Source organism: Mustela nigripes, chromosome 12 (assembly GCF_022355385.1).
Source record: "Mustela nigripes isolate SB6536 chromosome 12, MUSNIG.SB6536, whole genome shotgun sequence".
Classification (NCBI taxonomy): domain Eukaryota; kingdom Metazoa; phylum Chordata; class Mammalia; order Carnivora; family Mustelidae; genus Mustela; species Mustela nigripes.
The window spans coordinates 151,679,403-151,750,935 of record NC_081568.1 but is presented as its reverse complement, the minus strand read 5'-3'; the positions used below and the strand labels follow the sequence as shown (position 1 = coordinate 151,750,935).

At 49.5% G+C, this 71,533-nt stretch overlaps 1 protein-coding gene across 2 annotated transcripts; it reads right to left on the bottom strand.

Moving 5' to 3' along the window:
• Positions 1-17,543: 17,543 nt before the first annotated feature.
• ZNF496 (zinc finger protein 496) lies at positions 17,544-47,497 on the bottom strand. 2 transcript variants are annotated; one of them, XM_059416278.1, is made up of 10 exons: positions 47,293-47,497; positions 46,919-47,130; positions 45,529-45,645; positions 44,740-45,166; positions 44,165-44,348; positions 41,685-41,761; positions 26,069-26,201; positions 25,523-25,630; positions 24,683-24,796; positions 17,544-20,190 (listed from the first exon to the last, which is right to left on the bottom strand). In XM_059416278.1, exons 4-10 carry the CDS (start codon positions 45,127-45,129, stop codon positions 19,436-19,438), a joined length of 1,761 nt encoding a protein of 586 aa, XP_059272261.1. In that variant the 5' UTR covers positions 45,130-45,166; positions 45,529-45,645; positions 46,919-47,130; positions 47,293-47,497; the 3' UTR covers positions 17,544-19,435. The 2 variants fall into 2 exon arrangements, with proteins under 2 accessions (XP_059272261.1, XP_059272262.1); XM_059416279.1 differs by having other exon boundaries at positions 44,740-45,119.
• Positions 47,498-71,533: the final 24,036 nt, after the last annotated feature.

The window sequence follows — 71,533 nt, the reverse complement described above, 5'->3', positions numbered from 1 at the left end:
GAGTTTTCCTCAGTTTACAAATGTCCTAGTGACTAAGAAAGAAGGTTTCTTATCAATGGCCTAACTTCCAGAGACCCATAACTCAGTTCCTGAAGCTCTAACAACACCCTCCCCTCCATAAAATTGAGGGAAGCTGAGGTGAAAGGAAATGCAAATAAAATTGAATTTCTTTTAAACCTATAGCCCATTGATAAGGGCCTGTGATAAAAGAAATGTCACATTCCTCTAGGAAGCTCCCAACTATCTTACTGTTAATGCCTTACTAGAAGGAAAAACAACCTTTACTTGACAAATAGCAAAACCTCTGGTATCCTGTGTGTCTTCCTTAATACATGAAAGTTTCTTTCAAAACCTCCTTTTTTTCCATACCTTCCCCAACCCCATAGTATATTATCAGTCACCCCACATAACCCCAAGGCAGCAGCTCTTTGTGCCCACAGGTACTGTCCCCATACTATCTATAAACCACCATTTTGCACCAGATGTCTCAATTATTCATTCTTGGTCACTGACTCCAGACTCCACTCCACTGAACCTCACCACCATTCCAAAACAACATCAAATAAACCCTTACTTCCCAGAGCCTGAAGCTCACCAAGGCTGTAACTCAGTTTTCAGCTACACCTTGTGACCTGGACCCTGACATACCTGGAGGAAACTTGCTGGCTAGATCAACCCCCCTGCAACACATACACACACTAGTCTTTCCAGAATGACCTTCCCCCAGGCTTAGGGGGATGAACTCAAACTGGGGGAGGAGCAGGTTGTCTGGTTTCCAACAAACAAACATTTGTCTTATACTTCTTCCTAGGTGTCCATTGATGTAGTAAAGAACATTAAGGTTCAAAGCCAATGGCCAAGAAAAAATTCTTGAGATGTCTTTGGTGCAAAAGGTGGTTTTATTAAAGCACAGGGACAGGACCTATGGGCAAAAAGAGCTGTACTAGGGCCATAGGAGTGGCCCATTATATACTTTCAAGTTGGAAGGGGCTTAGGGAGAGCAGAAGCCTCTAAGGAATTTTGGAAGCAAAACTTTCAGGATCTTGAGGGGCCTAGCTATTGTTGGGAAAATGTCATTTATAATTTTCTTATGAAACATTAGTCATGAGACCCTTTAGATGTATATTGGTAGGCCATATGCTTGGGGAATGATTGCCAACATGCATCTTGTGGAGGTTTAGAGATAAGGGAAGTTTCCAGAGGAATTTTTATATATTAAAGTAGATTCACAGGATCCTGCTGGGGGGAGGGGCTTGGTCGACCTGGGATTGCCTTTTGCCCTTAGCAAAGTATTAACATTGAGGTGATTGAGTCCCTAGAGGAATGTCACTCTGCCTGTTTCAAGGACTTGTCAGTGGGCTCTAGGTAGTAAAGAAATGTAATAATTTTTATTCTGCCTTTGTTTCCTACATCATTCAGGAAGATGCAGAAAAACAATTTTCTTTCCTCTGCCTCTTAAAACCTAGCTCAAAATCTCAAAAAATAGTGACAAAAATCATGTGTTCCATGTTCTCAGACTGTCCAGCCTAGAGGGAGAAAACTGTATCTATGACATTTATTCCCCCTCCAAGGAGACTTCCTGGGCTGGGGTGGAGGCAGTGGTAACACACAAGGCCTTCTCAGCCACCCAGCACCTTGATCAACATGGCTAAGTAAAGCACACCATGGGTGAGGCACTTCGCAGCCCACATCCTGGGACATCACAATTAACAGAACGATGGAAATCCCACACAGGTGCAATTTACAGTAAGCACTGAAGGACATTAGGATATGCCACCCCAAAATATGCCACGGTGGGGTAAGTACAATTTTGAGCTAAAGGCATTAGAGTTCCTGGAATTCCTTATTTGCCTAAAAGCAGTGCTTTGCAAATGACCTGATATCCTAAATCCCCTCCCCTCCTGGGAGCTTCACCAAAAGTCAATAAAGATTGATCACAAGAAAGCAGATTAGAAATCAACACATGGACACAGACTTTGCTACAAACTGTCGTACCTCCCATCTGTTTTCCTAAGGGCCCTGTAAGTCGTTTGTGTGTCCATAAGTAAATCTTATGGAAGTATTATAGAAGTAAGACTTCTAAGAAGTAATTTTTTCTCCCCTCTGGCCCTCCCCACTGATGAAGTTCTAGAACCTAGGTGAGGTTTGGTGGGCTGAGGTCCGGAGCCGATGACCAAGAAAGAATTCTTGAAACCTCTTTGGTGCAAAATGGTGGTTTATTAAAGCACGGGGACAGGACCCGTGGGCAGGAAGAGCTGCTGCCCCGGGTTGTGAGGGATGGCAGGTTATGTACCCTGCTGTTGGGGGAAGGTGAGGGGAAGGGAGGTTTCAATGGAGTTTTCATATGCTAAAGAGGGCCTACAAGGTGCCAGGATGTTCCAGGCCTGCCGGAGGCCTTGCCCTTGCTGCTGGATCAGTGTTGTCTTTAGACCGGCCATTAACATTAAGATAGTTGGGAGACTTTTTGGTGGGGTGTCACAATCCTGCTATCAATCGTCTTTGTTAGTGAGATTTAGGACATTTGTAAGCGAAGGGAGACTCCTGTCTAGCAGGATTGTGAGCTCTGCAAGTTAACTATTTGCTTATTGTTCATGGCAGTCAGGGCTGCCTGAGGGATGCTACACTTATGGAGGGGAAAGGGTGAAGAGCGGGTGCAAGGCGCCAGCTTTTGCTTTGTCCTCAGCCAGCCTCCTGCTCCCTCATCACCACCAACTATTAAGATGGCATATAAGTCCCAAAGTCTAACCACCAACTTTTGAATCACATTTCTCTATGAATTTCTGTCTACACATGCATAAAAATCTGTCTTTTCTCTTGCTTATCTATATTTTGGCAGTTTAATCTGGAGGTTCCTAATTAATGAATAGAGGAAGGTAAAGAGAGAGTTTTTTTTTCCCTAGCAGTGCTCAGTAAAGACCAGCTGAGACCAGGCACAGAAACCCGGCTTTGAAACATGGAGAGAAGACAGGAAATTGGGACAAAAAGAACAGGATGGTACAGATGACCATGGACCCAGAGCAGATGCCAGCCCTGGATGAGGGAAACTGAGCTTCAGGAAGAGATGCCCCCCTGCAAGCTGCAGAGGTGCTCTGAAGCTGAAGGAATCTGCTGCAAGTGATGTGAAGAACAAAGGCAAAAGAAATGAGGATGAAATTAAATTTCTTCACAATTTGCAGCCCATTGACCAGTACTTTAGACAGGCAGAGTATGGCATTCCTCCAGAAACTCACAACTAACTGCCTTCTTTTTAATGTTTCACAGGAAGCAAAGTGAAACCCTACCTTGACAATAGTGAGACCTCCAGGATCCTGGGAGTCTTCTTTAACATATGAAAGTCCTTTTGGAAACATGGTTTCCAGGATCCCGAGAGGTTTAGGAAAGGTCATTTATTACTGTCTAATAAAACCTCAGTCATGAGACCCTTCAGATATAGGAGTGGGTCTTATGTTTGGGAGAGGATTGTCAACATGTATCTTGGAAAGCTAGATATAAAGAAAGTTTCTAAAGGGATATATATATATATATATATATGTGTTTAAAGGAGACTTACAGGATCCTGGGGTGGGGGTTAGGGGGGTTAGGCTAAGATTGCCTTTTGCCTTTAGCAAAGTATCAACCTTGAGGCAGTTGAGTTCCTAGAGGAATGTCTGCCTGTTTCAGGGACTTGTCAATGGGCTGTAGATAATAAGGAAATTTAATAATTTTTATTCTTCCTTTGTTTCCCACATCAGCTCTATCCTGACCACCAAAGCCAAGGATACACCTTTATGCAAATATCAATAGCAGTGAGAATAATTAACCTCTTAGGAGACGGTGAATTCTTTAGGGAGAATTCCTTGTTATGCCACTGTTTTGACTCTTGTCCCTCTAATTCCATCTAAGATAAGGGAATAGTATAAAGGGATTTTAAAACCAGAGTCCGCAAATGAAGGGTCCCCCTGATGTAGGAAAGAAGTAGGGTTTGAAGCTAACAGCCAAGAAAGAATTCTTGAGGTGTCTTTGGTGCAAAAAGGTGGTTTTATTAAAGCACAGGGAAAAGACCTGTGAGCAGAAAGAGCTGCACTGGGGTCATGAGAAGTGGCCCATTATATACTTTCAAGTTGGGAGGGAGTTAGGAAGAGCAGAAAACTAAGGAATTTGGAAACAAGGTTTCCAGGACCTTAAGGAGGCGAGTTGTTGAGAAAATGTCATTTTTTACTGTCTAATAAGACCTTAGTCATGAGACCCTTGAGGAATATATCAATGGGTTGTATGCTTGCGGAATGATTGTCAACATGTATCTTGTGGGGCAGAGATAAAGGAAGTTTCCAAAGGAATTTTTATATGTTAGAGTAGACTTACAGGATCTTGGGGGGTTGGGCTAAGATTGCCTTTTGCCCTTAGCAAAGTAAGCAGTAAGTAAGCAAAGTAAAAGCATCTAAGCAGTTGAGTCCGTAGAGGAATGTCATTCTACCTGTTTCAAGGACTTGTCAGTGGGCTCTAGGTAGTAAGGAAATTAGAAAATTTTTATTCTGCCTTTGTTTCCCACATCATCCCTTCCCTGTGTTGAGTTTTGCTCAGCTTGTGAAAGGCACATTCATAGTCAAGACAATTTAATCTCGGGATGTTGGGTAGGAGAAGAGGGTGGGAAGTATGAAGTTTCAATCTTGCCACTCAAAGTAGAAACAATGGTAGTTTCTAGAGTTGGGAGTGATGTCCTGATTTTGAGCAGAGCAGCCTCTGAATGGAGAAAAACAGGCCACAATATTCTTCTCAGCCCACCTTCCTGCTTCTCTAGTAGGTGGGCTTGGATAAGCTCCTAAGCAGAGAGATGCAGAATAGGAGGTATCAGGATGGTGGGCAGCTGGTGGTAATAGGGGGGCAGGAAGGAAAGGAAGAAAACATTCATGGGGCCTCTGTTTTCTGTCAGCTCAAGGCAGTGGGTTATGGAAGTTACGGAAAAGAAAAGAGGGCAGAGGAGCACCTGGGTGGCTCAGTGGGTTAAAGCCTCTGCCTTCGGCTCAGGTCATGATCCCAGGGTCCTGGGATCCAGTCCCACATCGGGGTCTCTGCTCAGCAGGGAGCCTGCTTCCTCCTCTCTCTCTCTGCCTCTGAGTACTTGTGATCTCTGTCTGTCAAATAAATAATAAAATCTTAAAAAAAAAAAAAAAAAGAAAGAATAGAAAAGAGGGCAGGTGTTTGTTTAGGCTTCTAGGTGGACACCCAAGTATGGAGCATGGTAAGTGGTCAAGGGCACCAGCTTCTGGAGCCCAGAGGTAAGGTGCTCACCAGGGACATCCTGTTCACATGTCCACTATAAGCTGCCTTGAATACTATCCAAACCATGGCATGGGTGCCATCAGGGAGCCAGGGACACCCTGGGTCTGTACAGAACCATCCTGAGAGAAACCAAGGAGGCCTTTCTGTCAGCTAGGGCAGAGTCAGTTACATCCATGCAGCATATCAGAACCTCAGTGATGGCTCATCTCATCTCTAAAGGTTATTCTCTTGGCTCCCAATTATTTACCCTTTTGAGGTTCAGTCATTCTTTGAAAAGTCACATCCTAAGAAGTGCCTGTAGATTGTGCATAGATAATACATAATATATAACATACACTTCCTCCCACCCCCTTCTTCCTTCTCTAAATGGGGAGCAAAGTCAGCAAGGATGGGAATGGCAGGACTCTAGCAAGAGGTGGGACTGGTGAGTGGCCAGTAGCACCAGAATGGGGATGTCCAGAGCTCTATATAACCCTGACCCATGACTTCCTCTGGCTGTGCTATGGTTTATTCTGGCTGACTTCATCATGATATGCCCAGGACACTCAAGGGACTTGGAAAATTTCAGCATGAATTGAGAGGCTTGGAACAGAGCTCTGTCTTAAGCAGACCTAAATTTACTTTCATGAGGAAAAGCAACTATAGGCCTGACCAACTGTTAACCTTGCCATAAGGTTACATTTTTAACTCATTCTAGACTTCTTGCCACCAGTTACCTGAGAAAGTGGGGATTTTGCCTTTGCAGCACAGAATTGGTCAAAGAAGTGGGAATCTAGGGGCACCTGGGTGGCTCAGTGGGTTAAAGCCTCTGCATTCGGCTCAGGTCATGGTCTCAGGGTCCTGGGGTTGAGGCCCAAGTCAGGCTCTCTGTGCTCAGTGGGGAGCCTGTTTCATCCTCTCTCTCTCTGCCTGCCTCTCTGCCTCCTTGTGATCACTGTCTGTCAAAAAAATAAATAAATGAAAGGGTCCGTAGACAAAAGGACGAGACCGATACAAAGCGGAAGTTAAGCAGGGCTTTATTTCCCGCTAAGCATCGAGAATCAAACTGACCAGCGAGGGCCGTCTCTTGCAAAGATGCGACCCCTCCCAGTCTCACAGACTAACTTTTATAGAGTAAAGGCTGTGTGGTTGAGCCTGGCCACACATAGGTGGCCAATTGAATTACAATTCACCCCATGATAGTCATTTAATTCAGCCTATAACCTTGGCTGGAATCGGCCTGATAGGCGGGGCTCACACTCCTTGGCGGGTAATATGTGCGCTTTCCCTTGATTGGACGTTTCCACCTGGCCAGACACATCCTTGTATGTGGGCTCCGTTATCAGGGGCTGGCCAGTTATATTTCACCAGTTCTGTTTCTAAGCACTTTTCTCTTGTGGGGAAGGTGCAGGTTCAATCTAAGTTTACTGCATAAACAACAAAATGGCTCACTCTGTCTAAGGAGGCCCTTACATAAATAAAATCTTAAAAAGATAAAAAGAAGTGGGAATCTAAGTGTGATGATTGATTATGTGTCAACATGGCAGGGCTATGGGGGACAGATATCTGGTCAAAAATTTTTTGGAGGGGCACCAGGGTGGCTCAGTGTGTTAAAGCCTCTGCCTTCAGCTTGGGTCATGATCCCAGGGTTCTGGGATAGAGCCCCACATCGGGCTCTCTGCTCCACAGAGGGCCTGCTTCCTCCTCTCTCTCTGCCTGCCTCCCTGCCTACTTGTGATCTCTCTTTCTGTGTCAAATGAATAAATAAAATCTTTAAAAAAAAAAATTTGGGGGGGGTGTGCCTGTGTGGCTCAGTAATTAGGCATCTGCCTTTGGCTTGGGTTGTGATCACAGGTTCCTGGGATTGAGCCCTGTGTTGGGCTTCCTGCTCTGTGGGAAGCCTGCTCCTTCCTCTCCTACTCCCTCTGCTTGTGTTCCCTCTCTTTCTGTCTCTCTCTGTCAAATAAATAAATAAAAATCTTAAAAAAAAAAAGAGTGGAAAAAAATTTTTGGATGTTTCTGGGAAGGTGTTCTTGGGTGAGGTTAACATCTAAATCAGTAGGCACTGAGAAAAGCAGATTGCTCTCTGTAATGTGGGTGGGCCTCAGGCAATCAGACGAAGGCCGCTATGGACTGTATCTGCCCCTAATTTATATATTGAAAACTAACCTAACCTCAGCCTAATGCTATGAGGAAGTGAAGCCTTGGGAAGTGATTAGGTTATGAGCCTATGATGGGATTAGTGCACCCTATAGGGAGATCCAGAGAGCCCCATCACCCTTTCTACCCTAAAGACACAGCAAGATGTATGCTTATGAACTAGGAAGTGGGTTCTCACCAGACACCAGATCTGCTGGAGCCTCCATCTTGGACTTTCCAACCTCCATAACTGTGAGCAATGTTTAAGAAACATTGTTTCGCCACTCAGTCTCTGGCACTTTTGTTATTGTAGCCCAGATTAAGACAAAAGCCTTAATAAAAGCCTGACTTTTCCCAAGAAAGAAGGAATTCTGGGAGCAGATTGCCTTTGGACTATAACTGCAAGTTTTCCTGAGCATCCAGACAGCCAGTACATCCTGTAGATTTCAGATTTGCCAGCCCTCACAATCAGGTGTGCAATATCCTTAAAATAAGTTCCTTTCTATATATGTATATATACACATCCTATATTGGTGCCATTTCTGTGGAAAATCCTGATAGATACTATTAAGATTTATTTTTTATTTTTATTTTTATTATTTTTTAATTTTCTAAATATTTTATTATTTATTTGAGAGAGAGAGAGAGAAGAGGAGAGGGAGAAGCAGGCTCCCTGCTGGGAGCCTGACCTGGTCTTGATCCCAGGACCCTGGGATCATGACCTGAGCGAAAGGCAGATGCTTAGCTGACTGAGCCACCCAGGCACTCCAAGACTTCTTACTTTTTATTTAAATAATCTCTACACTCATTTAACATGGATCTCAAATTCACAACCCCAAGATCAGGATTTGCACACTCCACTGACTGAGCCAGCCAGGTGCCCCTCTTGACAGATACCATCAAATAAAAAAACAAAACAAAACAAACAAACAAACCAGCAAACAAAAACCCAAGAGACTCCTGGGTAACTCAGTGGGTTGGGCATCTGCCTTTAGCTCAGATCATGATACCAGGGCCCTGGGAAAGAGCCCCAGGTCAGGCTCTCTGCTCAACGGGGAGTGTGCTTCTCCCTCTCCCTCTGCCTGCTGCTCCCCACATAAATCTTTGAAAAACAAAAACAAAAACAAAAACAAAACCCTCAACTGAGTAAATTCAAAGATTTAATTGACTTTAGTCAATGATTTATGAATTAGTCAGCATTGTCTAATGGATAGAAGGGAAGGAACTCTGAGGTGCTATATAAAATGAAAGACCTTAATAGGCAGAATAGCAAGGAAGTCATAAAGAAAAGAATTTATTATTTCAGGCGAGGTCACTTTTGTGGTAAGGGTGAGGACCTATCATGCAATTTACCTTACTAGCGTTGATCAGGAAATTCTAGACTGAGTGGTTGAAAATTCTACTCTAGAATTGGGTTAGGTTAGTTATTAAGTCTTGATCCGGCTTAGCAAGAGGGAATCCACTTTGAGCTTGTTTCTTTTTATTAAGACACTGAGATAGCATCCTGTCTCTCCTCTCATCAACCCCAGTGTTGCAGACTGGGATCCTGGCCCACCAGCAGACATCCTGGGTTCTTTCTCCTAGTCTAGGATCTCACACAAAGCCAAATTGTCCCCTCCTGACAAGGAGGGTTCAGGTAACTATCCATAGATCTTTCAGGTTTAACACTCCGAGCTCTTGACAGAGGCGATCATTTCTTGGGGGAGTATTTTTTTAATGTTGAAAACCAGACTCTCAAGGTTGGTTTAATTTGTTAGCATGGTAGAACATTACCGATTAACTGGCTGGATTTGATTATAATCCTCCCTTGAAAGAATCAGATCCTCAGTAATCACCATAGTGAGTTCAACAGGCCCCCCTTCAAAGATCTGTTCCCTGGAACTTGTGAATGTAAGCTTATTTGGAGAAAGGGTCTCTGAAGATTAACTAAATTAGGGCTTTTGAGATGAGACAATCAAGGATTATGGTTGTTCTTAATTCCAGTGAAACAGAAGATGTGGTAAAGAGACAAAGGCAGGGTTTGGGATCCTGCAGTCACCAGCCAAGGGATGCCTAGAGCCATCCAAAGCTGGTGTAACTGGGGGATATCACAACAAATTGTCACAAACTCTGTGGCTTAAAACATTCAGAACGTGTTCTGACACAGCTCTATTGGCTCAAAGTCTGAAATCAAGGTGTTGAAGGCTTAGGGTCCAGTCATTTCTTGCTTCTTCTAGCTTGCATTGGCTCGAGGCTCTCTCATCTTGTAGACACTCACTCCAACCTCTGCCTCTGTCCTGACAGACCTTGCTCCCAGGTGTATCCTCTTCTATCTGTGTCTCTTCTTCTAAGAACACTTGTCATTGGATTTCAGGTAATCCTGGATAACCTATTCCAAAATGTTTAACTTGATTATATCAGCAAAGACCCTTTTTCCTAAATAAGGTCACATTCACAGGTTCCGGAGGTTCAGACATGGACATATGCCTTTTTTTTTTTTTTTTTAAGATTTTATTTATTTATTTGACAGAGAAAGAGAGAAAATAAACAGGCAGAGAAGCAGGCAGAGAGAGAGGAGGAAGCAGGCTCCCCACTGAGCAGAGTCTGATGCGGGGCTCTATCCCAGGACCCTGAGACCATGACCCAAGCCGAAGGCAGAGGCTTAACCCACTAAGCCACCCAGGTGCCCCATGGACATATGTCCTTTTTGAGGGACAGAATTCAAGCCCCTCATTCCCACCCAGTTCCTTAGGGCCTTCTCTTGCTTTCCCCTGGGGCCCTGTTTTATTGCATTTTATTTGCAGTTTATTGTTGTCTTGCTTATATCAGATTCTCAGGAATCCTTAATGAACATTCTTTCTCCCAAGAACATTTATTTAACTTAAGATTTCATTCTTAGTAGTGAGGTCTCCTGTGGAGTCTCAAGATTAGTAATAAGAAGCAACAGATAGTGGCAAGGATATGGAGAAAGGGGAACCCTCTCACACTGTTGGTGGTAATGCATGCTGGCACAGCCCCTCTGGAAAACAGTATTGGGGTTCCTCAAGAAGTTAAAAATAGAACTACCCTACAACCCAGCAATTGCACTAGTAGGTATTTACCCAACGGATACAAAAATACTAATTTGAAGGGACACATGCACACTGATGTTTATAGCAGCATTATCTACAATAACCAAAAAGTGGAAAGAGCCCAAGTGTCCATCAACAGGTGAATGGATAAAGAAGATGTGATATACACATACAATGGACTTTTACTCCATGCAGCTTTTTCTGCATATGGATCCTGTCCCTGTGCTTTAATAAAACCAGCTTTGCACCAAACAAACAAAAAGCCACAACCGAATACTACTCAGCCATCAAAAATAATGAAATCTTGCCATTTGCAATGAGGTGGATGGAGCTAGAGACTATTATGCTAAATGTAATAAGTTAGTTAAAGACAAACACCATATGGGGGTGGGTGCCTGGGTGGCTCAGTGAGTTAAAGCCTCTACCTTCGGCTCAGATCATGATCCCAGGATCCTGGGATCAAGCCCCATATGGGGCTCTCTGCTCAGCAGGGAGCCTGTTTCCTTCTGCCTCTCTGCCTACTTGTGATCTGTCAAGTAAATAAATAAAATCTTAAAAAAAAAAAAAAAGACAAGCACCATATGATTTCACTTATATTTGGAACTTAAGAAACAAAACAAACAAGCATGGGGGAAAAATAGACAAACCAAGCATCAGACTTTTTTTTTTTTTTTTTTTTTGACAGAGATCACAAGGAGGCAGGGACATGCAGAGAGAGAGAGATCACAAGGAGACAGGGACATGCGGAGCAGAGAGCCTGATTCGGGGCTCGATCACAGGACCCTGAGACCATGACCCAAACTGAAGGCAGAGGCTTAGTTCACTGAGCCACCTACGTGCCCCAAGACTCTTGAGTATAGAGAACAGACTGCTGGTTACTGGAGGGGTGATGGGCAGGGAGATAGGCATTAAGGAGGGCACTTGTGATGAGCATTGAGTTTCTATGTAAGTGATAAATCACTAAATTCTATACCTGAAACTAATATTTTATTCTATATAAACTAACTTGAATTTGAATAAAACTTAAAAAAAAAGAAAAAGAAAAAGAAACATATGGCGCCTCATTGGATAGTGAGGGGTGGATATTTGTGCCTACTCATATGGAGAGTCCCAAGAAGAGCATTTAAGAGATGTGGCCACTGGTCTAAATGATTCTACATTAAATCAGCCCCCTGAACAGCCCTGAGGTCTTATATCAGGACCCTGACCAAGGTGTTCATAGTTCATGAGTCTTCTTCTTTCTTCTTCTTCTCCTTCCTCTCCTCCTTCTTCTTCTTTTTGAAAGGGAAAGGGGTGGGGAGGGGCAGCAGGAGAGAGAATCTTAAGCAGGTTCCATGCACAGCACAGAGCTAAAATCACAACCCTGAGATTGGGACCTGAGATGAAATCATGAATCAGACACTTCAGGAGCCATCAGGCACCCAAGGCAAATTTCTTTTATGTCCTTCCCACTCTTTCTATCCCTTGACCTTTACTAATGTGCTTCTGTGCTCAGGGTTGTGCTGGTTTCCTGTTTCCCAGGGTTTTGTAGATAAATTGTGATTACAAATGCGGTGGAAGACAGGTTTCCTGGGAATAGGAAACAGAGTCATTTCATGTCTTAATAAACCTCTCTACCTGATCTGCTTCAAAATGAGAGGCTAGAAGAGGCCCCCTGACTGTCACTTCTTTGGGGTGCAGGGGCCTGCCTTTCTTGTGACTCTGCTATTTTGTTGACAGTTTTGTGCAATGTGGCATCTGGAAGAATCCACATGGAGCTGCTTCCCCCACCCCAAAAAGTCATACTAAATGCTTAGGGAATGTCGTAAAGTGAATAAATCTGCTCATCCAGAGCATTCTTCTCTAGACCAATGAAGAATTTGCAAACATTCACCTGGGCTGCAAACCATCTAAGAAAGGGGTCACATTGCCAAAACCCAACTAGGTGGGAGTTTCCACAGCTGTGAACCGAAAGAAGCATGACTAGGTCACTGCTATCAAAGACTAGGTGTCTGTTTCCAGCTCCCACTTCTAAGGAGTAGAATGCAAAGTTTAACACAAACCAAGGAAGGTAATTGTGGATGGGAACCACAAGGTGTCTGTCTAGAGCAACAGATAGCTAGCTCCATGTTTGTTTTCTTGTGTTTAACACACCCATACCACCACTCATGGCTCCTTTACATCTGGGAATTTCCTAAGACAGGTACAGACCGGCATTCTCTGTTGTAGACACAAAGGGGATGACTGCAGAGAAATACCTTCTCAAAAATCACATGGTATTAAACCCAAACACCTGCAACCCTTTACCACACCAGGCTAACTCCCTGAGTAAGAAGTATTTCTTGAAAAATTCTCTTCTAGGAGTTGTCTCTGGTTACAAATGTTTAGGAGTGAAGGTCTCATGTGTGAGAATATTCACCTGCATGCATTCCTTCTCAAAGTTTGAACTTGATTCTCCATCTGGAAACTAAACTCATGGTGATGTAGTTTTTTTTGGGGGGGGGGGTGTTTTGGTGGGGTCTGGAGAAAGAATTCCTGAGATGGCTTCCATGCAAAAAAGTGGGCTTTTTTGTTCTTTGTTTTTTGTTTTAAAGATTTTATTTATTTATTTATTTGACAGACAAAGATCACAAGTAGGCAGAGAGGCAGGCAAAGAGAGGAGGAAGCAGGCTCCCTGCTGAGCAAAGAGCCTGATGTGGGGCTCAGGCTCAGGCTCCATCCCAGGACCCTGGATCATGACCTGAGCCATCCAGGCACCCCCCAAAAGGTGGTTTTGTTAAAGCAAGGGGACAGGATGCATGGGCAGAAAGAGCTGTTGTCCTAGCATGGTGAGGAGCAACTGATTATATACCTTTCAGCTCGGGTGGGGTGAGGGAAGGGAGTAAAATAAAGGAAGTGCCAAAAGGCCTTTCATATGCTGAAGATGTACAGATTCTTGGAGGAATGTTCCACTCTGTCTATTCCGAGTATTTGTCAATGGGCTGCAGGACCTAAGGACTTCTACCTACATTTCCTTCTGCCTTTATTTCCCACATCAGTGGGGCTGATCTACTGACCCCTCCAGTGCCAGCCACCCTGACATACATAGGGTGCTGGGGATGGGGGCGGGGGGGGCAGTGGCATCTGTCGAGACAAAGGGGGTAAGAGCCCACCATCTTTGAGTAAAATCCTCAGAGCAATGGCCACTTTGTTGTTCCCCTAGTATATGATCGGTTGATTCTTTTAGCTCCTTGAAATCGCGAAGTATTCACAGTATTAGTACTAATAAAACCAGCTATTCCTAGGAGATTTCCTCCAGCATGCAGTTCTCTTCAGACTTGCAGCTCCAGCGGGTTCTGGGAACAACAGCATCTCTATGAAGCCAGCAAGCTGGCATCCTTAAATGAACCAGTGAGGTCAGGCTGCAGCCAGCACAGGGGTCTAGACAGTGGCAGTAGGGACAAGACAGGAGCAGAATGGGACCCACACTCTGAGGAGTCCTCTCTTAAGGAGGCTCTGTAAGAAACCTCCCAGAGACAGTGAGGCATAATAATGAATATATCTGGTCTCTGTCCCTGGTTCCTGGCACGGATCTTCAAAAACCCTGCAAATATTTGGAGAGGTAATGTCTTTGTTATGCTGGTGAGGTGTCTTCTCCTGGACAGGGGGGCCAGTAGCCTCAGGGTGGGGCTGGTCACCAGGAAAACCAAGCACTTAACCAAAGGCTAAGGACTTTGGACCAAATCCAGCTCTTGGGCAGGGAGGAGGGAGGGAAGTGCAGAGGTGATGTCAGCTACACAGGGCCTTGTAATGAAATCCTGCCAACAGTTCTGGATAGCTCCACTTGGGGGAGCTTTCTGATAGTGAACCCAGTGTGTTGTGCTGGAAGGGGGATGCACCCTGACTCCACAGGGTAAGAGCACAGAGACCTTCCCTGACCCTGCCCTGTGCATTCCTTCCATGTGGCCAGTCGTCACTGTATCCTTTATAATAAAAACTAACTATAAGGACAATGTTCTCAGTAAGTTCATTGGAAAATGAGGGGTCATTGGAGCCCTAATTTGCTGCCAGCCCAGAAGAAGTGTCAGTGGCCCCTGAGATATGTGACTGACACCCAAAGTGGGGAGTTTTGTGCAGGATTTTGCCCTTTAACCTGTGGGATCTGATGTTAATCCCAGGTAGTTAGACACCTTACGTGGTGGACACTTATGTGGTGTCAAAGAATTGGCATTAGGACAGTGAGTGGCAAGCTTTCCTGGGGGACCTGGGGCCTCTATTTCAGTTTCTAGACAGCAGAAATGATAGTCCAGCCTTCTAGAACCCACAATCAAAGTTCCATTTTGTTAACAGATGCTGAGCTGGATGACATAAACAGATGAACACATTGAGGTTCCTGCCTTTGGTGAGAAGCTGTGGAGAAAATTTTGAGAAGATGCACTATGTATCTATGTGCTCTCTTCTTCCCAGCTACAATGTGGGTCTGTGCTCGCCTTCTCCGTGCCCTAAGACTGCCTACCTCCCTAACAGCTTTTCACAGGACAGGGGGTGTCACCAATGGCAGCTATATGAAAATCTCCACACAGGGATTAGAGACTGCTTTCAAGATGCTGCCCCCCCACCCCTGAACACCTGTCCAGGTGGCTGTATTTGCTGGAACACCGGGCCTGCTTCTATAAATTTGGTGAGTGCACATCCAGACTTTTGGCTTCCTGAGCACAGATTAAAGGGAGTTGTTAGTGAAGGTTTCAGATCGTGACCACAGAATATCATGCTAACACCAGCCAAGCCATTTTAGAAAAACATGAGTGTCAAAAGGGAGATGATACAAATATAGTCCAGCTACCTACCCACCATCCCTGTCTCCCATTCCTACTCTCTCACCCCCACAACTGGAGGAGTCAGTGTTTGCTGAAGATGCAAAGTGCTGGTATGATTTCCACCTGAGTTTATATTCTTTCCCACGTCAGATCATTCTCTGGGGAAACACTCAGGGAAAACACTTAAAACTATCCAGAAATCTCACTCTGAATTTACCTTCACAGTGCGCTGGAGGCAGGCAGGTCCTGTCTCTTCTTAGAGCCATGCTTTCAAAAAAAGCTGCACGTTAATTTGGGTGGGATCAATTTGCCACTACTACAGCTGTGTCTTTTCTGACCTGCTATGTTTTTTGAGCAGGTATCTGAGTACCTCCATATTTTGACAAGATGGAGCAAGACCTAGTTATTTTTTAAGCAGAAGAGGAAGAAAAGGGCAATCTCTTGCCAATCGCTTGTGTGGTGAGACAGCCTTTGTCTTGTAGAGGTCACCAGCATGCCTGTGAGATCCTCGGCTGTAGCGAAAATATTGGAGGTAAGCCACTGGCCCTTCACACCTGTGTGTTCCCAAGGAATCTGCTTCCCCATTTCTTCTGCAGAGAATTCTGCATCTTATGTGGACTTTTTATGGCTTCAATGTACTGTGATTATATGTACATTAATCATGGTGCCCTGATTGTAGGCTATGGTTTCCAGAAAGAATCAAGTTCCCAGCAGGTACTTGATGGTCACAGCAGGTATGAACAGAACCCCAGGGGTCTGCCCTTGATGAACTCATGATCTCTAATAACCAACTTCTGGATACTGGGTGCCCTGCATGTGGGGTGGGGTGGCAGATCATCCAGGCTTCCTCCTATCGCTCCTTTCCTGTCCAGTCTGCCTTCTTGATCCCTGTTCTTAACTTGTAGCCTTGTTGCATGGAGCACTGGTGGGCAGTGACCATCTTTTTTTTTTTTTTTTTTTTCAAAGCTCTATTCATTTATTTTAGAAAGCATGTGTGAACAGGCGGCAGAGGGAGAGGGAGAATCCTCAAGCGAACCATCCTCTGAGCATGGAGCCCTCCAGGGCTTGATCCCAGGACCCTGACATCATGACCTGAGCCCAAATCAAGTCTGTGGTTTGACCGACTGAGTCCCCAGGCACCCTGACTGACAGTATCAACTTTTGTTGTTAGTAGAAAATGTGCCTAGCCTTGTTTGATAGGACTGGAGACCATTAATTCCCCTATATTATGGAAGCAGAAGAGCTTGTGCCTCATCCAAATTCTGTTTTTGGCGGAGGAGGGAAACCATCTCGGGGGAGAGCAACTTGGACCAATTCCCAAGTCTAAGGCCGGTGTGGATGTGCGTCCTCTCTTCCATCTGTGTCATGGTGGGACTTTGCAATGGTGAGTCTCTCCCACCACTGGTCTCATCTTTATTTTGCCCAGATGGGGTAAGTGTTCAGGAGACATAGGATACGCCAAACCCTAGCCAGTTTTGACTTAAATGGCTATGGTGTAACCAGGTGTGTAACCTACACCTGGTATTGGGAAACCTTTCCTTCCTCTCTCCTCTAGATCAGATGACTGAAACTATCTGAGACTTAAATTTCACAAGGCGATATAATGCAGAATGGCCATTTTCAATATCCTTGCACACCTACGCTCTCCGACTGACCAGACTGTGCTTCTACTTTTTTTTTTTTTAAATAATGTAAGTCTAACACAAATATTAATCCAGAGAATTTTTATTATGCACCTGTTACGTTTGTGGGAACAGTACCAAGGGATGAGAGGAACAGGGAGGGCAGATGCTTCTCAGATGTGTGGTCTCTGAACCTCATGGCAAGGTAGACATCTCACCTGCCTGCCCAGCTCCCACAGAGGAAGGAGGAACCAGATGGGCCAGCTCTCCTGTTTTCCCCAGTGTAGGAAGCCCTGGCTTCTGCATGGCATGAACCTGGCATCTGAGCTACACCAGCCTGGGCAGTTTCCAGGGGCAATGTCAACTCCCAGTTTCCTTAGGCACCTTGGTCAGTTTTGGGTAACTGAAGTAAGAAGGCCTCACAATACTTGATGGACACTCAAAGAAATGCACAGCCTGTTACGTTCTATTTGTTTTCTATTTAGGACCCAATTTTACCCATAAAATACACAAGTTGAGTTGAGCAATGCCTCTTCTAGACAAGTTTCTTAAATGGGTGGGTTAATACACTCACCACCAATGCGAGAGCTCAGGTGGATGGGATAAGGATAAATGTGTGGAGTCCGATTTCTATTTGGAATTTTCCTCTCTTCTAGCCTTAAAGATTTGGGGGGTTATTTTCCCCCTCTTCCTGGCAGATCAACACAAGAGGCAAACTATTTAGAAACAAAGAGCCCAACGGTTTATTTTTTGTTGAAGGTATGACCAAATGGTTTTATTGCATTTACTGTCCCTGGGTGGGTAGGTACATCTACGCAGGCACAGAGTTCAACTATAGGACCTGGTAACCCTTTCACTGGTTTGGGGGAGTAGCATCTCCATGTGGTCATGAAGGGGTCATCTGACATGGTGCAATGGCAGCAGAGGGGCCCGGACATACAAACTATACAAAACCCCTACCTGGTCACTGCTGACTTTTACAACTGGCCACAGCGACTCATCAGCCCCCACATTTCCCTGTCATTGGGACACTAAGGGACACTGCGTTTGTCCACAACAGTGAGCCCAGTGATCACTGCTCAAGTTTCCACTACCAGTGGTTGCTCCCAGTCCACAATCACGGGCTGCAGACTTCAAAGGTTCTTGTGCATTGGATACCCACCCTGGAAACAGAAGGTTGAGTCTGAATCCTGCTTCTGATGGATGGGAAAGCAAGCTCATTTGTACTGATTCTTCCATGAACTGGAACAGCAGCAGCACTGCAGGTCTATCTGGTGTTGTGGGCTGAACTGTGTCCAACTACACAACGTGCAGGTTTAAGTCCTAACCCTGGTACGTCGGTGTGACACTGGAAATAAAGACCTGGCAGATATAATCAGTTAAGAAGGGCAGGACTTAGGTTGGTGTCCTTACAAGGTAAGTGTGGAGACCGACATACACAGAACACCATGTGAAGATAAAGCATGGATGGGGTGATGCTTCCAACAAGTCACAGAGTGTCAACCACTGCTAGCCACTACCTGCTAGAGGAGACATGTGACACACACCCTCCTTCTCAAAAAACCAAGCCTGCTCACACCTCCATCTTGGACTCCTTCCTCCAGAACTCAGAAGATGTGTCTAAGCCATCCCACTGTTACAGATACGACTGGCAGGCTGAGTTAATGCTCATGGAACATCCTGTCCCTTGCCCACCTGGGGGACTGGCAGGTGAGCACCCCATTCCTAGATGCGGTGGGGTGGGATGGGGTGCCTTAGTGCTCTTCAAACGATAACCATGCTCCCACCCCACAACCCTTTATCAAGGGCCTCCCAGGGTACAGAGAAACATTTTGGAGAGAGTGTGCAACAATGTAAAAATGTGGGCTTTGCCTTCAATGAACTCACATTCCCTAATAACAGACACCATGACAAATAAAAGGGTGGGACTTTTTCGCCCTCCAAGCCTCGTGATGATGGTAGACTGCTCCTATGGGCCAGATGGTGATAGGGACTGACTTCTGAGGATTGGACATGGCTTGGAGTGCTTGGCCTGCTGCCCACAGGCACCAGAGGACACCTGCCTCCCAGCCTTCCTCCCAGCCCACCCCCACACTGGAAGCTTCTTGTTGGCACACAGAAGTACAGTTACTCCCAGACTGCAGGATGGGGGAAGGGAGGATGTGCAATAGGTACTTATGAAGAGTGTATTGAAGACTGGTTGGCAAGGGATAGACCCCTGTGGGGTCACCATAGTGGAGGAGACCCCAGGTCCTTCCCCGCTTGGAAAGCAGTGCTGGGTTCTCTAAGACCTGGAAAGATGGAAAAGTCAAAACTGGTGGAGACAAGCCCTCCCTGCTTTTTGGCACAGCAGAGACAGAACAAATGCTCATTCGGCCACTATCTCGTTTCTACCTGAGAGCAAAGGGCAGGAAGGTGTGACTCTGTCCTGGGGGAGGTGCGTGGTGGGCGGGGTGTGGGACCAGTCCGAATGGAGAGCCTCACCCTGCCCTGGGGTGGGAGGAGGGAGACAGGATCAGGAAAGGGAACTGGATGGGAGGCCGCCCTGCCTGGGGAAGGAGCCCTGTCCCAGGAAGGGGGAGGGGACATGCTGCCAGTCCGGCAGGCCTCCTCAGTAGGAGTTCAGAGCCTGCTTGGAGCGGCGCTTCATGTGCAGACGCTGGTGGCGGAGGAGGTCGCAGTTCTGCGAGAAGCTTTTGACACAGTAGCGGCACTGGAAGGGCCGTGCCTTGTCCTTCACATGCGCGCTGCTGCGGTGGCGCGCCAGGTGCTCGGGCCTCTGGAACGCCTTCCCGCACTCGCGGCACTGGCAGCTGAGCTTGGGCGGTCCCTCGGCCAGCAGCCCGCCGGGCCCCGCTCCCGCAGCAGCTGCCTCTCGCTTCTGCGTCGGCTCCAGTCCCCGGGTCTGCAGGTGGATGCGCCTGTGCGACAGCAGGTGTGAGTTGAGGCGGAAGCTCTTTCCGCAGGCGCCGCAGCGGTGAGGTTTCTGGGCCTCATGGCTCTCCAGGTGCCCGTCCAGGTCCTCGCTGTCACTGAACAGCTCCCCGCACACTGAGCACTCGTGTGGCTTCTCCTGCTCTCTGCGGCTCCGCAGGTGCCGGATGAAGTTGACCCTCCAGCGGAAGATCTTCCCACAGTTTGGGCAAATGTAGGACTTCTTGGAGGTCGAAGTCTGCACCTCGCCCCCGGCCTCAGCGCCACTCCGGTGGGAGGCGGGGAGACTGCGTGGCTTTTCTGTGGGGCTCCGTGGTTCATCTGCACAGTAGGGGCCGTGCTGGGAGTCCTCGTCCCCAGAGCTGGACAGGACGATTTCGATGGTCACCTCCTCATCTAGGCCGTTCTCAGGGGTCAGCGCGTCACCTCCAGCTATGGGAAAGCCACAGGGAGGGTCAGCGGTGCTGCATCAGTCACATCCCCACACCTAGAAACACCAACCCAGAAGGCTCCACTTGATTCTTTCCCACTAGGACCCCAATCCCAATCTTTATTTTTCCTCTCTAGGCACTAAGACTCTTCAAGCCCTAACGACTTGTTTCTATCAGTGTCAGTCAAGTCGTGGCCATGCACATCAGTTAGCACTGCCCTACTTAACCAGAAATCGGGCACCTTAAAGACCATGGTAGAGAGAAAGACCCTATATCCTATAAAGGCAGTGGCAGGAAGCTGCCAGCTACTAAGGGGCTGAGCACTGAAATCCTTCAGAGTCTCTGCAAGACTTCTGACACCAATAGCCCCACTGGCTCCTGGACACCACCCAATGACCTATTCTTTGCCAAATTATACACACAAGCCAACTGGGGTGACACACTCCGGGCTCAGGGTTGAGGACAGAGTTAGCCTCGCTGTGCTGATGATATCATGACTATCTGACCGTTCCTACCACCCAGGTCAACTATGTCACTTCTGATGCCCCACCAGCAGCCACCGTGGGGATAAGTAGTGGTTCTGGAGTTTATAACCTAGTCTGAAGCAGACTCACTGAATCCCAAATCTGTGATTTAGAAGAAGTGGGCGGGCAGTGGAGTGCCTGGCATGAGGTCCCAGCCCGCAGCCCACACACAGCAACCACTCGGGTGTTCTGGATGTAATCTCTGGAACAAGGAGAGTTCTGTGAGGTTAGGGCACCTGAGGGCAGGTGAAGCCAGAGAGACAGAAGCAGGGCAGGGAGACCGAGAAGCCAGAAAGCAGGAGACAGCAGGCAAGAGCAGAGCCATGGGCGCATCTGTTCCTCAGAAGACAAAGGTCACGGGGTTCAGCTTGATATGAGGCTAGGGGGTGGGAAAAGACGAGAATATCTGGAAAATTCCCAGTTTCTTCCATACTGAAGATGACAAAGCATGTTTTGGAGAGAACACGGAGGGGCTGGGGAACCACCAGGTAAAGGGATTATGGATGTGAGCCACAGATCCAGGCAGGCAACAGAGATGAAATAATCCAGGAAAGATCTGTAAAGGACCCTCCTGTTGCATGGCCTGAGCTCCTGGGGACTGCAAGGGCCCAACACTGGTTCTGAGACTTGTGTCTGAGTAGAAACACTGCCAGCCTAGACTAAAGAGCAAGAGATGGATGAACCTTGGGGTTCAGACATCTGGCATTCTACACAATAGGCCAGAGAGCTACTTATCCTTCATGCCCAAGGAAGACTGGCTGCCAAGGCTGTCCTTCGGGAGACAGGACTCCAACTGCTTCCCTGAGCCCGACAGCGACAGAGCCCTGAGCCCACTGCTACCTGTAAACTGTACCTTCTCATGGAATTCCAACCTTTGCCTGGGGGCCATCAGCCTTTCTTCTTCCTAATTTCTCCCTTTTCAAGATTTTATTTGACAGAGAGCATGAGCAGGGGGAGTGGGAGAGAGAGAAGCAGGCTCCCCGCTGAGCAAGGAGGCCGACACGAGGCTCGATCCCAGGACCCCAAGAGCTGAAGGCAGATGCTTAACCAACTGAGCCACCCAGACACTGACAATTTCTCCCTTTTGAAATGAAAAGGTCCATTCTATGCCTGTCCCACAAATGCATTTTGGGAGGTACATAACATGATGTCTGGTTGCACAGGTTCACAGCTAGACAGGAACATGCCTGGGTTTCACCTACCTACACCTGATCTACAGGATATTTAGGTGAGATGGATGTAGGACGGATGTAGAATAGACTAAGGGATGTTTGGAGAGGGTGATTATCTGCTACATATGAAGAGGACAGGAATTTTGGGGCACCTGAAGGCAGAATGCAATGAACCGAAATGCATCCCCTTAAAAATCTGTATATTAAAGTCCTAAGCCCAGTACCTCGAATACGACACTATTTGGAAATAAGGCATTTCAAGGGGTAAAGAAGTTAGAATGAGGTCATCAGGGCAGGTCCTACTCTAGCAGGTGTCCTTCAAAAGATCAGGGCATAGACATCCAGAGATGGGCCATGTGTAGATGCAGGGAGGAGACCTCTGTCCGCAGGCCAAGGGAAGCCTCAGGGGAAGGTAACTGTGCTGCCCCCTTCAGCCTATGCTTTGAGCCCCCAGATTTCTGAGAAAATCAGTGCTGCTTGAGCCTCCCCGTCTGTGGTTCTTTGGTATGCAGCCCTAGGAGACTAACATAATGCATATGGGGTCACATCCACTCCAATCAGAGTAAACAGAAACAAATGCAGAGCTTCTACAGAGGGAGGAATAAATCAACAATAATGCCGTCACGTTATCAACACAACAACGTGAAGAACTCCTAGTAGAAAAGCTGAGACTCAGAGGAGTGCCCAAATACCAGGGGAAGAGGGACAGGAGCTCAGGGCTCAGCACTGAGAAGTAACTCGGGGTGTATGAGTGGGGGCGCACAGGATTACAGGAGGAAAGACGGGAGAAATTACTGGTCTGAGAGCTCTTTCGTCCATTAGTTAATCCTCAACAGAAACCACCTGGCAGCCAAGACTGTTATCTCGGAGAGACAAAGTTGCCCAGGGTTTCAGAAGAACAGAAATGTAGCCTGTGCTTGGCTAGCTACAGGTGGGAAATACCAGACCATGGGGTGTGCTGGGAGCACAGCTCCTGCCTTGGGAAGGGCACTCACTCATGGTCTGCAAACGCACCGCTCGCTCCCTGAGATGGAGGGCTGAGTCACGGCAGGGTCAGAGAGACAGATGAGAAAATAAACAAATAGAAATCCAGGCGTTATAAGAAATACATTCTTGTCATGTTAGAATGGGGAGGCTTTTGGGGCGCTTGGGTGGCTCAGCCATTAAACGTCTGCCTTTGGCTCAGGTCATGATCCCAGGGTTCTGGGATCGAGCTCCTCATCAGGCTCCCTGCTCAGCAGGAAGCCTGCTTCTGCCTCTCACACTCCCCTTGCTTGTGTTCTGTCTCTGTCAAATAAATAAATAAAAGCTTAAAAAAATGGGAGGCTTTCTTATAAGACACAAAACCTGAAAGGTTTTCTACATTTTTTAAATGTAGAAAGGGATGCCTGGGTGGCTCAGTCGGTTAAGCATCTGCCTTCAGCTCAGATTATGATCCCAGAGTCCCGGCCTGATCGAGTCCTGCATCAGGCTCCCTGCTCATCGTAGAGCCTGCTTCTCCTCCTCCTTGTGCCCCCTCACATAAATAAATAAGATCTTAAAAAAAAAATAAATGTAGGGGAGAAGTTATGGGCTGACATATAAAGTTTTATAAAATGGGGAGAAATTGTGTGCAAATACCTAAGAGGCAACAGATCCAGGCCCATAACTGAGAGTTTCTAGGAACAGATCCAGGCCCATAACTGAGAGTTTCTAGGATATTCCCAGAGAGGACATGCAATGGCTCAGTGAGGTACAGACAAGAGCCAGGAGGCCCTAAGCCCCAGTGTGAGGGCATCAGGCACTGGAGCCTTTGAGAGGTAGCTGGGCCTAGAAGCAGTCTTGAGGGTGGGAGCCTTGTGCTGGGATGAGCACTTATAAGGAAAGGAAGAGATGGGAGAGCATCAACTTCTGTCTCCAACAGCAGGCGTAGTGAAAGGCCACGTGAGCACACAGGGGGAGGGCAGGCATTCCATGGCAGAGCGTGTCCTCACCATCCACAGAGCCTGCCAGCACCTCCGAGGCTGGCCCTGACCCCATTCCAGGACCGGGAGGAGGGAAATGTCTGCTGTCTCGGCAGACCTCTTGGGAAGTGTCATCAGCACACAAGGTGCACACACAGCACCTCACACAGACTACATGCTTCCATAAGGCTTGGGTCCAAGCAGAGCTCACCCCGTGGGAGAGGAGAGGAACACAAGCCAACACCAGGACTGCAGAGTATTATGTAGGCAATGCATGAAGAGAGAGTCCAGTGACGCATTACAGCGACCAGGCCTGGAGCACTCTGCATGCGAACGGCGGGGGGACCAAGCCCCTCCCCTGCTCAGAGGCCATGGGCAACCAACGCGCTTGGAAACCAAGCATCCCTCCTTGTTCTCAGACAGCCACACTCAGTGTCTTGCCCATTCAGAGCCAAATCCCCCACAGGGCCTGGGGAGGAGGAGGTGGAGCTGAGAACAACCCAGGTTGGTTATCATCTACCTTCTAAAGAGGTGCTGAAGGCACGCAGAAGCCAGCAAGGATGCCAAGGCCTGTCCTGGGTACTCCTCAAGCCATGACCACCCTCTCAGCACACAGAACCCTTGTCCACTGGCGGAGCCCTGGCTCTCACCTGCAGAGGGAAGGCAAGGAGGGGAGGGTCCCAGACTGGGAGAATAGCGCTATAGCATATAGTCCACAGGAGCCGTCAGCAGGGATCTTAGAGACCTAGGGACGCCCTCCCCCGAGCAGCACGCATACACACACACACACACACACACACACACACACACACACACACTGCACACACAGGTGTGCAGCCTCCCCAACCCAGTACCTGGGCAGGTGTTCTGAGTAAGTGTCATCTGCTGGCAGGTCTGGAACTCTGGCACCTGTAGCTCATCCCTTTTTCGTCTCTCTTCTATCTGGAATGGCTGGAGGCTTGGGAAGTCTGGAGAAATTGGTTGGAGAATAGCCCTGGGTTCAGTCAAGTGTTGTAGACAAGACAGGTCACCCCCCGAACCTGGGTGCTGAACTCAACAGAACTCCCAGCGCTCACTCCCACTTTCTGTGCTGGGTGTCTACAAGGTCCCCCGCCTCACACAGATGCTGCATATACGCAGTGTGCAGAGTTAGCCAGGGCATGTGCATGCTTGTTCCAGGCGGGCATGGGGCGCAAACCTGGTCTGCTCCATGCCAGCTTTAGGGTTCCAAGGGGATGGGGGTTGCTGTTGATACCGCACAGAGCCCATTCCCATGAAGGAGCAGACATTTCCAGGGCACGGAGGCTACAGACATGAGCTCGATGGACACGGCGTGGAGGAGGATGTGAAAAAACACCATGGCCGAGCCCCAGCTCCTCCCCGTGTGGCTGGGAGCCAGACAGTCTGAGTGAGCATCCACTCCTCCTCCCCAACCTGACTTCTGGAGAGGATCTAAGATCACCTGTGGATGGGCCACCTAGTTAGCATAAGCCAGGCCCCACTTGCAGCACAGGGGATTCCTGTCATACTCTCACCTCTGGCTGAGGGGAATGGCAACGTGCTTTCTGGCAAGAGTCAGGAAGGAGGCCAGACAAGGTGTAGGAGTAACACCGAGCTGCAGAGAGATGGTGGTGGGAGCAGGCCTGCCTCTGGCCGGTGGCAACCTTCTACCCAGTTCTGGAACCATTACTCACCCAAGTATGAGACCTGGGTCACATCCTTTCCTTGGAGGTCCTGCAACTCAGGGACCCGGGGTTCATTCTCCTCTCCCTGGGAGAGATCCAGCTGGGTGCCTGGGTCATCTGTTCACGAAGGGGAGGACACACACCCATCAGCTATGTGTTCTCACAGGAAGCCAGGGAGGGTGGAGGGCTGACCCCACACAGGTCCAGAAAGGAGAGCCGGAGACATGCACACCCCGTCACAGCCCCCAAGGGGGCCAGGAAGGGCTACTGAGAGGAAACAGGGAGGGGACAGGAGGAGAATTTGAAGGGAGGAGCTGTGGTTAGAGGGGGTCTCCTTCAGGACCATCAGGGAAACAGAAGCAAAACGAGCCATAGCCTACACACAACAGAAAACCAGGCGCATGGAAAGCATGTTATATTTGGCTTAGTATGCAAACCAGCCAGCTAGGCCTGATGTATGTGCAGTCAGCAGGCCTGAGGGTTCAGGGGTGAACACTGAAGCAGAGACTGGCCCCGCAGTTCTCTGATTTCAGGACAGAGGCAAGGAAGCCTTACTTGGAGGCAAGGAGACTCCACAGTCCTCCCCAATGATGAACTCTCCGTAGAAGCCAGTCTGTGCAGGGTCTAGAAGGGACCAGTCCTCTTGCGAGAAGCAGAAGATCATATCCTTGAAGGGGGACACCCGGTTCTGAAACCGCAGAACGGCGATACCTCAATCCTGGGTCAAGCTCGGGCAGGCTTGCGGGGCGAAGGGCAGAGCCTCCAGCAAGACAAGTGAGCCGGGAGGCTGCCCGGCGCCACCCCTCCCTTGCTCCAGCTGGCATCCTCCTCCCGCCCCTCTCGTCAGGCAGGTGCCTCACAGAGTGGCTGGGGGTGCACAGGGACAGACCTCCAACTCGGTGCATGATACCCGCAACTGTCAGGTGGGCAGACGCGGGACGCCCAACCCCAGTACCCATGTTGACATCCCACTTCCAGAGTTCATTCTGCATGCGGGACTTTTCATGGCAGCATTAGTGATATTGGGTAATAGCAGCATACTGAACATGGCCTCTGAATGGGGCAAGCTGCCGGGCACAGCACACACCCGTGAGGAAGTGCACACAGAAGGGACCCTCCACGGTCTGCTGGTGCATGAAAAGCTCCTGTGCAGAGGGCTGTCCAGCCTGTCCCCACAGGGAGGAGTCTCACCATCTGGGACGCCAGCAACTGCTACAGGGACCGCAGGTTACTACTGCAAGGAGACATTTCTGACACTTTTGAGTCATGGACCCCAGGAATGTGTCAAAATTGATTTTAATCTAAAATCTGATGGCATATCCATGTAACATGCCTCTTATTATTCCCTCACATACACACTTCCTTTTTTTTTTTTTTTTTTTTTTTAAGATTTTATTTATTTGACACACAGAGACAGACAGAATAGGAAAACAAGCAGGGGGAGTGGAAGAGGGAAAAGCAGAGCAGGGAGCCCAATGTGGGGCTTGATCCCAGGATCCTGGGATCATGACCTGAGCTGAAGGCAGACGCTTAACTGACCGAGACCCCAGGCATCCCACATACACACTTCTTAATTCTTAAAACTGAATCTGGAGACAAGAGATTGAGGCAGCAAACATGAGGGGTACAGAGCCACTCAGGCAGATGTACCAAGTTACCCCCATTCATATATGGTGCCAGATTCTCGTTCCCCTGACCACCGAGGAACTGCAGGCATGTGTCAACTCAACATCTACCAGCGTGATTCTTTGAGCGAGGTGACTCTGGCCCAGTGGGGCTGGTCTGCACCAGCCCAGAGGGACTGCCTCCCACCACCGTGGGGTGGGCTGCCCTGGCATCGACTGCCGAGCCTCGGACAGCCCCACGTTTGCCACTATGTCCACAGAGCCACAGCAGACAGACCACTCCACAACACCCCCAAACTGCCCAGGGTTCAGTAACCTCATCTTGTGTTGTGTGAATTATGGGTCTTCCTTTTTAAGGAAAAAAAAATTAAGAGTTGCAGAGGTGCCTGTAACAAGCAGTTAGGATGGGGAACCGCTGTGTTAACTTTCTAATGGGGACCCCAGAAACCTTGCTAAACTACCATCTATGCTAAACATGCTAAACACATCTACCATCAGGGGTTCAAGTGGAAACAGTCCCAGTTTTGCGCTTACTTGGTTTTGTTTCAGGTCCCCCCCCCACCCCAGGGAGCAGATGATTGAAAAGGATTATAAGTATCATGCTCCCCTGTGTCCTCGAGAATTTGGGAAACAGGACCTCATGCACACTGAGTGGAAACGCATGTTTGTGGACCTCTGGGAAGATGTCACAAGCACGCCCACGGTTTCCAGGAGATTCAGAGGCGCAGGAAGGAATGTGTCAAACACAAAAATGTGTGTGGAACACCCACTGTGTGGAACCACATGAAGTTTCCTTTGCATGCTTTTCCCTCGTGTCTGACGGGGCCCTGAGCATGCATCGTCTACGATCAAAGAGACAAAATATGCAGGTCCCCAGCACAGAGGTGTAAAAACTACAAATACTGATAGCCTTTGCTTCAGGTCGGTGAGCCCCACAGGGGCCTGTGGTCTCCTCTGTGCAGCTGTGGCTCCAAGCCCCACCCCTAGGGCTGGTGGAGGGAGGACACAGTGTGGGCCTAGAGCTACATGGTCCGTGCCTACCTCAGGACAGCCATCAGAGGTGAACCCAGCCTTAAATCAAACCACAGCACCGTTCTGCACACTTCAATGCTGAACTTGGCTTTCGCTTGCACTCCCATTCAGCTGTATTTCCATGCACGTGTGTCTAGTCCACGCACTTACCCAAAGGTGTGATTTCAGAACGCCGCTGATTCACCCCTTCTTCTGTCAGTAGCATTGGGTGCCCCCCAACAGTTTGCTGCTACAGCAATGGTTCAGGGAGTTCTCTCATGGGCCTCCCCTGTCCATGGGCAAGGGACTCTAGGGACACGCAGCAGAGGAGTGCTGGACCCTGTTGACACGTATCTTCCCCTATATTAAATACCCCCGCATGGTTCTTGCTCCAGACTGCGCACCTATGTCTTGTCTCCCCACCATCTTGCCAGCACTGGGCGGCAATACTATCATGGTTCCAATAACCAGGTGAGTAGCTGTCCTCGTGGGGGCCCACCCTGCTCTCCACCAACCTCTCCTCTCGGTTTAGTGGCCAACCTGTGTTTGTCTGCTTTATAATTGTGGATATACTTCACTCTTACAAAAGAAAGCATAGTATTATTTTAATTTTATTTAATTTTTTAAAAAAGATTTTATTTATTTATTTGACAAAGACAGATCACAAGTAGGCAGAGAGAAAGAAGGGGAAGCAGGCCCCCCGCTGAGCAGAGAACCCATTGTGGGGTTCAATCCCAGGACCCTGAGGTCATGACGAGCTGAAGGCGACACTTAATGATTGAGCCACCCAGGTGCCCCGGAAAAGATAATTTTTATCTAACGTATTTGATATAGTTGGTTGACTGGAAATAAAACTAGATCCTGTTCCTTGACCAAACTAATATAAAAATAAAAACCCTAGGGGTACCTGGTTGGCTCAGTTGATGGAGCCTGTGACTCTCATCTGGGGCAGTGAGACTGAGCCCATGTTGAGTGTATAGGTTGCTGAAAACAAATTTAAAAATTAAAAACAAAAACAAAAACACACAAAAAAAACCCCTAAAAACCTTAAAGTACCAGAAGGGCAAAAAATGGCTTCCAGGGAGTAAAAATAAAGACCATGTAAAGAAATAATGGGCAGACACATAAAACTTAGAAGTATGCTCAGTAATGACACAGCATGAATGAGACAAATGACAAACGGGTACACAGGTCCACCATGAATGAACGAGAAGAGGGGCTGAGAATATACAGAGCACCTGTCTAGAGAGCCTTCCATATCCGTTACAGAGGGAGTCAAGAAAGTAAATACTTTGAAGTGTATGAGAAAAAGTTCACCTTGACTCGTGCATGAAAACACGCCTATGAAACCATCTGATGAAGACTGGAAGACAGGTGAGGAGATCTGTCTGCAATCCTGACCATTCAGCATATGCTGGAAACTCCTGGCAGAAGCCACAGCCCCTGTAGTTATACCCAGAGAACTTCTGTCCCCTCACCACCTCCTGCTGGCCTCCGCCCTCTGGGGTCCCCCTCTACCTGCCAGGATTGCCCTACACCAGCTGGGGTCACCTCTACCTGCCAGGGACAACTGTACCAGCTGGGACCCCCCCTATGCCAGCCGGGGTCCCCTCTACCCAATCCAGTCATCCCACATCCAATTGGGATGCCCCACTTTTGGAGGACCTTGGCCCTAGGACTCTCCCCTGATTTCCCAGGGATCTCTAGGGACTCTCCCTGGTACACTGATGACCTCCTGTCTGGGTGATTCTTGGGTGAGGACCCAAAGCCCGGGGTGAACCCGCCACATGGCCCCTGCCCACAAGGATGATGGGTGTCCCCTCCCACCCTTCAGAGGGAACCCTCCCTCCCTCCCTTTCCCCACCAGCTCTGCAGCAGCAGAGCCACTGTTCTTCAACCAGGGCGGCTCTATGGGGTGGTCTGAAGATGCCAGGGCAAACAGGTGGGCTGCGAGCCCCTGGCGGGGGGGTGGGTCAGGACCGCTTTCCCTGGCTCTCCTGCTCGGTCCCCCAAGTCTCCGTTTCCCAGTGTGCACAGAAACTGGACCAGGGTGAATCTGCCTGTGTTAGGAGCCGGCTGGGACGCTGTCCTCAGGTTGCTGTTCCCAGCTGCCTTGCTCCTTCTTCCATGGCCCTTGTCCCTTTGTTTCACCTTCAATCACCTGCCTGCTTTTCCTGGAAACCAGTTACGGCTCTCCCCACTTCTTCTCTTCTTAGCACTTCTGCCCTCAATACTCATACTCCTCATTTTGGTCCCCTCTTTAATCTTTGTTAACTGGTCTCATCTTGAATCCAACAATTCTGTATGGGAAGGACTGCTGAACAGGGATTCCAGCCCATGCCACTGGAAGGGTCCCTTCCCCTAAATCCCATGGCCCTGACCACCAAGTAATATCACTCCAATGGCCCGCCAGCTTCCTAACCTCAAACCACACTCTGGTCTATAAATGAACTCCTGCTAGACAGACGCCCCCCACTCCCTGCCCCCATTCAGGAGGAAGCAGCTACTGAGGCCTCCAACCAATGCCAAGGATCTGTCCTTATCTATCTGTCGGGGGACATGCAGAGGCTACTTCAGGAAGGCTAAGTAAGACAGAAGGGCCCATGGTAGCCCCTGGGTTGGCTGCAAGCAGGGCCATCGGGCAGCCCACCTCAGAACAGCCACAGGCCAGAGTAGGCCAACGGGCTACTTACCACTGAGCACAAACAAGGGAATATTCCTTATGTTCCCAAACCTCCTCACCATTCCACCTTCCTCCTGAACCACCCCTCACCCTCCTGGCACATGGTCTCGGCTCTGCCGTCCAGCCCGCCACTCCCTGGCCCTGGATTCAATAAACCTGTATCTCCTCTCAAACCCTTGAACCACTGCCTCACTGGAGAGGCCAAAACTCCCACCACCCAATCACAGGACATGGTCTGGAATATTCTGGAAAGGTTTTATCCTGATAGGTAAAATTAACAAGGTTTCTGGACAGCAGGCCAATATACAATAATCATCTGTATTTCTATATCACTGTGTATGAGCAATAACTAGAAGATGAAATTAAAAAAAAAAAAGGCTAGACCACTTACAAAATCAAAACCATGGACTTCTTAAGGAAAACGCATACAAACTCTACTCTGCATGTTGCCTGAACACGGAAGGGTTGAACATATTTCTAGACCGTCAGCTCACCCCACCATGACCTACAGATTCTAGGCGATCCCACACAAAAACCCTAGGGGGCAGTTTTATAGAAACTGATGTACTAATTCTGAAATGAATGTGGACAAGCAAGCATTCAGACCAGTGGAAAGAATTCTGAAAATAAGGAATCAAACAGGAGGACTCACACTACCCAGCTGCAAACCTTCCATGAAGTTACGGTGGTTTGGTGTAAAGAATCAGAGCACGGATAAACCACGGTGCGGCCAGGATATCCAGATGTACGTGCGCAACTGATTTTTTTTTTTTAATATCAGAAGAAAATTTTTTAAAGGTTTTATTTATTTGACACAGAGACAGAAGTACAAGTAGGCAAAGTAGCAGGCAGAGGTAGAGGGAGAAGCAGGCTCTCCACAGAGCAGGGAGCCCGATGTGGGGCTCGATCCCAGGACTCCGGGATCATGACCTGAGCCGAAGGCAGCCACTTAACTGACTGAGCCACCCAGGCGCTCCCAGACCACTGATTTTTGATGAAGGTATCAAGGCCACTAAAGGAAAAATATATATATTTTTTAAACATTCAGATGCACTTTTTTTTCAAGATTTTATATACTTGCTTGACAGACAGAGATCACAAGTAGGCAGAGGGGCAGGCAGAGAGAGGAAGGGAAGTAGGCTCCCCACTGAGCAGAGAGCCCAATGTGGGGCTCAATCCCAGGACTCCGAGATCATGACCTGAGCCGAAGGCAGAGGCTTTAACCCACTGAGCCACCCAGGCACCCCAGGAAAATCTTTTCAGTGAGTGGTGATTAATAACTAAATATCAACATTAAAAAAATAACTCTACACCTCATACCAAACACAAAAAAATAACCTGAAATGAACCAAAGACCTAAAAATGTAACTAAGCCACAACTCTAAAACTTCCAGGAGAAATTCTTTATGATTTTGGGGCAAAGATTTCTTAGGACATAAAAAGCTAAGTGACAAAAGAAAACAAAGTGATAAACTTGACCTCGCGAAAATTAAAGATGTCTGACCCTCTAAAGACACCATTAAAACAAGGAAACCACGAACTTCCAGTACATGTATAGGACAAACTACTGTCCTCCAGAATATATGATTTATACAAAGTTCTTAAAACATGGTAAGATGGGTACACAGTCACAGAGGGTGAGTCCTGATCTCAGGTCATGAATGTTGGCCTCATGCTGAGTGTGCAGCTTATTTAAAACTACACAGTAAGACAAGGAACCCCGTCATAGACAGGCTATGGGACACATCACAAAAGATAGATACACTTCGTTGAGTCAAATGCAAACGAAAACCATAATGAATATTTTAATGACCAAAAACATACTTTTTCTAAGAAAATGAAAAGTGGGGAAGAGGTGCATTCACTAGGTGGGAGCCTAAGTGGTCCAGGGAAAACAGCCATCTTTTGTAGAACCGATCACACACTTACCCTCCAACAACTTCACTCCCAGAGAAATAAAAACGTGTCTCTGCATGAAGACATGCAAATGTTCTAGAAGATCCTTTGTAATGCTGAAAATGAAGTGACTGAAATCCCCATGGACAGGGGACGACAGACTGGCTGTCACCACATGCGATGCTACTCAGCAATGAACAGGGCCTCACCACTGACTCGCGCACGTGAGTCATGCCTGGATCACTGGGCTGGTAACAGGAGCCGCCCCTAGGCCACATCCCATAGGATTCTGTTCATGTACAGTTTCAGGAGAGAAGCTCATGTTCAGTAGCAATGGAGAGAGGCGAGGCGCAGGCGTGAGGGCCTGGCTCCACCACAAAGGGGCACCAGGGAGCCTCAAAGGTGGTGCAGAGATGCTCCCTATCCTGACTGGGGCAACCAGGACAGCAATGCACACACTTGTCCAACATTCTGCAAGCCAGATGCTGAAACAGCTGCACTATATGCAGATTATAGCCCCAAATCAGCTTGTTTTTTAAAATCAGGGCTTGAACTCAGGACCCTGAGGTTATCACCCTGGTGCTCCTCAAAATTAGATTTAAGGAAGTACAAATATAGACAGCATTTTCCACCATCATTCTGGTGAAGATGATAAACAATTCTAATATAAAAGAACAGCTCTCTGTGGAACAATCATATACACACACTCTCCCTGTACAAGGTGTTAACCCCTGGAGACCTGTACTCCAGCGAGAGAACCACATGACCCTGTGGGGCATGTGTGCCGGGGTGGACACAGCGCAGCCCATGGGTTTGCCACAGTGTGCAGCCTGCATCTGCGCAGAGTTGCCGCTGAGTGAGGAGGGCCAGTCTCCACCTGTTGGAATATGGGCATTACAGACTAGGAAAGCTCACCGGGGGTGCAGGGGGGATGCTGGACATCAGACGCAAACCCAGAAGCATAACCCTGGTTGCTCATTATCTTAACTGAAACTTCCAGAACGTGATACATATATCACACTCATGTATGCAGCTGGGCATGCTGTGGCCGGAGAGGTAAAGATGCGCCTGACACTCTGCAGGGTTGGGGAAAAGATGAGCCTAGGCGGGAAGGTGGGGGCAGGGAGACAACACAGAAACTAAAGTGAAGGGCATTTGCAAGTCTCTTGTCCTACTCTCGCAATCTTCCTCAAGTTTGGAGTCCATTCCACAATAAAAGTTAAAATAAACAGAATAGTTCAGAAATGTCTAGGGTTGAACAGGAGTTGGGAACCGGCTTCCAAATCTCACAGACATGGATGAACCACTCAGTGTCTCCATACAAACACGCCTTGTCTAAGGAGGTCCACAGAGCCTGAGCAGCTGCGTCTCAACGGCCACGAAGAGGAGGCCAGTGTGGGGGCAGCACACAGTCCACAGAACGGATGACAGACTGCGGGGAAGCCATGGGCTTGCAGCATAGAACCAGGTGTTGGTCTCAGAGTGGGTCACAAAGGGCCATCCCCACTTGGGGACGCCACTTTGGAATCAAGACTTTCCAGCTGAGGGAAACTGAAGAATGAGAACAGACAATGTGCTCTGCTTGCCCCATCTCTGCCTAAAGCCAGCACTGTTCTTCCTCATCAAGAGCCCCCTTGACTCTCCCCTGCCCGGAAGGGCCAACAGCCCTTAACCCCCAGAAAGGACAGCATTCTGGTTGGCTCAGACAACATCAAACGTCACCTTAGTGTCCATCACCAACCGTGTGGTCCCCGGCTAAACAGTCCTTCAGCCACGGACTTACCTGCCTGCCTGGGGTTCTCACACAGACATATGAAGTGCCCCCTTCTCGCCTGCATTCCGCCCGTCAGCCCCTGTGCAGGCCAGCACTGAGCCCAGGAGAGCACAGGAAGGGGCTTGCTCCCGACGGCCTGCGGAGGAGCAAGACATGGGAAGCGCCACAGCTGGTGAGACCGAAGGAAATCAGAGCTGTCTTACAGCAGTGCCTGCTGGCTCTGCAGGTTCTGGAGAAAACAACAGACTACACAGCAAGGCAAGAGTTATGGGTTTCCTTCCCTTGACCCTTGGATCAGTGCCCGAGAATGGACCAAAGCCTGGAAGAAGGAACGAAACACAGTGGGCAGAGACACTCATGGCCTCACTGATGCAAAACTGAGCCCCGATGCCACGTGGGTGGGGTCACAGACTCGGCCACAAAGACCTGGGGAATTCTGCACTGCAGGGACATGTGCTCACATGTTGGCAGCAGCCGTGGTATACACTGACCCCACATATCATCCTAGCTAGGCAGAAACAAAGGACACAGAAGAGTCTGGAAGAACGTTATAGAACACGTGGAGATCTCAGGTAACCGGGAATGTATCACAGGCTTTCCATTTCTCAACCTTGCCAAGTTTCATCAGGAGAATGGATTTTCAGAGACTTCTGCGTCCTTCTGACACATGGAACAGATATGTTTTCCCTAACTCTTGCCTCCAGAACAGAAATCCCAGGCCATTGATACCTAAAACCCACACTCAAGACTCTGAAAGGTGGAGAGAAGATGGGCTTTTGGCCTTGGACCAAAGAACTACAGCAATGAGCCCCTAGCCCTGCTCGTGCCAGCAGGGAGCACATGGGAGTCATGCCTTGTGCCTTCAGTGGGGCACCGTGAGCTTCCCAAAGCCCCTCTCCCCCTGCACGCCTGACCCACGCAGGAGCCTTCGCCGTGGCTGTGCCCCCCCCCCCCCACCCCGTGCCCTAGCCCCACTCAGGAGCCCCTCCTATGGCAGTGCTCTCCCCCCACTCCCGCGCCCCATGCAGGAAACCCCCCATGGCTATGCCCCCCTCAATGCCCTAGTCCCATGCAGGAGCCCCACCATGGCTGTGCCAGTGGGGACCCCGAGGCAGCTTGATCCTATCTTCTGCTGGAACAGTGTCTGAAGGGAAAACCCAGCTGGACAGATGGTTTCAAGGAAACCTAGGAAGAGTGCGTGTGTCTGTAGAAAATCAGCCTACACCAAGTACCAAGAACCGGACTGAACACAGAAGACGTGAATAGCGAGTTAAGTGGAAATAGCAGAGCTGCAGAACGAGGGCTCAGCAACTGCTGACGGCAACAAGAAGGGGACAGAGGACAGAACCTGCCCGTGGGGAGGAGACGGAGAAACCTGACGTGCAATCTGAACGATGGGCAGAGAACAGACTGCGAACAAGTGAGCAGAGCGTCAGGAGCCTGGGCAAGGGCCTCGGGAGAGCCGAAGTCCTATTGGCCAAGTCCTGCAGGCAGAGGGGGTGCTTGGAATTGACAGGACGAGAAACCAACTCCAGAATTCCTGTATATGTTAAAACACACAGCCCCGCAGACCCAGGCGGAGGGAACCGGAGACAGGCCGTCCAGAGAAATCGTGGCAAACACACCATACATGGACTGGGGACTCTGGAGACAGGATGGGCACGAGCAACCCAGAAGTGGCCAGGGAAGGAAGATCCTTTTCCTGCAGGAGCAAAGACCCTTCAGAGCTTTGATAAGGAAGCATGGAGCCCTCCATCCCAAGATCACGACCAGAGCCGAAACCAAGAATTGTTTCTTAACCGACTGTGTCACTGGGGCATCCCAGAAGTGAGTTTCTTTGAGACAGCAGAGTTAGGTCAGGTTTCTTAGTCTACTCTGCCAATCACTCACTGTGATTTAATGGATGTGTTTAAGGGTACCTAACTGGCTTAGTTCTAAGAGCATGGGACTCTTATCTCAGGGTCGTGTGTTCAAACCCCATGTGTGGTGCAGAGTTTCACTTAAAGATGTATTTAGACCATATATATTTTAATGTAGTTACTTCTTCCTAAGGATTGATTTGAGAGAGACTGCACATGTGGGCAGAGTGTGGTTGGGATTCTTTTTCTATCCCCGCCCCCCACCATTCGTGTGCTCTCCCTCTCTCTTTCAAATAAATAAATAAATCTTTAAAAAGAAAAGAAACTCACTTCAAACATAATGGTACAGGCAGGTTGGAAGTAAAAAGATGGAAGGTATGTATGACACAACCATTGATCAAAGGGAGGAGGAGTAGTCAAACGCCAGATAAGGCCGACTTTAGAGCAAAGAAAACGAGACAGAACATTTTATACTAATAAAAGGGTCGTCCCCCAAGAAGGGACAGCAACCCTCGCTGTGTGTGTCCCAAACCAGAGAGCTGAGAAACGGACACAAAGAGTGACAGAACTGGAAGGAAGAGAGGAATCGACCATTACTGACGGGGGCCTCAATTTGACTTCTGTCAAGCGAAAGAAAATACGCAAGAGCAGAAGCACACAACCTGTGTGTTCTAGTCCACACCACCCACAGCACCTACACTGTTCCCAACCCACACACACGGCTTGGCCAGACATGCTGCGCTCACCAGATCCTGGAATCGCATTCCTGGATCACAATGCAATCAAACCAGACATCAGGGATAGAAAATAAAGGGAGAATCTCCAAGCCCTTGGAAATTAAACAGTGCATTTTAAAACAAAGCTTGGGTCAAAGAAGAAGGGTCAGGGAAATTTTAAAAAGTCACTGAAATGAATGAAAGTAAAGTTACATCATTACAATCTGTGGGATACAGCTGAAGTAGTTCTCAGGGGGATGGTCACTGCATGGAAACACTTATATTAAAATTCCTCCATGTGAGGGGAGGTCTCAGATCCATAACCGAAGATCCCACCTCAAGAGCCAAGATCACAAACAGTAAGCAGGCAGGCAGAAGAAACAGTCAAGATGACAGCAGAAATCAATGAAACCAGAAAAAGAAATCACAGAGAAAAATCAATGAAACAATGAGCTAGTTCTCTGAAAAGATCACCAACATTGAAAACCTCTAATAAGACTGACATGGAAAAGACAGAAGATACCAATTTCCAGTATCAGAAGTGAAATGGGTTTTGCAGCCAAACCAGATGGATGATACAGAACAGCATGAGCTTGTCTGTGCACATGGATCTGACAAGCTCGAAGGAAGGAGCTGACTGAGAAAGACCAGCACCTCCACCATCACAGAGGCAGCGTGGATGGCTCTAGGACTGCCAAGGAACTCAGGTCTATGATTAAAACACCACTTCCCCTCCACCCTATGAAACCTTTGGCTTCCCATGGTGTCATCTGAGAACTCTACCAAATGTCAAAGAATGAAAACCAATTCTAAACAATCTCCTTTAGAAATCAAGAGTGGACACAATCAGACTCGTCTTACAAACCTATTATTACCCTGATACCAAACTCAGACTGTTCTCTCCCCAAACGGCAGCTATAGAAATCCTTAACGAAATGTAGGCGACCCTTGGACTATGCAGGGGTCAGGGGCACAACCCTCCCCCTGCAACACACACCCCATGTATACCTTCTGACTTCCCCAAAACTTGACATAAAGAGTTGATGAACACACATTTTATATGTTATATGTATTCCATGCTGTATTCTTACAATAAATTAAGCAACAAAAAGGACTATTATTTAAAAAACCGTAAGAGAAAGCACACTGAGGTTACTATACTGTATGTCAAAAAAAAAATATGTAAATGGACAAGCACAGTTCAAATTCATGTTCAAGGGTCACCTGTAAATGCAAATAAAATATGGCAATATACCCATAGAATGTTACTCCGTGACCAGGAGAGGTTTTGTTCCAGGGATGCAAGACTGGTTCGATATCCACAAATCGATAAATATAATCCACAACATTAACAATCTACAGAAAATACACCTGACCAACAGCAACAGAAAAAGTTTCAACAAATTTCAACAGCTACCCATTATAATAAAAACTACAGGAAAACAGGGATCGAGGAACTTTCGCAACTGCATCAAGTGTATTTCCAGGGGCATCTGGGTGGCTCAGTGGGTTAAAGCTTCTACCTTTGGCTCAGGTCATGATCCCAGAGTCCTGGGATCGAGCCCCATGTAGGGCTCTCTGCTCTGCAGGGAGCCTGCTTCCTCCCCTCTCTCTCTCTCTGCCTGCCTCTCTGCCTACTTGTGATTTCTCTCTCTCTGTCAAATAAAAGGAATCTTTAAAAAAAAATTTTCTAAGAGTATTTCCAAACCCCTAAGGCTGCCAGGTCAGGGACAGTGAAAGACTGAATGAACTCTTTCCCATGAATCCTGGGGACAGGCAGGGACAAGGAGCTCAGCACTGCTTCCCAACTTTGTGCCGGGAGTTCTCAGTGAAAGGAAGCCAGGACAGGGAACAAAGACTTAGACTGGAAAAAAGTAAAATTGTCTTCATGGGCAGAGAGTGTGACTGCGTACACGGAAAATCTAGAGCATGCCGTTTAAAAACAAACTGATCCAGCAAGGTGACAGAATCAAGAGAAACAACAAAAACCAACTGCACTTTTTCTATTAGAAATGAGCACTCCTTCTGGAAAAGGACGCAGCAGTTTCCCACAAAATAAAACAGGCACATACCATACAACGCAGCAAGTGCAAACCTGGGCCTTCCTCCCAGAGCAAGAAGCTGACGCTCCCACAACAGCCCGCAAGCCGATATGTACACCAGCTTTATGCAACGCAGCCCCAGACTAGAAACAAGCCAGAGGTTTCAACAGGGGAGAGGTCAGGCACACTGCGGCGAATCCATGCTGTGGAATCTCATCGCACACAGCAGGACTCGAGCCAGACACCTGCAAAGCCCGTCACGGCTCCACTGTTTGCAGACTGAACACAGGCCGCTGTCAAGGGCAAAGGAAAGGATGGTTCCGAGGAAGCGCATGGTCCGCATCTTGTGTGCCTCCACACAAATAGGCTGGCCACGACTTTCTACAGTATTTTCACCATACACGACCGCATAGTGTGAACAGTACAAGGGAGCTCTGTCGTTTCTGGCCGCTGTAGATGAATGCAATTAACCTCAGACAGAAAAAGATCAACAGCACATTTACGCGCGTCTGCCTATGTTCACAACAGCACCGCTCCTAGGGGCCGAGATCCAGATGCAAACCAGGGACAAGTGAGTGAAGAGAACTCATCACATACACACTGTGCACTGTTACCCGGCTGACCAGAACAAGTCACACAAACGCCGTGCACTCTTACCTGGCTGACCAAAACGCATCACATACACTCTTACCCGGCTGACCAGAATGCGCCACATACACGCCGTGCACTCTTACCCAGCTGACCAGAACAAGTCACACACACACCGTGAGTGTTATCTGGCTGTCCAGAACACATCACACACACATGGTGCAATATTATCTGGCTGACCAGACCATGCCACATACATGTTGTATACTCTTGGCTGGGTGACCAGAACATGCCAAACACACGTGGTGCAGTATTATCTGGCTGACCAGAATGCCTCACACACATGCTGTGCAGTATTATCTGGCTGACCAGAATGTGTCACACACGCGCCATGCTCTCTTACCCAGCTGTCCAGAATGCGTTACACACACGCAATGCAGTATTATCTGGCTGACCAGAATGCATCACATACACACCAAGCACTCTGACCTGGCTGACCAGAACGCATCACACACACACTGTGCACTCTTACCCGGCTGACCAGAATTTCTCACACACGTGCCGTGCAGTATTACCCAGCTGACCAGAATGTATCACATACACGCTGTTCAATCTTATCCAGCCTCAGAAAGGAAGGAAAGCCCACCACAGAAAAGTGTGACGGAACCTTGAGGACACCACACTGTGTGTAACAAGCCAGTCATGAAGACACAAATGCTGTAAAGGTGTAACTGCACTTACATGAACTATAGGGAGTAGCCAAATTCACAAAGGAGGCAGAGCAGCCATTTTGCTGGGGGTGTGGGGGAGAGGGGAGTTATATCCTAACATCCTAACCAGCAAGGGGTTTCCATTTCAGAAGATAAGAAAGTTCTGAAGGCTGTCTGCACAGTGGTGTGAACATACCTACACTCCCTGAGCCCTTAAAGACACTGCTCTACATTAAAAGTAGTTAAGATGGTAAATTTTATGTAGTATGTATTTTATCACAATTAAAAATTTAAAAATTTCAAAATGATTCTGAAAAAATAAGACCTCTGTGATGGTGACTTCCAGTGCACTGAGCAGAAACTGTCTTCAGGGGAGTGACAAGATGGTACCAACTCACCGAAATCCATCTTCCTTTTGTAGAGGAGGACGTAGAGACTCAGAAGGATACCAGGCTCATCAGATCTGAGCTCACAGTGCTTCTCTGCATGTCGTACCAGTCAAACATCTCTATCTTTAGTAAAAACTGGGCATTTTACCTCTGGGTCAGTCTGTTCCACAACTGTCACAGGACATCGGTGATATGGGAGTGCACGTTGCACACAAGAGCCCTTGGATACCGCTTGAAAGGGAAGACACACATCCCAAGCCACATACCTGCCAGCTCCTCCCCACCGTGAGCCGACCCCACTCCCAGGTCCCAAGTCCTGCAGGATGCATAGTGCTGAGGCATACCTGGGACCACCAGACAGTCCTCTATCTGCCAGGTCCACACCTCACATCACCCACTTCTCCATGGGGCAAGACCATATTGGCTGCCAGGCAGGGAACGTGTCAGGAAAATGGAGGAGGCATGATGAGCAGCTGCAGCCAAAGGCAGCAAAACGGCAGGAAAGAAGGGAGGGAGACCCCTATCGGACGGGCTCTCTATTGCATGGGGGCACATGAGCAAGGACTCCTTGCTTGGCTGTGTGCAGTATCACATGGTAACATACCACGAAAAGTCCTGATGAGTGTGCCTGGCTGTGTACAGTACTGAAATGACATGTGCCTTCTCCCCTCATCTCCTAACACTTCTGGAATATAATCACTGTGATGATTAGGACAGAAACGGATATGCTGTGAGGTTCCCCCATCTTTCCCAGAGGGACCCTAAGGTGTCCAGAGGATGGCATACATTGACCTGAGGCTGTCTCTGCTCACATAGTGCGGTGGGGGAAGGGAGGGGCAGCACTGTGGAGTTCAAGGGCTCTGGAAGAAGTCACTCACCAGGGGTAGCTGGAGTTCCGTCATGGGCTGTGTATCCCTCAAATTTGCTTCCTGAAGAAGGGGGGTGTCTTGCAGAACTGAAAGACAGGGAAAACGCGTCTCCTTCCTCATCCACAGGAAGGGGGAGTACAAGACAATGCACATGAAGAGTACTGCAAACCACAGGAATCTTTGTCACTGTGCTTTCCGATGTAACCAGGAGAGGCCTGAGCAGGGAGGGCATACCTGGGTTCAAGGCAGCTTTCCGTGCATGAGTGACGCCTACTTTCTCTTCTTGTTTGCTGTCCCTCCCAGTACAGTGAACACACACTGTTCTATCTGCATCAGGAGGACCATCTACCTATTCCAGATTCAACAATCTATTACTCAACACACTCCGCTGCCTCCCACAGGTCGAGAGACCCAATACCGGGAAAATAAAGGTTTAAGCTCTACGGCATCGAGATGTCCCTAAGAGCTGCCAGCAACAAACATCACTGCGCGACCCGTGGTCACTTATTTACAAGTTGAGAAATCACACAGCTCCGGAAGAAAGATGGCTACCAACCACGAGCAGCTCCCAGCAGAGCCGTGGGCCAAGTGCTTTAAGGGCTAGCAGGCACGGCAGCGTGGCCCACCAGCAGCCCGGCCAACCCCTCCGCTCAGCTGCAGGAGGACCCCTCTCCTGCCTACACCAAACCGCACTGCAGATGGTGAGCCACACGCCTGGCCTGTGGGGCCACCCTGAAAAACGAGTTGTTTTGAAATCTGCTTCTTCCGCAAAGGAAGACTTGGAAAGCCGGCATCTGCAGGGTCAGAACAAATCCAGGAGAAGCCTACCTCACATGCTGAATCCCTCCCATCCAAGCTGATACCAGCATCCGGTGTGCCTCCCCTTGCAGGTCTGGGATACCAGCCTCCAACACAATGAGGGTGAGACAGGGAGAGCTCAAGAGCAGTGACAGGTGACCGCCCCAGTGGCCCAAGTGCAGGCTGCGTGGGCTCGGATGTGGGAGGACCGTTGTATTTCCAGTTTCACACGTGCTTCCTTCCAGGTTAACTACAGCCCTCCCTCACTCGTCCGCAAGAGAAATGAGTACAGGGACGCCATGAGAATCACTGGAGAGCTCTCAGTCTCCAACAAAATCTACCTTTCTAGAAAGACCAGCAAGACTAGAACCTATATGGCTTCTACTGGAGGTTCATCCCCCAGTGACCAATCATGAACGTGTAACTTCAGAGTATGACTGCACTTAGAGATGAGGTCTTCCAAGGGGTAACTGAGCTACAGTGAAGTCCCACGGGTGGGTCCCGATCCAGTGACTCGTGTCCTGATCAAAAGGGATTAGGACACAGATGGACATTCAGAGACAACTCTGTGAAGACGCAGGGAGGAGCCTACAAGCCACAGAGAGGAGCCTCTTGAGAAAGCCACACACCCATGCCCTGATGGAGGGCACTGGCCCCCCAGAACTGTGAGAATATACATTCCTGTTGTGTGAACTGCCCAGTAGATGATGCTTGGTCACAGAAACCCCAGCAAGCCCCAATGGCCAGCAGCCCTGATGTTAAAAAAGAAAAATGAAACCTTACACAGAAGGCAGATTAATTACACACTGAGAGAAATTTAAGATTTTTTTTGGAAACTAAAAACCTTACTACATTTCAAAGGACCACTTGTGTGAATCACAAGCATGCACTCCTGGCTTTCTCCAGCTGTAATTACAGGACAATGTGGCAAGTCCTCCCAAACTGACCCTCCCATCGTGGATATCACCTCCCTCACCCTGAAGGCACTCAACTCCCGTGATGATCATGGGCAGCTCGGGTCCCTGCTCTCAGCATTCTGTGAGTCTCATCCTTCAATCCTCAACAAACCCAGGAAGGGTGCTTGATTTGTTACTGGGGATGCGCCTCCAGTAAAAGCCATACAGTTCCTAATTGTGCAGATGTCTCTTAAAAAATGTCTCTAGATTTCACTGGAAATCGGGACTTGGATTATGCCCTAGGTCAGAGCTCAAGGATTCAAAGCTGTCAAAACCACCTGCCTCCAGCCATGGGCGCTCTTCCCACAGAGAGCCAAATGCACCTAGGTGACACCCAGGCCCTGCACCCTGAAAACACCAGCCCGTTCCCTGTGAGACAAATTTTATATTTCCTATGACACATCCCGAGGGCAGCTGTTCTGTAGCTGAGGAAAGAGCGGTTCAGGGAGACAAGGCATGGCCGTGCACAGCTGCCCACACAGGCCCTGCTGGGTGATGGTGACTGGCTGGCCCCCAAGCCTACAAGATCCAGAAATGCACCCTCCAAGAGATGGGCAGTGGTCCCCTAGGAAGGCCTAACACAGTGAAGAGGACAGACATGCTCATCAGATTCTAACTGAATCACTTTAGGAAAGGACCCAGATCCCCAACATAGTTCATGGCTCTTCAGCAGAGGAGGAGGAAATACAGACACGGTGGGGTATGCATGCCCCTCCCCCACCCCCTTGGCAGTACCTGGTTCCCCACTGAGCTGGCCTGGTGGTCTGCTCGGGAGCCCGGGGCCTGGCGCCAGGGCCACAGACTGCGTGTCCTGGCTCTTGGCAAGGTCGCTCTGGGCTTCTGCTGGCAGCCGCTCCTGCTCCTGGTCTGGAGGGCTGTCCCCATCCTCGATCACCACGGGGTCTTCACAGTGCTTGAGCTTCAGTTCCAGAGAGGGTTTTTCAGAGCCAGGTGGAGAGGTCCCCGGCCAGGAGAGAGCTGGCGGCCAGAGACTGGACCGATACCACCCATCCCTGGACCTGCTGAACACCCTCCTGGTGAAGCGCTAGAGGCTCAGACAGGGCCTTCTACAGGGCTGTGAGGTCACAAGTCACAGAACCCATTTTCTGAGGAAACCGAACTCCAACCTGAGCCTCACTGAAGCCTGGAGCTCCACAGTTTCTCACCCCTGGCCAGAGAACATGTGATACTGCCGAACATCCAAGGACACGGCTGCCCCTCTCCACAAATGTCGTCCAGACCCGCTCCTTGCCTCTCCCACCCAGCAACCCCCCAACACCCACTAGCCTGGCGTAGCAACCCCTGCTCACCCACTGCCAGGGTCTCCCTGGCTCCCGCTCCAGCGCCTCCACGGCTGCCACAGCCTGGTCACCACTCTCGGGCTCCTGGGCCCGCACCCAGCCCTGGATCTCCCGGGGTAGGATGGCCAGAAACTGCTCCAGCACCAGCAGCTCCAGGATCTGCTCCTTGGTGTGCCTCTCCGGCCGCAGCCAGCCCCGGCACAGGTCCCAGAGGCGGTGCAGGGCCTCCCGGGGGCCCGCAGCCTCCTGGTAGCGGAAGCGGCGGAAGAGGCGGCGGGAGGACTCAGGGCTGGGAAGCTCCCCCTGGGGGCTAGGGTTCTCTCCCGGTGGGCTCCTCATTTTCCTGGGTTCCTCACTTTCCTTTGGAGCCAAGACTCGGGGGCACAGGGCTGTGGGCATGATGGGATTTGATGGGGGTCAGCAGCAGAAGACGACCCTATTTCCAAACAGAAATCACTGGCTTCAATGTTCTGGTCTCCTGTGGTAGGTTTTTGGGGGTGGTGATGGGGAGTGTGGCAAAGCCCCCAGAGACCAGCCCTCAGGAGGAGTTCTGGGACATGGGAGAGGGGTCAGCATGGCTGTTCCTTACACAAGGCGGGAGAGGGAAGTACCACCCTCTGCCCCTCAACAGCACCATCATGTGATTCCTCTAGCCGGTGACCAGACACGCGAGGCGGGGGCGGGGGGTGGGGAGTCTGGAAGAAAAGCGCTAGCAGGACAGGACACCAGTGTTTCAAGCAACCAGAATCATGGATGGACCACAGGCAGGAGACAGATGGAGTGAAGGTGCTGTGGTACCTTCAGGAGCCAGGTTCTCCTGGACAGGACCTGAGACGCACACGCCAAGCAAGACGCTATCTTGAGGCTTTGGAGCCAAAGTCGCCGTCCTTGCCCTTGAGACTTTTGCAAAAAGAGCTGGAAAGACAAAGAGAGACATTCCTGGGAAGAGCCTTCATAGCAGACCCAGGACCAGAAGTCAACCCCATGTCTGGCCAGGGCCAAGGACCGGTGCTGGACCTGCCAGAGTGAGTCCCAGCCAGCAGCGTGGAAAGGATGAAGCAGACAGCCCCCAAGACAGCAGACGAGAGATGCAGCCACATCCTGCATGTAACCAGAGAAAATAACTGTGTATTTAGAAACAGCAGTGCTGGGGCGCCTGAGTGGCTCAGTGGGTTAAAGCCTCTGCCTTCAGCTCAGGTCATGATCTCAGGGTCCTGGGATCGAGCCCCGCTTCGGGCTCTTTGCTCAGCAGGGAGCCTGCTTCCCTTCCTCTCTCTGCCTGCCTCTCTGCCTACTTGTGATCTCTCTCTGTCAAGTAAATAAAAATAAAATATTTAAAAAAAAAAAAAAGAAAAGAAAAGAAACAGCAGTGCTGCCTATCAGCCTGTGCTCCTCACCCCCATGTCATCCCCAAACCCCAAATGGTGAAGGCGACAGCACACAGCTCCCAGCTTCCTCAGGCAAGACAGTGTTCAGGCACAGGGATTCCGGGGAGCCCCCACACCTCTCCAGGGACATCCGAGAGCAGCCAAGGCTACTCTAGACTGGGGGACTCCAAGAAAGTGAAGGGTGCATGAAGCCCATAGCCCCTTCCCTCATCCTCAGGCTTCTGCCACTCTTGGACAGCAGACTGCATAAGGCTACCCCTCACCCACGCTTCGCACAACAGCATGCGAGGCCACAGTAACAGCAAAGGCCCCTGACCTGCCACCAGACTCCAGGCTCTGGACCTCTTGGCTTCACGTAAGAACAGAGTAGGACACCGAAGGGCTCTGACGGTGTGTACACCAGCCGCTGGAGCACCAGCCTAGCCCGAATTGCCCCCACCTCCCAGGAGCTCAGCCATCCCACAGCTGCAGGGTCTCTAGAGCGCTCGGGGCTGCCCCAGACTCGTGCCCCACCTTCACCGCTCAGGATGCTACGGGGCACCCTCAAGCGCACAGCCGGGGCCATTTTTGTCAACAGGGCACCCGGCAAGCAGGCGGCTCGGAGAAGATGCCTGATGAATGAACTCACTTTCGTCCCCGGGGCACTGCCCGAGGGGCGGGGCGTGCGGAAAGCAGCTCCGGGAGGACTCCGCGGGAGCAGCGGCGAGGAAGGAGGACCTCAGGCCAGGCCAGGCGCAGGGGCCAGCTTTCTTCGCCGCCTCCCCGCTAGACCGCAATCCCGCCAGCTCCCGGCTGCTCACCTCACCGCTCGGAACTCCTGCCAGGCGCCCAACTCGAGTCCCTCCTGCTGCGGCGGAAGCCTACGGCAGCAGCTCCGCATCCTTCCAGCCCGCTCCCCCGGGCGTCCCTCCTGAGGCCGACCGGTTCCTCGCAGGGGCCGACGCCGTCCCCGGCTCATTCAGAAAACCGCGGCTGCGCTCGGTAGTGGAGAGGTGGGAGCAAATGGAGGCGCCTGCAAAACAGCATTTGTGTCGCCTTACGGCCCCGCCCGCACCGTCCCCGCCGCACGGCTTGGGGCAGGGCGGCCGGGGAGCGCGGACAGCCGGGGCGCGCGGGGAGCCGTGCGCGCGGGGCTGGGGTGCGCGAGTAGCCGGGCCGCCCAGGCCGCACTCACCCCCGCGGCGCGTCCCCGGTGGCGGGCCGCGCGAGCCTGGCCGCCGCGGAGCCCGCCGGACGCGCAAGAAAGGAAAGGCCGGAGCCCTCCGGCTCCCTCCCCTGGGACACTTCCTGCTCCGCTCTAGGACCGGGGAGGTCTCCGCATCTCAGTGGTTCGCTCCCCCGCCCCCCGGCCGAGGTGTGCGCGGGGGGGTGACATCCGACACCCCCGGCCCGGCCCGGCCGGCGCGCCCCGCCCCGCCCCGCCCCGGCTCCGCGCGTCCGGGCCTGGGCGTCCGGCCGGGGGCTTTGTGGGCCCAGCGCGCCGCGGCGGCCTGGACGACCCGGGGCCCGTTGGGGGACGCGCGCCGGGGGCGGGCGAGCGGGGACGCGGGCGGCGGCGGCCGGGCGCGCTTGTGCCGAAAGGGCCGTGTTGGGGTTCTTTCCGCTGCTGGTCTCCGCAGCCCGGCCTTTCCCGGGACTGCGGGCGCCGTGAACGGCGGAGCGCGACCCCCGAGCCGCGCCCAGATGCTGGAAGTGGGAGGGGGGAGCGGAAGGAGGTGCGCCCCGCTCCCGCGCGCCTTGGGCCACTCCATCTCCCGGCCCGCCTGTGACCTTTCCGACCCCACGCCTTGGCGGATGCAACCCCCTCGCCGCCAGAACCCCTCCCTTCCGCCCGGCTCGCGGCCGCTCCACAGACCCCTCCTCCCCGCCTCGTTCATTCTGGGACGCCAGGCTTTCTCTGGATGAAGCCCGCGGTTTCTTGGGTTTTCAGAGTTAACAGTTTAAGAAAGGACGCCTGTTGTATGGCCCTTCTGAGCATCAGGACAACGCTGTGGAATGCGCAAAGGGGCCGGGGTCAGTCTCGACCCCAGTGGGTGGGCTGCTGGTTTCAGTGGAGGAAGCAGCTAGACGTTCCTATTGTGGCAGAGAAAGAGGTTATGGGCCTTTTAAGTCCGGTGGCAGTGAGGGGCAAGCGGGAATCGGGGCCACTGTACCCCAGACAGGGCTACTTGGCCTCTACCCTATGCTGAACATAGCCCAGTGACTCAGCAGGGTCTTCCTGGGTCCATCCCGCATCTTCCAGGTTCCCTAGCTTGGGTGAAAGCATGTTGGGTCCCTGTGCAGGCCTGACTGGCACCAACCCTTCCACATACCCTGCTCCCCTCTGATGCTGGCCTCTCCCACGGAAGAGAAGGCAAAGGAAAGGTTCCACGTCCCAGAGGGGCGCCTGACTGCAGATCACTGTTTGAAGCCAAGCAGAAATAAAACCAGTTCGCCCAAAGACCATGTGGTCTGGAAGAACAGAGCAGGGGAAGGCAAAGGGATGAGAATCTGGACCCTTTTCTGTGTATTCTCAGTTGGTGCGCCTGGCCGCCTCCCATTTCCCATAAACTGCAAATAATTGCTCCTGACTAGTGGGGTTACTGGCAACCACCATTTGCCAAACGTCTGGATTCTGACATTAGTAGGAGATGCACCAAAGTGAAGGAGTGGAGCTTTTTGTGAACAGTGAGTGCTCCCCCAAATGACAGACACAGGCAGGGCCGCTGCCTTCAGACTTGACCAGACTCCCCGTGAGCAGGCTTCATGCACACCAGGAATCTCAGGAGCACCAGCTAGGCACCGTGGTTTGGAGGGGAGATGCCCCCAGGGAAGGACCAAGGATCACCCCAAAGGTATGCTGGGCTTGGGTCTCTGGCACTGCTCTGGATATCCACATCCTCAGGGGGAGTCCACATTCTCCTCAGGAGTTCGAGCTCTGTGACTGGCTGTGGAACGAGCTGCTGAGGGCTGGGAATCTTGTGCACATGGCTCTGCCCAGTGCAGCTCACACCAGATGAAACGTGGAGCCCAGAAATGGCTAGCATACAGCATCAGATCAATGCTGCTTAGCCCCATTCCCTCCCCATCCTCGTAAACTGTGCGCCCCCACAGCTAGGAATAGGCCCTCCCTTTGCATGTTTTCTGCATTTCACGCAGCACAGGGGTTAAAGCCAACCCCTAGGTGAAATCCTGCCCCCTTGCGTCCTAACCGGGTCATTTTGGGCATCCTCCACCTTTCTGTGACAAGTTTGTCTTCATCCAGGAGATGGAGATGAAGCTGTCCACCTCACTTAGTGCATTTGGGGTCCTTAAGGCACTCGATAAACACCTGAGTCCCTGCCTGGCACTCGGGGCACATCCATGAACACAACCGGTTCGTAGGGGCACGGTGCAGGCTAGCAGTTAGCAGACTCTGTAACAGGATCTGCTGTGTTTGATGCCTGGTGCAGAAGTGAGCAGTGTCAAGGAACGTGGGGCTGGAGAGGGGCTGGTGGTGCTTGCGGTATTGGAGAGGTCAGGGCAGGATCCCGTGTGACTGGGATATCTGAGTTGGTCAAGCTCAAGCAGGGGTGAGAACAGTGTCCCAAGTGGAGGCCTAATGGGGAGCTACAGGGAGGTGGCCAGGGAGCCAGAAGAGTGGGCTCTTCGTGGGCAGGCGGGGCTTGGAGCCAGGGCCACGTCTCTTTCTGCCCCAGATGGGTTTGTCAGGTACAGTAGTGTGCAGCAGCATGGGATGAGCCTGGGTGGAGGCCCTGCTCAAGGAACGTTGACCATCTTTTGAAGGGGCGCGGGGGGGGGGGGGAGAGCTGGGTGGTGGGTATTAAGGAGGGCACGTATTACATGGAGCACTGGGTGTGGTGCAAAAACAATGAGTACTGTTACGCTGAAAAGAAATTTAATAAATAAAAGAATAATTAAAAAAAAAGGAACATCCATCATCTTGCACCCAATGTGAACATTTATTTGATTTACAGGACTGTTGCTGAGCATGTATATTTCTATGTGATACTTTCCATCTGCCACCAATTCTTCCGTCCTTGGAGAGACCACAGTGTACAGAAGATCCTGGCTTCTGGAGGCTTGAAGGGAAATCAGATAGAAAATGAAACATTGGTGATAGATGCCATGAAAATGAAAGGCGTAAAATACAGCAGGGTGAGGAGGAGCCCGCCAGGGAAGTCTGGAAGGAGCTGCATGAGGACACGTTTTAACAGAGAGCAGGGGGAGGGCTCAGCCGGTGCTCTGACAGCAGAGCAGGGGCTGTGGGGAAGAGCATTCCAGCTGAGGGAACAGTGAGAGAGCAGGGAGGTGGGGGAACAGAGCGACTGCTCTTTATACTCAGCAGGTCCAGTAGGGTCGAGGCTGAAGGGACTTTCATCTTCTGTGGTCACTGTGCAGAGCCGATTGGAGTGAGACAGAGAAGGCAGGCGCTATGTTCGAAGCTGTCAGGGAAGCACAGGCAGGAAGTGGCCGTTCCCTTATTGGCTGCTGGAGGTGCCTCTGGCTGGCGGGGCCGGTGGTGGCCCAGATTTCCCACTGATGGAAGGGCTGTGGTTGGAGTCTGAATTGGGTGAGGAAAACACTGGCCTGGGGTTGGGTAGAGATGCCCCTGAGCCGACTGGAGGCCGTGAAGGGCCGAGAGCTCACAGGCTGCGGGTGTGTGGCCATCTGGGAGTCCCGGTGACACACTGCACTAACAGAAGCAGGTGTAATGTCTTATTTTATGTGTCAGCTTGACTGTGCCCAGGTGCCCAGATTGTGATCAAACACTGGTTTAGATTTGCTAGGAAGGTATTTTTAAAGATTTATTTCAGAGAAAGAGAATGTGCCCATGAGTGGTGGGAGGGGCAGAAGAAGAGGGAGACTCAAGCAGACGCTCTGCTGAGCGGGGAGCCCTCGGAACTCCATCTCAAGCCCCTCAGATTATGACCTGAGCCACCCAGGTACCCCTGTGAAGGTGGTTGTAGATGAGATTCACTCTGAAATCAGTAAGCCCTGGGTAAAGCAGCTTACCCTCCATAATGTGGGTGGGCCTCATCCAGCCTCCACAGTCTTGAAAGCCAGTCCCTGTCTCTCTAAATCTCTCCATCTACACACTTACCCTAAATATCTCTACACACACAGCCTAAATATCTCTAAACAAACACCCTAAATATCTCTACACACACACACCCTAAATATCTCTATATGCATACCCTACATATCTCTCTGCATAGGTATCCTAAATCACTCTCTTCTACCCCCCACCCCCACACACCTGATGCTGCAGGTCTGTTTCCCCAGAGAACCCTGGCCAACACAGGGTCCTGGGCTTACCAGGGGGGCAGGAGGGCATGGAGATGTGAGTGCCAGAGGAGGTGGTGTGATATGCTCATTTTGCACACTGGGAGGTGATGGGGATATCACAAAGGAAGTGATGAATTCCTCCACCTATGGGATGGAACTGCTTACAGTGAGGTGTGAAGCGTAGCTCTCCTAAAACCCAGAGTCTTGGGTCGCCTGGGTGGCTTAGTAGGTTAAAGCCTCTGCCTTCAGCTCAGGTCATGATCCCAGGGTCCTGGGATCGAGCCCCACATCAGGCTTTCTGCTCATCGGGGAGCCTGCTTCCTCCTCTCTCTCTCTGCCTGACCCTGTGCCTACTTGTGATCTCTGTCTGTCAAATAAATAAATAAAATCTTAAAAAACAAACAAAAAACAAAAACAGAGTCTGTGAACAGCCAGGTCTTCCCTGGGGGCCTGGCTGGTCACTGCCGCACAAGACAGGCCCATGTGCCTACAGCAAATATGGGCATGTTGAGAGTGTGCTGCCTCCCCGCAGGGTCTCAGGCCAACCACCTCCACATTCCCTGGGAGCCCATTAGATGTAGAACCCCCAGGCTGCACACGTAGCCTGCATGGTTAGCCAGGTTCAGGGGACCATCCAGCTCTGTGATTTGGAAGCGCTGTTGCAAATGGGCCATCATTGTTCCCGGCATACCAGACACTCAGTAAACTCTAGCTTTGCAAAGAGGCCTAAGAATAATAGTGCCAGATATCACTGTGACTTATTCCCGGGCTTCCAGGCTCCCGGGAGACAAGGACAGCAGGGGCCTTGCCATGGCATCTCACATGAGATGCCAACAGAGGTCATATCTTGTGGAGAGGGCTCGGTGAGAGTCCATTGAGTTCTGGAACTTGGCTTCATTAATTTTGTCACAATATAAGCCTCCCAGCTGCCACAAGGGGGCTGCTCATCTGTTTTTTGGGGGTTCCTGTTTCTTTTGTGGAAGGACCAACATAACCAGCTGCTCAGGGGCTCTGATGAGAACCTCGGGAAAGGCCCCATTGTCCCTTGGGAAAGATGCCATCCCTTTCCTTTAACTCATTGGGTGCTGTGGTCAGAGAAATGAAACCAAGACCTCCCCAGTGTTGTTTTGGGAGCTGTGTGTGGATGTGGGGGTGTAGAGGCATGAGTGCAGGAGGAGACACCAGGAGGCATCTCTTGTCAGCCAGTTCTGCCAGCCCACCAGCAGCCAGCCTGTAGTCTGACACATTCACACTGAAACAACCAGGGTTTTGTCCTGGTGCCTTGAGGGCTGCAGCCAGAGGAGACTGGAGCCAGGCTTGATCAAAGGGGAAGAGCAGAGTTGCCCTGAAGGATGGAGGAGGGGGAGGGGAAGGGCACTAGGGAGGCTTCCATGGGTGGGTGCCGCTAGAGGCGGGCTCAGGAGAGCGGGGTTATTGGATAGGAGGATTGCTGAAGTGTAGAGTCAAAGCTAGGCACAGTGAGATGATCGGGGGCATCCCAGGTAAGACAGGTACATGGTGGTATTTCCTGGCTGCCACGAGACCGTGTTTCCTGGGAACACAGCACGGCTGCTCTGCTGGGTCTCTCTTCCCTGCTGGACCTCCGTCCTGTTGATTTTCATGCTTTGGCCCTTAGAAGGTTTCCTTTCTGTCTGCTCAAGTCAGGTGGATCCCAGGATGCTGGAATTTCAGGATGGCCCCTGAGACTCAGGGAGAGGAAAGTGGTCAAGGGCCGCATGGGATGAGACAGGGGTGTGTGTGTGTGTGTGTGTGTGTGTGTGTGTATGTGAGAGAGAGAGAGAGAGAGAGAGAGAGGAGTGATGAACAGAGACATTGTATAAGTTGTGTTTGGCATCTGCTAGGCGAACCACCAGCATTTTATCATAGTGCGCCCTGGAATCCCAGGAAGCTGGAGCCAAAGAACCGCATAGTTTGTCCTACAGGACAGGAGGAACCAGTGTATGCTGTGTGTCCTCATTCTTATGTGTATCCTGACCCTCTCAGAGCACAGCCTGATCCTGGATCCCACTCACTTTGTGTCCTGACCCTCCTCTTAGAGCCTAGACCCCATCCTAGAACCCACACCCTGAGAATCCTTCTCAGGGCACAGACCCCATCCTGGATCCCACCGCCTGTGTGACATGATCCCTTCTCAGAGCATACATCCCATCCTGGATCTCATCTCCTGTGTGTCCCAGTCCTCTTCTCAGAGCCTAGACCCCATCCTGGATTCCACCTCCTGTGTGACCTGATCCCTTCTCAGAGCACACACTCCATCCTGGATCCCACCCCCTGTGTGTCCCGACCCCCCTCTCAAAGCACACACCCCATCCTGGAACCCACACCCTGAACTCCTCTCAGAGCACAGACACTATTCTGGCACCTCCATCTTCATCCACCCTGAGCACTGAGTCCTATAATTGTGGTGTTTTCTTTCAGTCCCAGGACCAGGGAAATCCGGTACCTGCCCCCACACTGTGTAAGGTACTTAAGTGTTGCTGAGAGGTGTAGAGATGTTTCTCTGTGAAGATCTGGTGATATAGCTCCTGGCTCCCATGGATCAAACAACAAAATGTTACCTAAGTATCCAGCACAAAGCCAGTGATACCAAGTGGGTACTTTTCCTCTCCTCCATTAGCTGCCTGTGAACCTCGAACCCTCTCATTTTAGTGTTTATCTGTTTATTCTTATGCTGTGGAAAACCCCTGGATCTATCTACAGAGTTTTGCTCCAGATGTGAATTCTGAATGACTGCAAGGGGAACTTAGTGCCACGTCTTCCGGAATTTCCTGATACTGTAGATATGAGCCCTTCCACGTGTGCTGGCCTCTTCCTCAAGTTCATTACCTCATGTGCACGTCCAGGTGACACTGAGGTCAGACTGGGCACCAATGTGTCTCCCCAGCAAGATAGGTTGAAGCGATGACCCTTCATGCCTATGAATGTGATAGCTTTCTATCCACTGATTCATCTGATTACATCTTCAAAGTTCAAAGTTCAGAGTAGGTTATACTGAATTACACGGAGCCCTAAGTATTTTATTTTATTTTTATTTTTATTTATTTATTTTCTTTTATTTAAAGATTTTGTTTGTTTATTCAACAGAGGGGGCACAAGCTGGGGGAGCAACAGAGGCAAAGGGAGAAGCAGACTCCCCAAAGAGCAGGCGGCCTGATGTGGGACTCAGTCCCAGGACCCTGGGATCATGAACTGAGCCAAAGGCAGATGCCTCACCGACTGAACTACCCAGACATCATAGGGTGAACCCTAATTCTAGTGATGCCTTACACATAGGCCATGTGGGGCACCTGGCTGGCTCTGATGGTGAGGCATGTGACTGTGGATCTCGGGGTCATGAGTTCAAGTACCACATTGGACATAGAGATTATTTAAAAATAAAATAGCTTTTCAAAGTTTATTTATTGTATTGATTAATCTCTAGATCCAATGTGGGCTGAACGCACAACCCACGATCAAGAGTTGGTGCCTTTCCAACTGAGCCAAGCAAGCTCCCCTAAAAATGAAATCTTAAAACAACAACAACAACAAAAGTAAGTAGACCCACAGAAAGCCTCATGACAACAGAGGTGGAGATTGGGGTGATGGGCTTCTAAGACCTGGAAAGACCCCCCCACACCAAACACACACCCACTAACTTGACTTGCCAAACTAGGAATTTTGTCTGATCGTCTTTGTTTTATAATGATTATTTCCAGTCTCCTGTGCACAGTCTCTTGTAGATAAATGAGAACCTTCAGTGGGACTTGAAACTTTTCACTGTCAGCTTTTTCCTGCCCTTTCTTTGCCACATCTAACCAGGCAGACTTGAGAACTGTTCCCCTAGCCATCTTTGCATTCCTGTCCATCTTGGTTGAGAGCCAACTCTTTGGAAAAGGGATCTTATTGCCAGCACATCTGCTGTCCTCTTTGTCTCTATCCTCTATGGATTAATTCAGAGCATTTTATGAGTGTCATTTATGGTTATCAACTCAGAGTGGATGACCTGAAAACCTCATAGGCACGACACGAAGATGAACTAAGGGAACACGGGGCCATTAGTTGAGGAGGGCAGTGATCAGCTTTCCTGGAGAGAAACAAAATACTTCCCTGTTGAGGGCTCCTCTTGCCCAACCAGGATAGTCTGCAGAAGCCTCCCCACCGCAACCCCCACAGAGGTGTTCACAGCCAAGAAGGAACTTGCAGGTGACCAGGGGCCCAGTGTACTTTGAAGTGCACCCCTCCCAGCTTCAGACTTCCCTCCATGGTTGGCCTGCAATAAGGGCTCCAAGGTGGCATCAGTTATGTTTGGTTTAGGGTTATCAGGGGAGCTCAACAGCTTAAAAGTAGGAGGTAGGGGTACCTAGGAAGCTAACAGAAAGGTGAGGTCTCCTGAAAACTCTTGCTGTTTGGATGGAACTCTGTGACCCGTAGACAAAGTCACCAGGTTAAAGAACATGCATTTCATTCTGCGGGTCAGCATTTCTCTTGGTTTTTGTTTGTTTGTTTGTTTGTTTGTTTTGCAGGAAGACTAAACAAAGCACATGCCTCATGTTGCACTCTGATAATTTTCATTCTATTTTGCTAGAAAAGGTTGGGCTGTTGTAGGCAAACATTCTCTCCTCAGTGCAACTCCTCTCAGGCTTCCTGGGCATTATTTCAAGTAGACCTGGCTTCTGGCCTTACCCGTTCATGTCTGCATCGTCCAATTTTAGCAACTGCCCCTGGAGATGCCTGATCACCCCAGAGATGCCTGATGAGGTGTCCCTTGGGTGATGTCAGATCACCCTGCTGTGGGAATCCCCTTGGGTCATGTAGCTGTGGCCAGGATCCCCTTTGACTCCTAAAATTTCCTTTTAGTAGCTTTCTATCCACTGACTCACGCCCTGCTCTATGGCCATAAATTTCCACTTTTCCTTGTTGTTTTCAGACTGGAGCCCAATCTCTCTGCCCCAATGCGAGATTCCATTGTCAGACCCCTACAACTATCTCTCTAGTCCTTTGAATAGACTGCCTTACAGTGTTTTAACAAGTGTCATGGATTTTTTTTTTTTCCCTTTAACACTGGCACAGACTGTAAGGCACTTTTTAATATAATGGGGGTCTTGATGATGGGTTCACAGAAGGCTGGGAGGATCTTGACAGGTAGCATTTTGGAAAAGGCCAGGAAAGAGAAGTGTGGGTTGCTGGCTCACTGACAAGAAAATAGACAATTGTCAGCACAGGAATTGAAGGCTGGAAAGACAGCTGCTTCTTAACTGGGACTGAATCCAGCAGTACCTGAAGGGGCCCTTTATATGTCTCAGCCACCAACAGGTTGTGGAAAGACAGTGTCAGGTAAAAATTCTCTCCCAGAACTGTGGGATGCCTGGGAACCAAAACCTCTTTAGCCTTTTGTGAGGACTGCATTGTGGGAAATGTGGTAGTTCTGGCCCTTAACCCTCACCCAGGTTCTGGATCTGGTCACAGCTTGGGCAGGAGGGACAGATGAACCAGCTGGCTAGCTAGCTATAATGGACTCCGTGTGAGCCATGCCTGCCATGATCCAGGTTTCCAACTCCGGGAATAGATAGCTTAAATGTTCCTTTGCATTCTCATTGTCTTTCTTTACATATTCTTGTGTGGAAGTTGAGAATTTACTTATATCCTTAGCCTCTCTCTCACACACAACTCCATGTTTCAAGATCAATTATTTACGCCCACAGCTATGATACAATTTCTTTAAACAGTTTTTTTTTTAAATTTTTAATTTGCTGCTTCTACTAACAGAGTTAATGCCATGATAAATCCTCACCAACTAGCCGAGTATCAAATTTCTGAACTGTTGAAACTAAGGCCTGGAAAACTTCGAGGGATTTCTGGGGACACACAGTGCCTTTGACTTTAGATTCCCCTCTCTGTTCCGGGATCGTTTCCAGATAGTCTCTCTAGGATTCCAGACCCTTACCCGTGTGTTGAGCCAAACCCGTCATGACATTCCTCTCCCCCGTCCTCTCCACGGGATGCCTGGCTTCGGCAGTTCCTTTGCCACGCGGGGCCCTGTTACAGTCGGGGTCCCTGCCCCGGCTCCAGGAGTTTCTGGGGGCCCGCCCTGCATGCGGTGCGTCCTAGTGATGAGGGAGCAGGAGGCTGGCTGAGGACAAAGCAAAAGCTGGCGCCTTGCACCCCCTCTTCACCCGCTCCCCTCCATATGTGTAGCATTCCTCAGGCACCCCTGACTGCCATAAAAAGATAAATAGTTAACTTGCAGGGATCACAGTCCTGCAGAACAGGAATCTCCCTTGCCCTACAAGATGTCCTAGAGACCTAAACAGGGAGGTTACCTTATCAATAGCACAAATTTCCAGAGGCAAATAACTCTTGGTTCCTGAAGCCCTAATGTCCCCCTCCCACCATAAACTGGAGGAGACTGGGGTAGAAGGGAATGTAAATGATAGCCAGATCATAATGCCCCACCAAGAATCCCCCATTATCTTGATGTTAGTGCCTGACCTAAAGACGACATTGATCAAGCCATAAGGGCAAAGACCCCCCCCCCCCCCACCCCTGGCACCTTGTAGGCCCTCCCTAGCATGTGAGAACTCTGTTGAAATCTCCCATTCCTTCACCACCTCCCCCCAACCGTGGGGTATATAACATGCCCACCTTCACAACCCAGTGCAGCAGCTCTTCCTGCCCATGGGTCCTGTCCCCGTGCTTTAATAAACCACCATTTTGCACCAATGACGTCTTAAGAATTCTTTCTTTAGTTGTTGGCTCCGAACCTCCTCACCCCACCGAACCTGAATTAGGTTCTGGGACTTCATCACTAGGGCGAAGGGCCTCCGGGGTGGAACCCGCGGTGGTCGAGCCCAGGGGAGTGTCTAGAAGCAGACCTCCTCCTCCGGGCGGGCCTTCCCTGGGAAGCCAAGGGTCGGCGAGTGGGAGCATCTCTGTAATGTTTGCATCTCTGCCAGGCTCTCTTTGGTGACTCGGCATCTGGCTGGACCCACCATCAATCACCGACCTATTTCGTGTCGGGACTGGAAGGTAGGGGCTGGCTCAGCCTCCAGCACCGTCTGAGGGCAGGAATGGAAGTCTCAAATAGCTCCACCCCTCCCCCAGAGACAAGCCCCAGAGCCTCCCGGGGCGCGTGCTTATTTCCAAATTGTCATGCAGATGTTTGAAATACAAAGTAAACCAAAGGTCAGTTCTCCCATTGCTAGGGCCGAAGGTGGTTTAAATAAAATTGTGCAAGAAAATCTTGTTCCTAGGGCATCTCCTTTGGAAGGGAAGCTAGGGGGTCCCTGGCGCGAGATTGTTCCAATGCATTGTTAGCGACCATTTAAGGTCCTAAGGGGCGCGACTAGGCACGGAGCGGCGCGGCTTCCTGCGCCTTAAGAGAATCCGCACCTTCGCAAATGCAAACTCAGTCCCAGGCTGGAGAGCCCTCGCTGCAGGGGAATCGCCTGCAGTTGCGAACTCTCACCCTCGGGCTTCAACTACAGCTGCTCCCCGGGTTCTGCTAACTAGCGAGAGTGCTGTTTCTCTCTCCTCCCTCTTCCAGAAACGTCGCCAAACGCCAAAAAGCGATTCAAATATACATTTCAAAGAGGAGTGAGAGGAGTCTGGGGTTTCTTCAGAACAAAGAGAATGTAAGGAATTTTGTTGTGGTTTTTCAACTCTTGGAACTAGTGGCTTAGTTCTGATGTTGGAGGGGCTGCTTTTTCTCCTCAGTGTCAGGGTAGTCCGGGATATTTGTTCTCATTGGACACATACACGCGGTTGCACTTACATAAATACAGTGTGAAATGAGTTTCTTTGGCTTTCAATTTAAGAACGCGTGAAAGACAGTAGCCATATTAAACCCCGAGTTCCTAAAGAGCAGTCTGTGGGGTTACCTATATTGTACCCCAATCGTGTGCCAGGAAAATGCTGATTCCTGGCCGCCCCTCGAGCCTTCCCAGTAGGAAACACGGGGAGAGCATGTCAATCTCCATTTCTCAAAACGCAGTAGGCCTGTACTCCCAGGATTTACTTGGTACCTGGAAGTTTGCACCTTCTGGCCACCTTCATCCATTTCACCCCTCCCCCCAGCGCTGTACTTTAATGGGTAACAAAAGACAGGCAGGGAGGGGCTGTAAAGCCCAAAGCCTCCATCTCTGCCCACACTCCCTCCCTGGACTTGAGGCCCGGTGGGAGCCTGCACAGCCATGGGCTCTGCAGGAACGCCAAGGCCAATGTGGGCGCCCGTACCCTTGGCAGTGGAGTGGGGCGTGTAGTTTATGAGCTGCCTGCACAATGCCTGCTGACTGCATATCAGCAATCGCGCACTCTTCTAAAAATAAAGTGGCTTGCTGAAGATGGAAAAATTATCTTAAAAAAAAATTAAAAAAAAAAAGTTAGTGTCCTGTGCGCCCTGCCTCACCCAGGAGATCCCCTGGAGCCCCCTTTCCGTGCCTCCCTGGCCTGTCGCCGCAGAGCGACTTCCTTGCAGTTTCGGCCAAAGTTTACTCTGAGGCATTCAGGGCATCAGGGCGCTCCCCTCCGGGAGTGACCACCAGAGGTCCTCCGAGACCACCAGAGGTCCTCGAAGTTCGGGGTGACAAGGGCGCGACTCTCCGTGCTGCATGGGGTTCAGGCTGCAGAGGGGCTCCAGACGCGCGGGTGCTGAGCAGAACGCGAGGGCACAGCTGGTCCGCTGGGGTGCACACATGCGGTGAAATGGTGACCGGTTTTTATTTTATTTCTTTTATTAAAGATATTTTATTTATTTATTTGACAGAGATCACAAGTAGGCAGAGAGGCAGGCAGAGAGAGAGAGAGGAAGCAGGTTCCCTGCAGAGCAGAGAGCCCAATGCGGGACTCGATCCCCGTACCCTGAGGTCATGACCTGAGCTGTGGGCGGAGGCTTAACCCACTGAACCACCCAAGCGCCCCTTTATTTTATTTCTTATACAAATTGCAAGGTCAAGCGTTTCCCGCAGGACACCTGCATAAATCCATCCGTGCACACCCGAGTGTAGCGGAGGTAAACTTGCCCAACAGTTTTCTTTTGCCATAGCTACCAGAGAGCGGAGAAGGTGCCGGAGGGTCGTTTGGCCTTCGGGTTCAAAACTGCGCTTTCTCCAATCTGCCGGCTGGAAAGGTGGTTTGGGAAGTGCTGCACTGGGAACCCCGGGGGCTGGCTCCCTTCTCAATGCTAAGAGGGTTCCTCACATCTGAATGGCCAGGGCTACTGGCTAGAGATGCCCCACGGTTCCGGTGCCCTGGATGCAGCAGCGCTCCACCGCCCACACGCACTGAGCCTGAAAGACCCGCGGATCCCCTTACCCAAGAATCCAACACTGCCACTGGATGCAATCAGCAAGAGGTTCTTTATTGTTACGCAGACGCCTGCGGGTGGTCAGCAGCTCCTGCTAGCTGAGCACACCTGGCTGGGGTGGTGCAGGATTTTTATAGACAGGTACAAACAAGTTTTGGGTGGGGCGCAACTGATTGGTTGACAGTTAGAACTTTTGAAAAAGGCATACATGGAGTTTGCTGATTGGCTCTAAGGACCTGCGCGCGCACACGCGCGCGCGAAGAGAGAGGCGGGAAGGGGGAACAAGCTGATTGGTTCTGAGGGCCCGCGCGTGGGAGGAGAGAGGCGGGAAAGGGGAACAAGAAGGGGGAAGGTAGGAATGCCATCATGGTGTCTCTATTATTTCTATAAGCCAAGCGGTTACAGAAGGGCAAAAGAGCGATTAATAAGCAATTAATAACCTAATTAATAACCTGGTCTATACCTAAAAGCCAGCGGTTTACAGAAAAGCAAACAAGCGGTTAGTTGTCCTATCTATCTTCTAGGGGAGGGGTCTTTCATTCCCCCCTTTTTCTTTATCATGGATAGGGGGAGGGGTCTTTCAAGCCCACCCAGCTCAGCGTGGCAGCACACCGACTCTGGGAGCAGCGAGCTTCCCTGCAGCGCCAGGGTGGGTCGTCTCTGTGCCATCCTTTCCTTCCTTTTCCCCTCCCCCCACCGCTACCCACCCCTCTACCTTTCCCCCTCTTCCTGCCAAGGGCCAGGCTGATGTATGCTTCCCAGGGCGCCTGGGTGGCTCAGTTGATTAAGCATCTGCCTTCTGCTCAGTTCATGATCTCAGGGTCCTGGGATGGAGTCCCCCACCCAGAGTCCTGGGATGTAGTCCCCCTGTGGGGCTCCCTGCTCAGTGGGGATCCTGCTTCTCTCTCTCTCTCTCTCTCTGTCTCTGTCTCTGCAGCTCCTGCCGCTTGTGCTTTCTCTCATAAAATAAAATAAAATAAAATACAATCAAGTCAAATCAAAACAAATCAATTTAAGCTTCCCAGACAAGTTGTAAAGCGCACCATTTGCCAACATTGTGGTCAGTGACAGACAATATCAAACTTTTAAAGTTTTAGCAAATCTGACAGGTGAGGAGTAGGTTTTTCTTGTTATTTGCATTTCCTTGTCTCTCTATGGATTAACCATCTTAATGTTGCTGACAGCCAGCATTGAAGGCGGCTCCTGTTCCATGTTCTGCTGTTGGGGCACCCTGGTTGTCCCTCCCCATTGCAGGAGGGTTTATCTGTGTGACCTTTAGCAGCACCAGGCAGAAGGGATGATGTATCTCTTCCAAGTAGAAGTGATAGAAGATTGCACTCTCCTGCCCACTTGTGCAGTCTTCCTCGGTCTCTTCCATCCTTGCTCTGGGGAGGCCAGCTATATGGGAGCAGACATAGTGGTGGTGGTGGTGGGGGAATTGTGGCCAGAACTGCCAGTGTCGCAGAGCGGCCCTGGAAGTGGATCCTGGAAGTGGACCCACACCCAGAGCCAGAACCCCGTCACACCCACATCTGGGAGGCACAGACTCATTTAACCCATGCTTGCTCTTCATAGCCCCTTGTTATACACATGGCAACAGACAGCCAATAGGGCTTATTTGCTGGCTTATTTTTAGTAGGTTTTTACACACCTTGGATGTTTATAATTTATTGTATAAAATGAGAACATTTTCACAAATAATATTCTGCATCACTTGATGTTTTAACAATATGACATCTTTTGGGACATCTGGGAGGCTCCGTCGGTTAAGCTGCTGCCTTCGGCTCAGGTCATGATCCCAGTCAGGGTCCTGGGATTGAGTTCTGCATCCAGTTTCTTGCTCAGCGGGGATCCTGCTTCTCCCCTCTGCCTTCGGCTCCCCCTGCTTGTACTTTCTCTCCTTCTGACAAATAAAAAAATAAAATCTTAAAAAAAAAAAACACAAAAACTTTATGGCACCTTTTGTCAAGTACAACATTTAGAATCTAGGAAATGTGAAGCCGATTGGGGGTAAAGATTTCCAATTGAAGTAGGGAGAGAATGCTGTTAGCACTGAAGATCCCTGGAGGTGTGACAACTGACAGCTCTGAGACAAATTCCCCTGGTTTCAAGGAGTGTTTGCAACAAGTGCACATTAGCAGCTAGTCTGCCAGCCACACAGTGTGAGCTTCTGTGCACCGTCAACCTTCTTTGCAGCACAGTTTGCTCACTTGTCCACTGATGGTACCAAATAAGGTTCCTACAGGAATGAAACATCAGATCGATGTGCTCTACAGTGCAATACATAAACAGATGCACAGTGGTCTAGATTACAGCATGGTACCTCACACACAGTGTATGCATGACTGTGTGGGTATCACACCCCAGTTTAGAATGCTGTCTGCCATATGCACAGGACCACTGCCTACACAAAGCAGGTGTTGTGATGCATACTGTGATCATTTCCCGGGCTTCAGCATCCCTGTTGATAGAATGGAAGTGTTGAGCCTTCGTGATGCATGCCGGACAGGATGGCTGTGAGTGTGTGGTGTTAAATGTACATTAGGTCTTTGTCCTGTCTCCTGACATAGAATTTCTAGAGCCCTTGGAATTTATGGAGTGAGGTGGGTTAGAGGAGCATCTCTTGTTATTCTCAACAAGCCCCTTTTAAACACGCCTGAGTTTAAGCTAATGAGGTGAGTCTAGGAGGGGCCCCTGCATTGTCTTGGGGTGGGGGCTGGTTGGTAGACCAACCCATCATGTGATTTGGGCATTGGAAGCTTTAGCCCCATCCTCAGACCCCCTGGGAGGGGAGAGGACTGGAGATTGAGTTCCATCACCCATGCCCAATGATTGACTCATTCACGCATGTGTAATACCATCAAGTGAGGGGGTTTGGAGAACTTTCAGAAGGGCCAAGGTGGAGCCCTGGCAGGAGGATGTGGTGTCCACAGAGGGTATGGAAGCTCTGCCCCTGCCCTAAATTAGTCTGTGTGCAGCTTCCATTGGGCCTTTACTGAGTTGTATTCTTTATAACAAACTAGTAAAGTGCTTTTCTGAGTTTTGTGAGCCATTCTAGAAAGGCTTTCAACTCGAGGTGGGGAGTGGACGCGGAAACCCTTGAATGTAGGAGATGTCACGAGACATCCCAGTGACAATCTGATGAGATTGGCATCTGCGATGGGGGCTGTCTTGTGGGATGGAGCCCTGAGTCCATGAGATTTGACGCAGACTCCAGGTACTGTCAGAATTGAATTATAGGCCTCCAACCTGAGGTCCAGAGAACTGGGGAATTGGTGAATGAAAGTGAGGGGTTAAATTGGGTGTTGTTAGCAAGGACACACAGTCTTCCATGATGGTCTTGAAATTACTGAGAAAGAAGAAACTGAGTCTTTTTATCTTGTTTAAATCCTCTGTCTTGATTTATGCCAAGCCCTCTTTTTAGTTTTTATGTTTCTCCCTGTTTTTATTTTATTTATTTATATTAAAGATGTTATTTCTTTATTCGAAAGAGAGAGTGAAAGTGAATGAGTACAAGTGGGCAGTGGGGGCGGGCAGCAGCCAGAAGAAGAAGCAGACCCCCTGCTAAGCCAGGGGCCCAACTCTGAGTTGAGCTCCATTCCAGGACTCTGGGATCATGACCTGAGCCAAAGGCGGATGCTTAACAGACTGAGTCACCCAGACACCCGCCATTTTTTATTTTTTTGAAAGTTTACCTCTTTCTTTATCTTTTAGTAATCTCTCCACATAACAGGGGGCTCAGATGCACCATCCTGAGATCCAGAGTTGCCTGTCTTTGCGAGGGAGCCAGCCAGAAGTCCCAAACTTGAGTCCTTTTAAACAAACATGTCAGTCAATGGATGCTGACCCTGTAGGTGTATTTGCAGCCCTTGTTGTCTCCTGGAAGACACAGAGACAGTAGCAGTCGTGTGTGACATGGAATGCAGACATGCCCTAATAGCTGGGAATAAAGGAAAGCTGAGAAATGGGGAGACAAGACCGTCTGAGCTGCTGAGTTGGCAGCCTTTTCCACGCCTCGCTTCCTCTGGGTCATTCCAGAAGAGTGGGCAGCCAAGGGTTAACCATGTGAAGTAGACAGTGTGAGTGTGTTTTTGGTGGAGGTGAAAGCTCCAAGGCTCCGGAACGGGGATGGGGGTGGAGGTGGGTGACGGGGTCAGTGGGGCGGGGGTGGACCATGATTCCACCAGGCTGTCGGAGACATAGGCATGTTCAAATTGGTGATCTTGGGGCTGCCATAAACACCACAGTGTGCCCCTGAGCCTGTGACATGCTGCCCGTGAGGCCGTCCCCACGGTGAGCCTGGGAACGCTGCCGGGGAGGCCATCATCCATGTCTGTCTGTCTGCAAAGGAAGGCTGTCATGAGACCGTGTCAGCATCTCCTGGGTTGTGCAGTGTGGGGCCTTCTGCTGGGAATGGAGCGCAGCGTACGGAACTGCTTAGCCACAGTGTGGGTCAGACTCTTCTCTGGGAGGTGCCCCACCCTTACTCTCCGGTAGGAGTATTTGGGTGTGGGATGAGGGCCACAAGGATGACATATGGGAACATCAGTGCAGCTACTCTGCAAGCTCACAGGTGAAATCCTCAAGCCAGGCCTTGTCCTGCATCTGCTTCCCACGCGTCCACATGGGTGCCCAGAGCGTGTGCTGGGCAGTGCAGTGAGTGTTTCCAGTTGTCCTGGGGGCTGAGGAGCATCACCAGCATTTAGTGAGGGGGAAGACAGGTTCTTCCTCAAGAGCTACATCGTAAAATCCCAGTATTGTCTGCTCCTAGCGCCTTGCACCCCTCATTGTGAACATGGGGTGGTGCAGGAAGAAGATACCAGGGTGGCGGTGTGTATGAATTTGCTGCATCGCCGTAACATAAACATAGAAATTTGTGTTTTCACCATTGTGGAGGCTGAAGTCTGAGATCACAGTGTGGGCAGGCCTAGCTTCTCCTGAGGCTTCACTCCTTGGCTTGTTGATGACCATTTTGGGCTCACATAGCTGTCCCTCTATGTGTGTGGGTGTCCTAGTCTCTTCATACGAGGACATCAATTGTATTGGATCAGGGCCAACTCAAATGACCTCAATTTAATTGTAATTACCTCTCCAAAGACCCTATGTCCAAGCGACCTCTCTGACACTGTTGGTGGAAATGAAAGCTGGTACAACCTCTCTGGAAATGGTATAATGTTCTTCAAAAAGTTAAAAATACTGCTACCCTAGGAACCAGCAATTGTATTACTGGGTGTTCACCCCAAAGATACAGATGTAGTGAGAAGAAGGAGCACCTGTACTCCAATGTTCATAGCAGCAATGACCACAATAGCCAAACTGTGGAAGGAGCCAAAATGCCCTTCAACAGATGAATGGCTAAAGAAGATGTGGTTCATATATATAATGGAATATTACTTAGCCATCAGAAAGGATAAATACCCACCATTTGCATCCACATGGATGGAACTGGAGGAGCTTATGCTGAGTATAGTAAGTCAAGCAGAGAAAGACAGTTATCATATGGTTTCAGTCATATGTGGAACATAAGGAATAGTATGGAGGACCACAGGGGAATGGACGGAAAACTGAATGGGAAGAAATCAGAGAGGGAGACAAATGATGAGAGACTCTGGACTCCAAGAACTAAACTGAGGGTTACAGAGGAGAAGGGGGTAGGGAGGGTAACCCAGTGATGGGTATTAAGGAGGGCAGGAGTTGTGATGAGCACTGTGTGTTACATGCAAATAATGAATCATTGAACACTACATAAAAAACTAATGATGCACTGTACTTTTTTAAAACAGATTTTATGTATTTGACAGAGAGATCATAAGAAGGCAGAGAGGCAGGTAGAGAGAGAGGGGGAAGCAGGCTCCCCGCTGAGCAGAGAGGCTGAAGTGGGGCTTGATCCCAGCACCCTGAGATCATGACCTGAGCCAAAGGCAGAGGCTTAACCCACTGGGCCACCCAGGAGCCCCTGATGCACTGTATTGTGGCTAGTTGAGCATAATAAAAAAATACGATAATCCCCCCCAAAACAACCACAACAAAAAAACAAAGATCCTGTGTCCAAATATGGTCACATGTGGAGGTCCTGGGGATTAGGACTTCAACATAGGAATTTGGGAGGACGACCAGGGTCTGAAACAGAGGAGATGGTATGAAAGCGTTGTATGTTCAAACAGCTGGGAGACATCACAGAGCCTCTCTAGACTATTTTCCGTTCCACTGTTGAAGGCAGGAAATCCCAGAGAGCTGAGAGAACCTGTGCTGTGGCTGAATGAAGCCCCATATGGTGTGTGAGTGAGTTTCGGTTGATCAGAGCACAAACACATGGGTATGGACAGTGCTGTCCTATCCCAGTGCAGTGGGCCCTATTGATTCTTGGAGCTGCTAAGGCATCTCAGAGTAAGCTGTTCATGGTTGGTGATCCCTTGAACTTCCAGGGACATGAGCATTTTCACTGACACACATGGGCATGTGGAGTCTCAGAGGCATCACAGCAGATTTGTGGATGGCGGGGATGTTTGGGATGTGGAGGTGGGGTGTGCTGCCTGTCCTCCTGCAGATGTTGGGCAGCAACTTGGCTGGGGAGGGATGCTGATTGGCTTGGCCTTTGCAAGGCTGACTGGGAGCTGACTGGGAGCTGATTGGGAGCACCACTTGGAGAATGAGGGATCCCTTCCTGCAGAGACAAAGTAATATCGGATACTGCCCTCTGGCCTCGAGGTGTGCCCACCCTCCCCTCGCCCATAGGGCCCTGCACAGGGCAGGAGGACATGTGTGCAGAGCAGGAGTCTGAGCACTCCTGGCTGGTGAAGCACCTCTGGGCACTGGAGAGGCAGAGACTGATGCACTGGAACTAAGGACGTCAACATCCAGCAGGAAAGCCAGACACAAACAAATGCAATGTGGGGTCCCAGCCACCACGTGCACAAATTGAGTGTCTGCAGGGGACGGAGATGTTCTCATCCCGCCGACATGCCAGCTCAGGTTTCTAAAATGTTTTAATGTCCAGAGGGATTAATCTTTCCTCTTCATTCTTTCTTTGCAGCATTTTCTCTTTGCTCATAAAATCCTGTGTGTCCCCATCTCTCATGCACAGAACCTATTGACTATTGACCCTGGAGATTGACTTGGCAAAAGCAGTGGTTTTAGGGTCCTTAGTCCTGCTAGCCAAGGGGGGCTCACGTTTTCTCTAATCCCCTTCTATATTCCGTGTCTCTTCATATAGTATTGGCACATTTCTTTCTTTGTTTTTTCTTAACTTTATATTAAAAAAAATAACATGCTCATTTTAGACAAGTTGGAAAGTATAGAAAAATAGAACAGAACAGGAAAAAAAATCATTATTAAAAATGTCTTCCCAAAAGTTCATTTTTATTATAGTATTTGTAAACATTCCTCTAATGTCTTGTACAGCTTTTCAAATATTTGAGTTTATACTAGTTAATATAAATGCTTTCCTTTATGGTACAAAATAAGCATTCCCCTGTACACTTGGTCAATCTGAGTTTTATAGGCATTTTATTACTTAGATGTGCCATAAGTTTTAACCATTCACATTTTATTGGAATTTTAAGGTGTGTCCAGTTTTTTCACCATCATAAATAAAGCTGAAATGAACATACACATGAAGATACAAAATGCTTGCACATTTCTTTCTTTTTAAAGTTTTTTATTTATTTTAATCAATTTTTATTTTAATGAATTTCATCTCATTTATTTTTATTAATTTATTTTTAAAAATATTTTATTTATTTATTTGATAGAGAGTGAGCATGAGCAGGGTGAGGGGCAGAGGGAGAAACAGACTTCCCACTGAGCAGGGAGCCCAATGTAGGGCTTGATCCTGGGACTCAAGGATCATGAACTTAGCTGAAGACCGTCCCTCAACAGACTGAGCCACCCAGGTGCCCTCATTTATTTATTTTAGAGAGATAGAAAGAGAACATGTGCAAGCGGAGGTGGGGAGGGGCAGAGAGCGAGGGAGAACCTCAAGCAGACTCTCCGCTGAATGCAGAGATCGATGGGGGCTTGATCTCACCATCCATGAGATCACGACCTGAGCTGAAACCAAGAGTTGAGGCTTAACCGACTGAGCCACACAGGCGCCCCTTATGCACATCTTAAATACAGTTCACCTATTTGGTATTTATTCTTTTGTTTGCAGTTATAGATATACCTTTTACCTTTTTAACTTTGATTTGCTTATATACATGAAATGTACTGATTTCTGCAGGTTTGTGTTCAGCTGTAAATTCTAACTTTCCTGCTTCTTAAAAATTTCTGGGTTAATTCTCTAGAAAGAAAATTAGAGTTCCTCAGGAACAATCACCTGGTCTGGAAAGAATGACAACTCGATATTTCTGTTTAGTTTTTACAGTGCCCATTTTTCTCTTACCTGACTGCAGGTCACCACCTCTGGACCAGGGTTAAAAATAATCTTGGGTAGACGTGTCCTGTTCCCACATGTAATTAGGATACTCCTTACGTTTTTCCATTCTGCATGAGGTTGACATTTGGGGGCATATTTGTTTTCTAGGACCGCCATAAGAAAGTGCTGCAAACTACATGACTTAACAGAAACTTATCGTCTATTCATTCTGAAGGCCAGACATCTGAAATAATGGTGTTGACAAGACCACATACTTGGACACCCAGGACAGAGCCCTTCTTTGCTTCTTCTAGATTCCAGTGTTTGCCAGCAACCCTTGGTGCCCCTTGGCCTGCAATTGTGTTCCTCTGCTGTCTGTCTGCATTCTCCCATAGCTATCCATGTGCCTGGGTCCTTCATCTAAGGACTAAGGGTCTACCCTATTCAAGCACAACCTCATGTTAACAAACTACTGCTGCAACTAACCAATTTCCAAACAAGGTCACCTTCTGTGAGTTAGGACGCCAACCTATCAATCCCATCCATAGCTAAGTGGTGGTAGATAACGCTTATCATCATGGCATGTACTTGGTACTATGACTGTTACTTTAAGGAGTATTTATTTATTTATTCTTTATTCTTTCTTTTTTTTAAAGATTTTATTTACTTATTGGACAGAGAGACACACAGTAAGAGAGAGAGAGTGGGAGAGGCCGAAGCAGGCTCCCTGCTGAGCAGAGAGCCCAATGCTGGGCTGAATCCCAGGACCCTGGGATCATGACCTGAGCTGAAAGCAGACACTTAACAACTGAGCTACCCAGGCACCCCAAAAAGTATTTAAAAATCAAAAATAGGTCAATAAAACAAATCAATAAAGATGTTGAATTTTATTAATGTATCATTAGCTTTCATGGAGATGACCATGTGATTGTTTTTGTGCTTTTTTGTCCTATTAATATTAATGAATGATATTAACCAGTTCCTTTCTTTTCCAGTGTTACCTAGGTGTCGTTGACACATGCACTATTTAAATTTAGGGTGGACAGCACAATGACTTCTATATCATGAGATGACTGTCAAGAACATCATCACATATAGATACAAAAGAGAAAACAGAATGTGTTTTTCCTTGGTGATGAAAACTTACACAAATTATTCTCTTAGCAACTCCAACCATATCATAGAGCTGTGTTAACTCTGGTCATCATGAGGGACGTCCCATCACTGGTACTTATTTATTGAATAGCGGGGAACCTGGAAGTTTGTACTTTGTCCCACCTTCATCCAGTTCTCCTACACCCCAGTCCTTGCCTCTGGTAACCACAAATCAGATCTCCTTCTGCATGATTTTTTTAATTGCACATATAAATGAGATTGTACAGTCCTAATTTTTTCTATCTGACTTATTTCACTCAGCATAATCCCCTCAAGGTCCATCCACACTATTGCAAATGGCAGGATTTCCCTTTCTTAAAATGTCTGAATATATCACATTTTCTTTACCCACTCATGTATTGATGGACATTTAGGTTGTTTCCATGTCCTGACTACGGGGAATAATGCTGTGATGAACATGGGGGTGCAGACATCTTCAGCATGAATTTCATTTCCTTTTGATATATACCCAGAAGTGGAATTGCTAGCTCATGTGACAGCTCTATTTTAAATTTTTTGAGGAACTTCCCTTTTGTTTTCCCTCATGGGTGTACTAATTTACAATTCCACCAACACTCCACAAGATTAACCAATTTCTTAACACCGGAAAGTCTCTCTCTACTCACCCTGCCTTTTTTTTTTTTTTTTTTTTTTGTCTTTTGTTGTGCTACCATATCCAGGGGTTTGCTGATGCTCAGAAACTTTGTGTTTGTACTCCTCATATCTGGATTAAAACTGGAAGAAAAGAGCAACTTCCTTGAGTCCTGGAGCAGAGAGCTTCAGCGGGAGTTGGAGCAAGGCAGAGGAGAAGGGCCTGAGAGGTAGGGAGAGGAGGAGGGAGACAGGCAGCACTCAGATTTGCAGCTCTCCCTCTTCATTCTGTGGGTCCCAGGACAGAGGCTGTCCTCCCTGCAACAACCTTTATGGGCTCCCTACTAATGGACTGAAGGCAAAATATCCTCAACTGCCTGGTTGGCCCTAGCTGCATGAGCCTAAACCACTAACCACTGTTAAATTAAAAAGAAAGACAGCAGGAGTGTTTTCCACCCTTGGAGTGCATCAGGATGTAGAGTTTCCATAGGGAAGAACTTTCAGTGCCCAAAGAGCAGCTCTTGTGTGCAGAGCCAAGCAGTGGGGAATGTGCTGGCACCAACAATTTGTGTCTACCACCCACAGCAATGCTGGAGCCCATCTTCTGCAATTCTCCTTTGGGTTCCGTGAAGAGAAAACCGGATATCTTTTTGAGGTGATTCATGCAACTTCTCTTTTCAGTCCAGTCATCCCGAACATATTCTCCAGAGTTTTCTATAAAGCTCTAACAATAATTTTGATTTT

Excerpts from the sequence above, each read along its gene's own strand:
- ZNF496 (XM_059416278.1), bottom strand. The coding sequence starts at position 45,129 with ATGCCCACAGCCCTGTGCCCCCGAGTCTTGGCTCCAAAGGAAAGTGAG. Across the intron at positions 24,797-25,522 it reads GACCCAGGTCTCATACTTGG|ACTTCCCAAGCCTCCAGCCA; the intron begins GTGAGTAATGGT and ends CAATTTCTCCAG. Across the intron at positions 20,191-24,682 it reads TACTCAGAACACCTGCCCAG|CTGGAGGTGACGCGCTGACC; the intron begins GTACTGGGTTGG and ends GCTTTCCCATAG.